General features: G+C 36.9%; 2 protein-coding genes and 1 pseudogene across 2 annotated transcripts in view; 2 read left to right on the top strand and 1 right to left on the bottom strand.

Moving 5' to 3' along the window:
* Positions 1–26,649: 26,649 nt before the first annotated feature.
* LOC100805424 (vacuolar cation/proton exchanger 3-like) lies at positions 26,650–60,453 on the top strand (annotated as a pseudogene).
* A 2,189-nt stretch (positions 60,454–62,642) lies between these two features.
* On the top strand, positions 62,643–64,689 carry LOC100805959 (3-oxo-Delta(4,5)-steroid 5-beta-reductase). Its single transcript, XM_041006490.1, has one exon. The coding sequence runs from the start codon at positions 63,051–63,053 to the stop codon at positions 64,083–64,085; it is 1,035 nt and encodes a 344-aa protein (XP_040862424.1). The 5' UTR covers positions 62,643–63,050; the 3' UTR covers positions 64,086–64,689.
* Positions 64,690–68,371: 3,682 nt separating this feature from the next.
* Positions 68,372–72,089, bottom strand: part of LOC106795072 (uncharacterized) — a 21,919-nt gene continuing 18,201 nt past the window's right edge. The window contains exon 2 of the mRNA XM_014763607.1: positions 68,372–68,834. Coding sequence (XP_014619093.1) covers positions 68,372–68,834 — 463 coding nt within the window. The remainder of the gene's footprint in view (positions 68,835–72,089) is intronic.

The following is a 72,089-nucleotide window of genomic DNA, read 5'->3' as shown; positions in this document are numbered from 1 at the left end:
GTATCTTGAATGATTATATATAAGTATTATTCAGTGTATATGCCTATATGTTCTTGGTAGAAGTAGGAATAGCGGGGGGCAAGATATGCGGGTTAGGCTAATTAAGGGAGAGAAATCCATAACTGGGAGGTTATGGGTTAATTCCTAATTAATTAGTTAAAAATCATCGTTTTGCGTGCGACTTAAAATTTAACGAAACCAACCTCTAAACCACGCTCGGGGTTTTATTCTGAGCGTTTTGATATATATATTGCTTGCTTTCGAAAACTGGCCCCGGCGGACGCAGAGAAACGCGAGAAACTGGAATCAGAGAAACGGCACGCAAACCGAGGCAGGATTTTAGCGTTTCAAAGGTCAGATTTTTCTCACTTTTGTGACTGAGTATGGGTCACAGTCAAAAAGAGAAAGTGGGCCCTTTTGCTCCAATCAAATAGGGACATGTGGCAGAGCTTGAATAAAATAATGGAAAAAGGGAAAACCCTTTTATTAAAACCAAAAAGCTTTTCTCTCTCCTCACTCAGCCAAAGCAGAAATTCAGAAGCCTTTTCTCTCTCTCTCTCTCTCTCTCACGCAGCCTTCTTCTTCTTTTCTCCCATCCACCATTGTTGCCCAACAAAGCTTCAACCTTTGGTGCTCATTTCTGCTCCAAATCGCGAAAGGAGAGCATTTTCGGAGTCGTGAAGTGCGTGGCTACGAGTGGGACTTCGAAAATTCAGGTTTGGGTGGACTTCTTTCCCTCTTGATTTTCGTGGGTATGGGGTTTTGGGAGATATGAGGGGTAGTTTTGTTAGTTTTCTGCTGTGTGATGATTATTTGTGAAGACATTTGTTGAAAGCTTGTCGAAATTGCCATGTTTGGGTGAGTTAGACATACCCATTCTGTTTTAGGGTTTTTGTGATGATGTTTGTGATGTTTATATGCTGAAATTGCTGATGGAAATCTGTTAGAGACGAAGGGTAGAACTAACCCAAGGTTAGAAAGTGAGAATGTGATGTTATGAGTGAAAAAAATAAAAAAGTGAGACTTTGAGAGTTGGAAGGCTAAGTCTGAATTCTGTGGTAAATGGAGGTTAGAGTGAGTTAATACTAGCTTGAAATGTCATTTAGAACATGTGAGAAAGGTTAGGCTGAGCTAGAGAGAAAAACAAATGACCAAAGTGAACAAAGAGCCATTGCTAGGGCAAATTTGGGTGTTGAAGAGTCAAATTTTGATTCGGTGAGATTTTAGGTGTAAATCCAGTTTGAACAAGTCTAAATGGATGTTATGGACTGGTGCGAGGTGAGAGTTTGCCTCAAATTTACCTCATTCTAAATTTCACTTTTCAAACCTAGAAAACCCATTGAATTGAGGGGTTTTGGACACCTAGATTCTGTGTTGCTGTGTTTTGAAGCTTGATTTTGGGTTAGACATGATTGATACATGAATTGGGACTTGTAGGAATTGATTTGGGTAAGATTGGATGAGGGGAAGTGTGGTTTTCGAAATATGCTCTTTGTGCAGATTTTGCTGTAAAATTGTGCAGCAGAATTCTGCACAAGTGCAGAAAAATCCATGTATTTGCTGGTTGTGGAAAGAGTAATGTAGAATGAGTTCTGGATGTTTGCTAGTAGATCCCAACGGTCAAAATGTAGGCTTATGCACTGTAGACTTCCAGTAAAATTTTGGAGTCGATCCAACGGTTAACGAATTGGATCGAAGGAATTGTTACTGGGGTCTTTGAGTGGGAAAAGCTGTGATTTTTGGTTGGTGTTTTGGCAGAGTTTTCTGCCTTTGCTCTGTTTTGCTTGGCTGTGATAGCTTGTGCTGTGTGAATGTTGTTTTGCTTGGATGTTGTGGAAGCTTGGGAGGATTGATGGGGACCCGGTGTTGAGAGAAACGAGGATATGGGCTACGTGGGAGTACGTGAGCTCAGTTGGAGGTGGGCAACAGGGGATGGTGGGTTTATGCGCGCATTGTGGATGTGGAAAAACTTGTTGTGCACCATCGCCCGACCGCCACCTAGTACCACATGTGATGGGTACCCCATAATCCTACAAGCTTGAGATGAGGAAGTGTTGAAGGGTGAAACTTCCTGCTTTTATTGTTGACCACAGAGTGGTACCTGGAGATATGTCGCGGGGGTCAGGAGACCTTGGGGACGTCAGGTGGGGTGCTATTGCCCAAAACCAAGCTTGACCAATCCCGACCCAACCCGGGCATAGTCGGTCAGTGAGAACCTGTGATGTACCTAAGCAGGCGAGCTCCTGGCAGTCAACAGATAAAAGGAAAACAAGACCACAAAGCAAGGAGGCTTGTGGTGGCTGGCCAGCTGTGAATTTTGTATAATATGTGGATTGTGGCCTCTGGTAATCGATTACTAAGGGTGGGTAATCGATTACAAGGCTTAAAATTGAAGACAGGAGGCTAAGATGGTCTCTGGTAATCGATTACCACGGGGTGTAATCGATTACCAGGCGTGAAAACGAGGTCAGGAAGCTAAGGAAGCCTCTGGTAATCGATTACCAAGGGGTGTAATCGATTACCAGGCTTAAAAAGGGATTTGGGAGATGATAGAAGCCTCTGGTAATCGATTACCAGCCTGTGTAATCGATTACACAGAGGAATGGGTCACTGGTAATCGATTACCAGGCATGTGTAATCGATTACACAGTGTATTATTGCATATTTCATGTCCTGAGGCTGTGTAATTCAAGTTTAGCCTCTGGTAATCGATTACCAAGGATGTGTAATCGATTACCAGAGATGGAAAGCCTTAAAATACCCATTTTTCTTGCATGTAATGGTTATGAGAAGCTTTGTGTTGCGGCATAGTTAGATTCTTGTGAAAGAGTCTACCCCTTTCTTTTCTTCCTTGTAGATCGTGATGGCGGCGCAGCTAATCCGTGATCGAGTAGAGATGGAGTGCCTAGAGGGAGCTTGGGAGACCCTCGAAGGTAACATGAGGTGCCGATTTCGGGGCACCATTCGATTCACGGCTACTTCTTTGGTGCATCCAGATGAACCTGCACGGACGCTTCAGCGCACGGTGGAGTGGACAACTCCTTGGATTAGCTTTGTGTATTTTTTAGGGTGGGTGTATCTAGGACTGACTGTTAGGTTTACTCTTTTGCTTTGTATGGGTAGACCTGATGTATAGGAATTTGATAATTGTATACATGTGGCTGAAGCCAACACTGTGGACACCTTTGCTCTGGATGACACTATATATTTTGTAAAAACTCCCATATTTTGGACAGCTTTAAATGATGAAAGCATTTATGATCAATCTTGTTATTTGAAAAGAAAGCATTAGCAACTTTATTTGTAAAAGAGTTTATCGATTGTATTTTATCCTTTTATTTTCACGTGACGACCTAAAGTAATGGCTGGTATATTCTTCCTTTTGAAACAGCGAAATAATTTAGAGAATTATGAGCGGTAAGAAAGAAATGACTCCGAATAGAGTTGTGAACTGGCCATTCAGGACTTTATAGTGAGGATTTTCCTTCTAAACCTAGTTATGGTCAAAAAGAGAAAGAAATGAAAAAGAAAAAGAAAAAAAAAATTTACCATGGTTTTTGTTATTTAAATTATTACTATTAAACCAGTCATTAATTTAGGGACGCCACAATTGGTGGTATCAGAGCAAAAGTTGGATTCTAGTGAACCTGTTATGGTCTTGCTGTGTGAATGCTGTGTATCTCTGAAACTTGGGAGTAGGTTTCGGGGAGTGACGTTAAGTCACACATTGTGTGTATTTCTGCTTTCTTGTCTTGAGCATGGATGTGTGACTGATTCACAGGATTGTTGTGTGTATAAGTATGTATAAAGAGAAGGATGTTGTTATAAATGTCATAGCCTGTGTGGTACACTCTCTCTTTAGGATTTCTTGGGTGCTAATAGTTTCCCTACAGGATAGGTATGGCAGGACGTGGTAGGGATCAGAACCGTGATGTCCTTGACCGCATCACCGCTGTGCTGGAAACTCTAGTGCAGGAACGTGATGTGGAGCCGGCGGAGTATCGGGGACTCATGGCTTTCCGTAAGAACCACCCGCCAAAGTTCAGTGGAGACTATGATCCGGAAGGTGCTAGGTTGTGGTTAGCTGAGACGGAGAAGATTTTCGAGGCGATGGGTTGCCTTGAGGAGCATAAGGTCCTTTATGCAACATTTATGCTCCAAGGGGAGGCCAAAATTGGTGGAAGTTCGTGAAGCCTTCATTTGTTGCACCTGGAGGCGTGATTCCTTGGAATGCCTTCAAGGACAAGTTCCTGGAGAATTACTTTCCACGAGATCTCAGGAAGCGGAAGGCGAGGGAATTTCTGGATTTGAAGCAAGGAAACATGTCTGTTGGGGAGTACACGGCTAAGTTTAATGAGCTTCTGCAGTATTGGCCTCAATACCAAGATGCTCGGAATGAGGAAGATTTATGTGCTCAGTTTGAGAATGGGCTTCGATTGGAGATCCAACAGGCGGTTAGTTATATGCAGATCACGGATTTTAATCAGTTGGTGACAAAGTGCAGGATTTTTGAAGATAAGATGAAGGAGAGGCAAGCTAGAGGCGTTGGAGGACCTCAGAGGAACCATCCTTTTAGAGGAAATGGTAACAAGAGGATGAAGCCGTATGCTAGCAACAAAGGGAAGCAACCTATGGCTGCCTCCAACATGAGCCAGTCAAGGGGGACTGGGGTACAATGCTTTCAGTGTGGAGGACCGCATCTTAAGAGGAATTGCCCACAGCTCCAGCAGACACAGGAGAACCGTTGTTATGTGTGTGGCAAGGTGGGCCATTATGCTCGAGAATGTAGGGTGACCGGGAGACCGACGGTAACTGCCAATTCCAACACCGTCAATCGTGGACCCACTAATTCCACAAGGAGCGGTAATGTTAGCAACAACAACATTAGTGGTGGAAGACCAAAAGTACCCTCTCGGGTATTTGCTATGAGTGGCTCAGAAGCGGCTGCCTCCGACGATTTGATACGGGGTAAGTGTTTGATTGCTGATAAACTACTAGATGTACTTTATGATTCAGGTGCCACACATTCTTTCATATCTCATGCATGTGTGGAGAGGTTGGGGTTATGTGCGACGGAGTTGCCATATGATATGGTGGTGTCTACTCCGACGAGCGAGCCTGTAACCACCTCTCGGGTGTGTTTGAAGTGTCCTATAATTGTTGAGGGTCGATCTTTTATGGCGGACTTGATTTGCCTACCTTTAGCTCATCTAGATGTGATCTTGGGGATGGATTGGTTATCTACTAACCATATTTTTCTAGACTGTAAGGAGAAGATGCTAGTGTTTGGTGGAGATGTAGTTCCACGTGAACCATTGAAAGAGGATGCGGCCAACGAAGAAACGGAAGATGTTCGAACTTACATGGTGTTGTTCTCTATGTATGTGGAAGAGGACGCTGAAGTTAGTTGTATACCGGTGGTGTCAGAATTTCCAGAAGTTTTTCCGGATGATATTTGTGAATTGCCACCTGAGAGAGAAGTGGAATTCATTATTGACTTGGTGCCTGGGGCGAATCCAGTGTCGATTGCGCCTTATAGAATGTCTCCGGTAGAACTAGCAGAGGTGAAGGCACAAGTGCAGGATCTTTTGAGCAAACAATTTGTTCGTCCAAGTGCATCACCGTGGGGAGCACCGGTCTTGTTGGTTAAAAAGAAGGATGGAAGTATGAGGATGTGTGTAGACTACCGGCAGTTAAACAAGGTCACTATCAAGAACAAATATCCGCTACCAAGGATAGATGATTTGATTGACCAATTGAGGGGAGCAACGGTATTTTCGAAGATAGATTTGCGATCGGGGTATCATCAAATCCGAGTTAAGAAGGAAGATATCCCAAAGACTGCGTTTCGGACTCGGTATGGGCACTACGAGTATTTAGTCATGCCATTTGGAGTGACTAATGCTCCGGCTATTTTCATGGACTATATGAACCGTATATTCCATGATTACTTGGACCAATTTGTGGTTGTGTTTATTGATGATATCCTAGTGTATTCAAGGAATAAGGAGGAGCATGAGAAGCACTTGAGGATTGTGTTGCATATCCTGAGGGATAGGAAGTTGTTCGCCAAATTGTCAAAATGTGACTTTTGGTTGGAGAAAGTGCAGTTCTTGGGGCACGTGATTTCTAAGGATGGGGTTGCGGTGGATCCAAACAAGGTGGAGTCGGTTATGGAGTGGCAACAACCGACAACTCCAACGGAGGTTCGAAGTTTCTTGGGGTTAGCTGGCTATTATAGAAAATTCATTGAAGGATTTTCTAAATTGGCATTGCCCCTAACTAAGTTGACTCGTAAGAATGAGAAGTTTGTCTGGAATGAGAAGTGTGATCAAAGTTTCCAAGAGTTGAAGAGGCGGTTGACGACAGCTCCAGTGTTAATTTTGCCCGACCCTAAGAGAACATTTGAAGTGTATTGCGATGCAAGCGGGCAAGGCTTGGGATGTGTGTTGATGCAAGAGGGAAGAGTAGTGGCTTATGCTTCGCGTCAATTACGTCCTCATGAAGTTAACTATCCGACTCATGACTTGGAACTAGCAGCGGTGGTCTTTGCCTTAAAGATTTGGAGGCATTATTTGTACGGTACTCGTTTTGAAGTTTTCAGTGATCACAAGAGTCTCAAATACTTGTTCGATCAGAAGGAACTCAATATGAGACAACGAAGATGGATGGAGTTCCTCAAGGATTATGATTTTGGACTTTCCTACCATCCAGGAAAGGCTAATGTAGTAGCCGATGCGCTAAGCCGGAAATCTTTACATGTTGCGACTATGATGAGTTTGGAGCAAAGATTGATAGAGGAGTTCCGAGATCTGAATCTAGCAATCGAGGTGCGACCCAAGAGCTTATTTGTGGGAACGTTGCAGATTACCAATGAATTTGTAGACCACATACGCGAGGCTCAAGGGGATGATCCGTTTTTGCAAGGCAAGGTGTTAGATGTAATGGGGGATAGGGGTGTGGAGTTTGAGAAGGATACAACCGGGTTAATTAGATTCAAGGGGAGGATATGTGTGCCATCTCTAGATGATTTGAAAGTTAAGATCTTGGAAGAAGCGCATAAAAGTCATCTTAGTTTCCATCCAGGAATGACTAAGATGTACCAAGATTTGAAGAGAAGTTTTTGGTGGCATGGCATGAAGAAAGATGTAGCTGAATATGTAGCAAGATGTTTGACATGTCAAAAGGCTAAGGCTGAGCACCAGCGACCATCAGGGGAATTGAAGCCATTGGAAATTCCGGAATGGAAATGGGAGAGCATATCTATGGATTTTGTATCTAGTTTACCCAAGACTAGTCGTGGACATGATGCTGTGTGGGTCATAGTAGATCGACTCACCAAATCTGCTCATTTTATTCCGGTGAATATGAAGTATAGAATGGAAAAGCTAGTGGAGTTATACATCAAGGAAGTAGTAAGGTTGCATGGAATTCCTTCTAGTATTGTATCTGACAGGGATCCGAGGTTCACTTCGCGATTTTGGACGAGTCTACATGAAGCCTTGGGGACAAAGCTGAAGCTTAGTTCAGCTTATCATCCTCAAACAGATGGTCAGACTGAACGAACCATTCAGACTCTAGAGGATCTACTTAGGGCGTGTATTATAGAGCAACAAGGTAGCTGGATGGATTGTTTGTCGTTGATTGAGTTTACTTACAACAATAGCTACCAAGCCAGTATTGGTATGGCTCCTTTTGAAGCTCTATATGGACGAAAGTGCAAAACTCCTATTTGTTGGCATGATGATGGAGAAGCAGTACTTCTTGGACCTGAAATGCTACAACAGATTAACGAACAAGTGAAGTTGATTCGAGAGAAGATAAAAGCATCTCAGGATAGGCAGAAGAGCTATTATGATAGAAGGAGGAAGCCACTAGATTTCCAGGAAGGGGAGCATGTGTTTTTGAAGGTTTCTCCCGTAACCGGGGTCGGAAGAGCTCTCAAGACTAGGAAGTTGACACCCAAGTATCTAGGTCCATATCAGATTTTGAAGAAGATTGGGCCTGTAGCTTATCATATCGCCTTACCTCCGAGTTTATCGAATTTGCACCCTGTGTTCCATGTCTCTCAACTGAGACGGTACAACCCGGATCCATCACATATTCTTGCAGTGGACGAGGTACAGGTGAAGGATAACCTCACCTATAAAGCACAACCTCAGAAGATCACTGACCGAAGAATGAAGTCGTTGAGAGGAAAGGAGATCGCGTTGGTGAAGGTGCAGTGGGGAACCGATGAGGGTGATTCTACATGGGAGTTGGAAGATAGGATGAGAGAATTGTACCCAAGTTTGTTCATAGAGTAGTAATTTCGGGGACGAAATTCCTAAAAGGGTGGGAGTATTGTAACATCCTGGAAATTTCTACCCGGAGTTTACGGAAACGATGTATCTTGAATGATTATATATAAGTATTATTCAGTGTATATGCCTATATGTTCTTGGTAGAAGTAGGAATAGCGGGGGGCAAGATATGCGGGTTAGGCTAATTAAGGGAGAGAAATCCATAACTGGGAGGTTATGGGTTAATTCCTAATTAATTAGTTAAAAATCATCGTTTTGCGTGCGACTTAAAATTTAACGAAACCAACCTCTAAACCACGCTCGGGGTTTTATTCTGAGCGTTTTGATATATATATTGCTTGCTTTCGAAAACTGGCCCCGGCGGACGCAGAGAAACGCGAGAAACTGGAATCAGAGAAACGGCACGCAAACCGAGGCAGGATTTTAGCGTTTCAAAGGTCAGATTTTTCTCACTTTTGTGACTGAGTATGGGTCACAGTCAAAAAGAGAAAGTGGGCCCTTTTGCTCCAATCAAATAGGGACATGTGGCAGAGCTTGAATAAAATAATGGAAAAAGGGAAAACCCTTTTATTAAAACCAAAAAGCTTTTCTCTCTCCTCACTCAGCCAAAGCAGAAATTCAGAAGCCTTTTCTCTCTCTCTCTCTCTCTCTCACGCAGCCTTCTTCTTCTTTTCTCCCATCCACCATTGTTGCCCAACAAAGCTTCAACCTTTGGTGCTCATTTCTGCTCCAAATCGCGAAAGGAGAGCATTTTCGGAGTCGTGAAGTGCGTGGCTACGAGTGGGACTTCGAAAATTCAGGTTTGGGTGGACTTCTTTCCCTCTTGATTTTCGTGGGTATGGGGTTTTGGGAGATATGAGGGGTAGTTTTGTTAGTTTTCTGCTGTGTGATGATTATTTGTGAAGACATTTGTTGAAAGCTTGTCGAAATTGCCATGTTTGGGTGAGTTAGACATACCCATTCTGTTTTAGGGTTTTTGTGATGATGTTTGTGATGTTTATATGCTGAAATTGCTGATGGAAATCTGTTAGAGACGAAGGGTAGAACTAACCCAAGGTTAGAAAGTGAGAATGTGATGTTATGAGTGGAAAAAAAAAAAAAAGTGAGACTTTGAGAGTTGGAAGGCTAAGTCTGAATTCTGTGGTAAATGGAGGTTAGAGTGAGTTAATACTAGCTTGAAATGTCATTTAGAACATGTGAGAAAGGTTAGGCTGAGCTAGAGAGAAAAACAAATGACCAAAGTGAACAAAGAGCCATTGCTAGGGCAAATTTGGGTGTTGAAGAGTCAAATTTTGATTCGGTGAGATTTTAGGTGTAAATCCAGTTTGAACAAGTCTAAATGGATGTTATGGACTGGTGTGAGGTGAGAGTTTGCCTCAAATTTACCTCATTCTAAATTTCACTTTTCAAACCTAGAAAACCCATTGAATTGAGGGGTTTTGGACACCTAGATTCTGTGTTGCTGTGTTTTGAAGCTTGATTTTGGGTTAGACATGATTGATACATGAATTGGGACTTGTAGGAATTGATTTGGGTAAGATTGGATGAGGGGAAGTGTGGTTTTCGAAATATGCTCTTTGTGCAGATTTTGCTGTAAAATTGTGCAGCAGAATTCTGCACAAGTGCAGAAAAATCCATGTATTTGCTGGTTGTGGAAAGAGTAATGTAGAATGAGTTCTGGATGTTTGCTAGTAGATCCCAACGGTCAAAATGTAGGCTTATGCACTGTAGACTTCCAGTAAAATTTTGGAGTCGATCCAACGGTTAACGAATTGGATCGAAGGAATTGTTACTGGGGTCTTTGAGTGGGAAAAGCTGTGATTTTTGGTTGGTGTTTTGGCAGAGTTTTCTGCCTTTGCTCTGTTTTGCTTGGCTGTGATAGCTTGTGCTGTGTGAATGTTGTTTTGCTTGGATGTTGTGGAAGCTTGGGAGGATTGATGGGGACCCGGTGTTGAGAGAAACGAGGATATGGGCTACGTGGGAGTACGTGAGCTCAGTTGGAGGTGGGCAACAGGGGATGGTGGGTTTATGCGCGCATTGTGGATGTGGAAAAACTTGTTGTGCACCATCGCCCGACCGCCACCTAGTACCACATGTGATGGGTACCCCATAATCCTACAAGCTTGAGATGAGGAAGTGTTGAAGGGTGAAACTTCCTGCTTTTATTGTTGACCACAGAGTGGTACCTGGAGATATGTCGCGGGGGTCAGGAGACCTTGGGGACGTCAGGTGGGGTGCTATTGCCCAAAACCAAGCTTGACCAATCCCGACCCAACCCGGGCATAGTCGGTCAGTGAGAACCTGTGATGTACCTAAGCAGGCGAGCTCCTGGCAGTCAACAGATAAAAGGAAAACAAGACCACAAAGCAAGGAGGCTTGTGGTGGCTGGCCAGCTGTGAATTTTGTATAATATGTGGATTGTGGCCTCTGGTAATCGATTACTAAGGGTGGGTAATCGATTACAAGGCTTAAAATTGAAGACAGGAGGCTAAGATGGTCTCTGGTAATCGATTACCACGGGGTGTAATCGATTACCAGGCGTGAAAACGAGGTCAGGAAGCTAAGGAAGCCTCTGGTAATCGATTACCAAGGGGTGTAATCGATTACCAGGCTTAAAAAGGGATTTGGGAGATGATAGAAGCCTCTGGTAATCGATTACCAGCCTGTGTAATCGATTACACAGAGGAATGGGTCACTGGTAATCGATTACCAGGCATGTGTAATCGATTACACAGTGTATTATTGCATATTTCATGTCCTGAGGCTGTGTAATTCAAGTTTAGCCTCTGGTAATCGATTACCAAGGATGTGTAATCGATTACCAGAGATGGAAAGCCTTAAAATACCCATTTTTTCTTGCATGTAATGGTTATGAGAAGCTTTGTGTTGCGGCATAGTTAGATTCTTGTGAAAGAGTCTACCCCTTTCTTTTCTTCCTTGTAGATCGTGATGGCGGCGCAGCTAATCCGTGATCGAGTAGAGATGGAGTGCCTAGAGGGAGCTTGGGAGACCCTCGAAGGTAACACGAGGTGCCGATTTCGGGGCACCATTCGATTCACGGCTACTTCTTTGGTGCATCCAGATGAACCTGCACGGACGCTTCAGCGCACGGTGGAGTGGACAGCTCCTTGGATTAGCTTTGTGTATTTTTGAGGGTGGGTGTATCTAGGACTGACTGTTAGGTTTACTCTTTTGCTTTGTATGGGTAGACCTGATGTATAGGAATTTGATAATTGTATACATGTGGCTGAAGCCAACACTGTGGACACCTTTGCTCTGGATGACACTATATATTTTGTAAAAACTCCCATATTTTGGACAGCTTTAAATGGTGAAAGCATTTATGATCAATCTTGTTATTTGAAAAGAAAGCATTAGCAACTTTATTTGTAAAAGAGTTTATCGACTGTATTTTATCCTTTTATTTTCATGTGACGACCTAAAGTAATGGCTGGTATATTCTTCCTTTTGAAACAGCGAAATAATTTAGAGAATTATGAGCGGTAAGAAAGAAATGACTCCAAATAGAGTTGTGAACTGGCCATTCAGGACTTTATAGTGAGGATTTTCCTTCTAAACCTAGTTATGGTCAAAAAGAGAAAGAAATGAAAAAGAAAAAGAAAAAAAAAATTTACCATGGTTTTTGTTATTTAAATTATTACTATTAAACCAGTCATTAATTTAGGGACGCCACAACTACAAGCCTTAAGTGAAAACCATGATATCACCATATCCTTAAGGAATTTTGGAGCTTTGGAATTGTTTTGGGAATAAGTGTGGGGGGTTTTTGTTTCATTGGACAACTTGTTTTGTTGGCTATGCTTGATGATGTATTTTGGGCCATACTTGATGTACATTGTATATTGGTTAAATGTTGGACATGCTGAATGAAATGTTGTTTCTCAAAGGCTATAGAGTAAAAAAAAAAAATATTCGAAAAAAGAAAAAGAAAAGCAATAAAGTTGAGTGAATAAGATCTTAAATGGCACAAGAATGATGAAACTCTTGGTTCTACTCTTCATGTTTAATTTTTATCTTTACTTCTTTTTATTTTCTTATTTTTTTTTCTTAATATGCACTTATTCCCCTTTGCTCCTCTATTCCTTTGGGATTTAGCCACTTATTCCATATTTCTCCATACCTTGTCCTTGGCCCCATTACAACCTTAAAAGACCTTTTGATCCTCATGTGCTTGTGTTTGTGGGTTGATTGTCAATTTTAGAATCTTGCCAAGTCTATATGGTGTTTGCTTTCATGGGTGCTTTGAGGGTAAATAGTAGCCTAGACACTTGAGAGATAGAGTGTATATCTTGTGAGGCTTTATCACTTTTCATTCTTGAGCTGATTAACTATTTTGCCATGATTGGGTTGCTTGGATGATTTTCATGAATGTCTTGACTTTTTGGATCTCCTTATGTTAGATGTTACCCATTCCTTTCATTCCTTGATGTTCATTGAGAAATATATGAATGTGTTTGTTTGTCTCTATTTGATATCCTTGGATTTTGTTCTTTGTTTCATTTTGCCCAGGAGTGCAAAAGGCTAAGTATGGGGGGTTTTGATGTGCCATCATTTTCTTCTATTTTCTAAACCCTTTTTGCACCATTTTAATTATTGATTGGTCTTAATTGTCAATTAATTAGGCAGTTTTATTATTTGGGCTCATTTAGCTAATTTGATGTTTTTAATCTAATTTCAGGAATTAATGAAACATTGGGCTTAATCCGGATTTTAGTTGTGGACTTGAAGAGGGCAAATAAAGCAGCGCTTACCTTAGTTAATTTCTAATTAGGAAATTTCGCAATTTTATTTTATGTTGTTCAGTGTTTATTTCGTTTTGGGCCAGAGTATTGTAATAGGGCCCAGTGACTTTGAGTGACTCTTTTTAAATAGCTGCCTTGGGATTCGTGCAAGGCATTCTGTTATGATATTTTCATTATTCAGAGCTTTGGTTTTAGGTTTTCACGTTTTTTTGTTCCCTTGTTACAATTTTCGTTCTTAATGCAAATTTCCGTTTTCTGCTTCTAATTACGAGTTCATTCGTGCTTCTTCTTCTACTTTCATTTATGTTTCTGTTCATTTACGTTTCTATTCATTTACGTTTCTGTTCATTTATGTTTCTGTTTCATGTTTCATTTGCGTTTTCTGTTTGAATCCATGGAAGGCTAGATTTTCTGGTGTTGTTTCCTTTTGAGGACGAAGCCCAACTCTCTTTGAGGTTTCGCTTGTAATGTGGGTTCCTGGCAGTTTTCCCTTCACCAGTTATCCCAATTTCGTGAATATTAATCAGTGCACACTTTGTGTTCGATTAATTGCCTCTAAGCCTAACTTGCATTCATGCTTAATGGACGAAGGGCTAACTGGTGTATGTGGTGCCTAATCACGTATTGAAAACCCTAAGTTGATTTTCGCTTAGTAAATTGAAATAGGGTTGGATTAAGTGGTTGACTGTTAGGGACGAATTCTCCATAACCCAGGATAAGAGAATGGCTTCTGAATCAGAGGAAACAACCCGTTTTTAATATTAGTAGTTTCGTATTCCAGTTTACTTGTTTTGCTCTTTAATTACCAAACAACCAAACCCCCCTCCCCCAATCGTTACTGTTACTGCAAGTATATTATGAACATTTGGTTTGTCACTGCTCGTTGGGAAACGACCTAGGATCACTTCCTAGTTACTGCATTTTCATGTTTATTTGATTCGGGTACGGCCTCGATCAAATGTGGCGCCGTTGCCGGGGAGCAGTGTCCAAAGGTTCATAATAGCTAGCTAGTGTTGTGTGTTTAATCCTTTCGTGTTTTATGTTTAAATTGTTAGTATTGTGTTAGTATGTGTGTTAGTGTTGTTTAGTGTCCTGGTATTTTGTTTAATGTGTGTTCTATTTCAGTTGTCAATCTTATTTACTTTCATTTTTACTGTTTTGAAGCCTAGACTTAGTTTAATTTTGTTCTAAACCATCAATTATCAATGTTTCTTTCAACAATGCCTTATTTATGAATTTAACCCTGTCTAATACTAGTTCCCTGAGTTCGATACTTGGATTCATCCATTTTAATTTTAAATACTTGACAATCCGGTACGCTTTCCGGCGAATCGGATTTCCCTTGAACATAATTGTATAAAGAAAAATTGGACCAAAAAAGTAACTGTAGGGGAAATCCAACAGTGACTCCACTCGTTTTCTCCCTAAGAGACGAACGTGCTTGCTTTTATGTTACTTAATTTTCTTTCGTTGTCTCGTCGTGAGGTAGGTTGTGACAGATGACAACTCCACTAGGTACCATTAGACAGTTAAGCTATTCGATCAGTGTGCAATTTTATTGTGACTTTTTCTTTATTTATATTCCCTTTTCCATTTTATCTTTTGTTTTGTTCATATTTGTGTATAACCTTTGCTATGTTATTGTCTTTTAGTGTATATCTGTCTATCTGTTACGTTTGTAGCTAGGAATGTTTTTTTGTGCCATTGAATCCTGTGGTAGACGACATGTGATGTACTTGTTGCATCTACCTAGGAGTTGTCTGTTTGCTTGGCAAGTAGGGTGGGGTAATTCTTAGATTGCTCTATGAACACATGGCACTTACACTTTTGCACACACGTTGAGATGTTAGGCCCTATACCTGGGTCTGTGTGAGCCATAGGGAGTGGAGGTTGATCTGTGGTCATGTTGGGTCTTCGACTCGCTTGATAACAGTGAAGCCTCATCTAGAGTTTTCCTCTCTTGATGATGCGTTGTCGCTGATAAACCCTATTGCCACAATGTAATATCTAATAGGATGATATCTCTAGAAGCCAATAAAGTTACGTGTAACATCCTGCGGGAGTTGTCACTAGAAGTGGACTTTTGGATCCTTTCCATTAGGTTCTTGATCGCATCATGCATCTCTTCTTGGCATCATAATGGACACATTCATTCCTGCATTTATCATTTATCATATTCATGCATTGCATTTGCATAAGTCATCGCATTATCATACATCTTCATTTAGCATGCTTTTGTTTTGCCGATTGCATAAATTCTATTTTCATTGTTCATATGTTATGTTCACTCATGCATGATCCTGATACATAGTTGCTCATGCCTTGCATTTTCCTCACAAGAAAAACAAAAACAAAAAAGAACAAAAACAAAGTTAGAATTTAGTGTGAAATTTACACCACATTCTTAGTTACATGTGTTGGGTACCATGATGATAGCTATAAATAGACCATGTTGGGATTATACACTATACACCTATTTCTCTTTAAAAATGATTGAAACATGGTACCCAATGCATTGTTAATAAGAGAGGGTGGTCTTTTTGGGTGTCTTGTGTCAGTTTGATAAACACGTTTGTCATGTATAGCATAACCATACCCTAATCATTCACAATATCTCCTCTATAATGTGGTGTTGAAGTATTGGCAATCAAAATTTCTATTCTTGGAAACATAGGGTCGAACCAAGCACATGCTTTTAAGAAAAGATTTTCATCAAGTGAAGGTCAAGTATGGAAGTAACCAGCTTGCAAAAGTTGGGGCAGAAGATGGATCAAGTTTACATAGCTCATTTGGCTACTGCCAACACATGATTGAGCTAAATGATTTACAAAATTAGGAACTATTGATGTCTGTGTTTTATTTCTAGATGCACTTTGACTCTGACAAGATGTAATGAACAATGTTGTTTTAATGAATATTTGAATTGATTCGACCCTATGTTCTATTGAATGTCCTATGTAAAATTTGCAATACTTCAACAATGTATCATTCACATACATCCATGCTTATTTTTCTTTTCACATTGGTTGCATTGCTCATTGCATTCTTTCCTTGAAATCAGAACTGTAATCATTGTAATCAAAAGGAAAGAACGCGTTTTACGGTGCCCTTACCGAACGTGTGCCAAAGCTAAAGTGATGAGTGAAATAGAGGAGCTACAAGAGTGGATGAAGGCCGACATGGAGGCCATGAAAGAGCAAATGATCACAATGATGGAAGCCATGATGAGTATGAGAAAATTGGTGGAGGCCAACATGGCTACAGTCGTTGTCACAAGTACTGCCACTGAGGTGGACCCGACTCACCCATCTGGCCTCAAGCAAGTAAATCGTCTAGCCTCGGATATGGTTGGTCAGGGAGGCGAAGCATTGGGAAGTGCGGGCGACCCCCATTTTGTGTAGGTTCAGAGCAAGCATTCCTTCCAACCATATGGCTTGCCTCCTAACTATACACCACCTAATGTTGCACACGCTCTCGAGGAGAATGTCAACAACTCCACTCCCATAACCATTGAGAGCCAACAACCCCGGTCTGGTCATGCACCAGTTCCTCAACCCATGGGGGAAACACATGAAATACCCCAGGACCACGCTCTGGCCGACTTAGAGCCTTACCTCAAATATGCCACTGAGGGGCAAGCATTTGGTGGCATACCCCTGCCAAACACCTTTGGGGACCCTCAGCATCGCCCGCAATCACAACTGTAACCCTTACATTTTGCAATGGGAAGACTGCCTCCTGCTATGGTGGAAAGGGAGAAATTTGATCATATAGAGGAAAGGTTGAGGGCTATTGAAGGAGGCGAAGATTATGTTTTTGCTGACATGGCAGAGTTGTGCCTAGTGCCCAATGTGGTCATTCCTTTGAAGTTCAAGGTGCCAGATTTCGATATGTATAAGGGGACTACTTGCCCCAAGAATCACCTGAGGATGTACTACAGGAAAATGGGGGCATACTCGAAAGATGAAAAATTGTTGATGTATTTCTTCCAAGAAACTCTTACTGGGGCAGCCATCACCTAGTATACTAATCTGGAACCTTCCCGGCTCCATTCTTGGAAGGACCTAATGGTTTCCTTCATTAGGCAGTATTAGTACAATTTTGATATGGCTCCGGATAGAATGCAGCTATAGAACATATGTAGGGGCAAGTTTGATATGGCTTCGGAGCATGAATCTTTCAAAGAATATGCCCAAAGGTAGAGGGATTTGGCAGCTCAAGTAGTGCCCCCATTGATGGAAAGGGAGATGATAACAATGATAGTGGACACGCTACTGGTGTTCTACTATGAGAAAATGGTGGGCTACATGCCTTCAAGCTTTGCAGATTTAGTGTTTGCTGGTGAGAGGATCAAAGTGGGTCTGAGAAGAGGCAAGTTTGATTATGCTGCTTTGATGAATAAGAAGCTTGGGGCAAACAGAGAGAATAAGAAGGAGGGAGAAACCCATGTTGTGGTTGTCGTCCCTACAGGGCAAAATTTCCCACTAGCTCAACAATATCAATACTCAGCCAATATCAGTCCTTCTCATTACCCACCACCCTACCAGCCAAGAACACCCAATCATACATAAGGGTCGCCCCTAAATCGGCCACAAAACCCGCCTGCTGCACATTCGAGGCCAAACACCACCCTTAATACAAACCAAAACACCAACCAGGGAAGGAATTTTCCGGAAAAAAAGCCTCTAGAATTCACCCCAATTTCGGTGTCGTATGCTAACTTACTCCCATATCTACTTAATAATGCAATGGTAGCCATAATCTCAACAAAGATTCCTCAACCTCCATTTTCTCGAGGATACAACTCGAATACAACATGTGCTTATCATGGAGGAGTTCCGGAGCATTCCATTAAGCATCGTATGACCCTGAAACATAAGGTGCAAAGTCTAATTGATGCAGGTTTGCTAAAATTCGAGGAGGACAATTGCTTGTGAATTTTGACGTTGTCAAGCGATACTATGCATGATACTTGGGGAAATTTGAAGGTTGTTGTTAGATGTCTCCAATGGTTCATTAGGATTTTCAAGTTTATGCCATTACTATAAACAACAGTCACAATGCTAATAATATGGATAAATTTGATGTCCTTGCCTCTCATTCTCTCATAATTACATCTTTGCGTATTTATTTAAACATCCACTAGAATGTGAATGTATGTCGTTGGCTTTGTTTGCTCAAGTGACCTGCACTCCCGAGTTGATCTCCAAGTCTGTTCAATCAGAAATTGCTCGTTCTACACGTTTGGTGGGGGTGCCGTAAACGACGAGTAAAGTAAAAAAATGATTGATTGATTGTGTTTCAAATCAAAAATAAGAAATACAGACATTCATATGACCTTATTTTATCGTTCTTAAAAGTTGTCTTTTGAGAGAAAAATGGGTTGTCAAGAACAAGAGTTATTTGACTTAATTTGTCAATTGAAAATCTTTTAAATATTTCTCATCCTTGAAAATTCATTTTCGAGAACCTGCACAGTTTCTTTCATTTTTCCTTGCTACAAGGTCATGAAAAGACATCAATAGATACCTCAGAGCTCTACACTGGGACAATGAGAGGCACCATGCATGAGCCTCAAGGGAACCTAGGGGCAGATCAAAAGTTCTCATCCGGTACGTTGAAAACCTGAAAGAGGAGTCTAGGCAAAATTAAGGTAATAAAAAATAAAAGGAAGAAAGAATAAGGAGCATGTTTATCATAGGTTTGGTCCCAAAATCCAAGCTATAAAAGTATCTAGTCAAGATTTGAAATGACACATGGTCGTGTTTCAACATCCCAAACACTAATTTATCCCTTGCTACCCCCTTCGAGCCAAAGCATATTTGTTTTCTAAAAACAACAAAAAAAACAACAAAAACAAAATAGAAACCCTGAGTAGGAACCACCGCTGAACCGGCGGGAAGAGCAATGCAAACAACACATGCATGAAGTTGGGCAACAATGAAAAAATAAATAAAATAAATTTCGCCAAAGGTGAGTGAAGAAAAAAAAGAGACAAAAGATCTCCAAATTTTACAAGAAAGGCACAAAAGTGCAATAAAGATTAATGAATAAGACAAAAGGAGTAGAGCCCAGCCCAAAAAAAAGGAGTATAAGCGAGACTCTCAAGGTTCTTACTCAATATAACCCTTAAACACTCTTTGAGCCTCTCTGATCCTTTCTTTCATAGCCCTCTTGCCCTTGACCACGTTACAAGCCCAATGAAGTCCATGTGGATCAAGGAATGACTAATTTTGCTTTTCAGTTTGGATTTTGGAATGGAACCCGCAGACGCTTGTGATTGTTGAAAAGAAGATATAGAAAAAAAATCCTCGAGGTTTTGAATTTGCACATTTGAGAAGAAAAACTCATTCAACCAGGAGCTTGTGGAAAATCCTCAAAGACAATTGTGACAGTAAGGTACATCTGATGTTAGTCACTCATGTAGACTCCTTACGGTTCCTTTTGAATCCAAAGGTGACCTTTGTTGTATAAAGTCTTTCAGGATCAGCCCATGTCATCAAGTTTCAGCAGGATCGATAGACCCTTGGCATCACTTTATGACCTTAAATCAGGAAAGTTTCACTTGGTCATATACCAAAGTGTAACAATCCATTTCCATCCTTCAATGGTGCATGTGATTGGTCCTAAAGCCATATATTTTCTTGCTGTGTAGAATAATCAAAGTTTTTAAACAAAAAAGAAAGGATGAATCCCAGAATCAATATTTCAGTTGATTGATTAAATGTCAAACGACTCCACTGTCGTCACCCAAAACTGTCAAGTGATTAAATCAAAACATACACTCTGAGGGAGATCCCAAAGAGATTTGCAAAAGATAGAATGAGGTTGCATGAGTTATCACGTCTTTTAGAAAGAGACAATCAATCTGTGTTTTTCACACAAAAACAAAAAAAAAATTAAGATCACCAAAAGAAGAAAGAATGTCGTGAACATTGCACAATTTTTCATTGCATTACATTGTTGCGTACAAAACCTGCAATTACTTCATTTTAGGGCGAAGTTTGCATGTTCATGCATTCCAAAACTCATGTTTCACATCAGGCTATGAGTCCATAGATTTCTCATTATATACCAATTTCCAAAATCCAATTGCATGACTCATTGGACTCAACGTCCTTTTCTTTATGTTTCAAAAGACTACAGTGTCTTTTGCTTTCACACTTTCCAAGACTATAATGTCTTTTGCTTTATGATTTCAAAGAATTCAATGTCTTCAGTCTTTTATGATTTCAAAGACTTCAATGTCTTCAGTCATTTACGCTTTCAAATACTATAATGTCTTCAGATACATTTCAAAGATTACAATGTCTTAAGTCATTTACGCTTTCAAAGACTACAATGTCTTCAGTCTTTTGCATTTTCAAAGACTGCAATGTCTTCAGTCATTTATGCTTTCAAACACTACAATGTCTTCAGTCATTTACGCTTTCAGACACAACAATGTCTTCAGTCATTTATGCTTTCAAAGACTACAATATCTTTTGTCATTTATGCTTTCAAAGACTACAATGTCTTCATTCATTTATGCTTTTAGAGACTACAATGTCTTTTTTCATTTACGCTTTCAATGTCTTTTATCATTTATGCTTTCAAAGACTACAATGTCTTTTGTCATTTTTGCTTTCAAAGACTACAATGTCTTTTGTCATTTTCTCTTTCAAAGACTACAATGTCTTTTGTCATTTTTTCTTTCAAAGATTACAATGTCTTTTTTTCATTTATGCTTTCAAAGACTACAATGTGTTCAGTCATTTACGTTTTCAAAGACTACAATGTTTTTTTTTTCATTTTCGCTTTCAAAGACTACAATGTCTTCAGTCATTTACGTTTCCAAATACTACAATGTCTTTTTTCATTTTCACTTTTAAAGACTACAATGTCTTCAGTCATTTATGCTTTCAAAGACTACAATGTCTTCAGTCATTTATGTTTTCAAAGACTACAATGTCTTCAGTCATTTATGCTTTCAAAGGCTACAATGTCTTCGGTCATTTACGCTTCGAGAGACTACAATGTCTTCCGTCATTTATGCTTTCAAAGACTTTAATGACTTTTGTCATTGTCACTTTCAAAGACTAGAATGTTTTTTGTCATTTATGCTTTCAAAGTCTACAATGTCTTTTGTCATTTACGCTTTCAAAGACTACAATGTCTTCAGTCATTTACGCTTTTAAAGACTACAATGTCTTCTGTTTTATGTTTCCAAGACTACAATGTCTCTTGCTCTATGATTTATAAGACTTCAATGTCTTTTGTTTTACTTTTTTTCAAAGACTTTGACGTCTTCTACTTTATCTTTCATAGGATTCAATGTCCTCGTCTTTTTTTCATAGGACTCAATGTCTTTGTCTTTGTGTTTCTTAGGACTCAAGTCCTCTTTTTTTATGCTGTGAAAAAAAAAAACTTCAAGTGTCTCCCGCTTTTATGCTCTACAAGACTTCAATGTCCTCCATTTTACGTTTTATAAGACTTCAAGGTCCTCTCATTGGGGTTATAGGACTTCAATGTCCTTTTGTTTTTCAGTTTCACTTCTCTTGTTTTCTCTGGCGTCCGGTTTTTGAATAGCAAGACCACTCATATAAAATTAGGGTCCTTATCTTTACCTACCTTTTATTTTCAATAAAAGATAAGTAAAGAGGGGCAACTGTCAGGCCCTAATTTTATCCGAGGACTATCATTCACTGATGTTTTGATTCTCGATAGCCGAATTGCGGTGTTCGACACCAATTACCACACAAAGCAAAGGATCACTCAGTGTTTTGATCAAGAATACAAAAGGATACCAAGGAAGGGGGAAAAGGGGTCTTCTTCTTGATTTTTCTAGACCCCAGCTCGCCCATGCTAGCATCTGGCTCGCCTGGGCCATGGAATTACCTCTTGGCTAAGCAACCAACTCGCCTGGGCGAGCTCATTACTTCAGGGCTAAGCTCCAGCTCGCCTGGGCGAGCTTAAACCGTCCCAAGGTGAATATTTTCCTATAAATAGGTATCCTAGGGTGGTCTTTAAGGGGTTGGAAGGTTCGTAACTTGAGAAAATTGAGAGAGAAGAAGAAGAAGAAAGAAGAGGAAACAAAGCTGAGGCACTACCAAATCGCGATCGTGATCATTCCCTATGTTGTTTCTTGTTTGGTGTTCTTCGTTCGACAGTCGGTTAGTTTTGTTTTTAAGGATTAAATGTGATTTATGTACCCTTAGGGGTCCCCCTTATTATTATGTGCACATTCATCTCCTCCATCTATCATAGATAATCTCATTTTCTTTTGTAAAGTTTAATCTCAACCGATCACTAGTATCGTAAAGTTATCTTAAAAGAGATTGAAAGTTAATAGACAAAAAACCAAAATAAAACCAACTCATAACTAAACTTCATTTCACCAAATATCACTTGAGATCGTTTCAAGGTCCAACGCCTTAACGATTCTCTCTGCTTTTCAAAATTTAAAACATCGTTTCAAGGTCCAACGCCTTAAACGACTCTTTGTTTGCAATTAAAATAAATCTTTCAAAAAACATAAAATCAATTTAACACACAAACATCCAAACTTAAAGAACTACGTAGGTTTGAATTCTTCATCGCACCTGGGGATATGTAGGAGAAGGGCAGCCCCCTTGTCGACCCCAAAAACAATAAAAAAATATAAAAAATGAAAAATAAATAATTTTGAAGTCACATTGTGCACACTCAATTAAAGGTTGTCGTCCTTGTGACAGGCGCATGGGTGTTAATACATTCTCTATGCGTAAACAACTCCCGAACCCTTATTTTCAAGATTCGCAGACCTCTTTTTGGTTTTTCTAACGTTTTCCTCGAATAAACGTTGATTGCGACTTTACTCGTTTTCTCCCTAGGAGACGAATGTGCTTGCTTTTATGTTATTTATTTTTCTTTCACCGTCCTGTCGTGAGGTAGGTTGTGACACATGTCTCACTTTATCTTCATCTCTCTTTTTAATCTTCTTTTTCTCTTATTCCTCATCATGCCACCATGGTGGGATTTTAGCTTGCATTTTTATTTTTGGATAAAGGTATATATGGTGACTTGTAGCTGGAATGTGTGAACATGATGCTTAATTTTGCTTTATTGGATTTTAGGATTTAAAATTGCTACAAAACATAATTTAAAACATTATTTGTTAATCTAAATTTTTTGAGCTTGAAACCATCATTAACATATTTTTAAAATTGCCTTAAATACACATTGTTAGTAATGTCAACAATTTTTTTTCAACAATGTCAATTGTGAGGACTAGAGTAAGCTATTTCCAAATCGAGGGGACTAAATAATTACTTTTAAATTTTGATGACTAAAATTCACTTTTTAATATAGGGAAAAAAAACTTGACTGAAATTTGCAAGACAAAAAGTTGTTGGCATTGTCTTCGTTAGCCACGCTAATCGTTTCACTAATGTCGTTGATGGTTAGGGACTAAAAAGTTTTTTAAAAACAATTAAGAGATAAGGAAACATATTTACCAAAAATTTCAAGGACTAAAAATATAATTAAACTAAAAATGTTTTAAAAGAATAAATATATTTAATATTTCAAAAATATTATTGATTTGAGTCTGACTCAATAAAAAATTAACTCATATGATAAAGGTTGCTTCCTAGTTCTCACTTGTATATCCCATTTTGATCATATTAGTTTATATAGAATTCTGACACATTTGTCATGCTAAGATTGACTATCTTGAGTATAAACTTTGCAAAACTAGCATTCCCAAGTGATTCAATAATGAGTTGTTTGATGATATCGAATTATAATTTAAATTTAGGCATAGTTCAATTCTCAAAAGTTATATATATATATATATATATATATATATATATATATATATATATATATATATATATATATATATATAAAGAACACACAATTGCTCTAAGAACACTATCTTATGTGAGAATATGTGAGAACAACTAATAACAATCATTAAATCAAAATTATAAAAAAATGAGAATAAAATATTTAAAATTTAATATATCATCAAATATTTAAAAGATTAACCAGACAACAAATAAATCTATAAAGATCTCAATTTTCACTCCTTAAAATATCTCATTTAACCCATCACCATCATGATTGTCATTGCCATCTACCACCACCATGACCACCGCTGCATCCACTACCATAGTCACCACTACTATCACCACCATAATTAACTGTCACCACCACCGTCGTCAATCATCACCACTTTTGTCACTGTGACCTTATTTGTTGTTCTCTCTCTCTCTCTCTCTCTCTCTCTCTCTCTCTCTCTCTCTATATATATATATATATATATATATATATATATATATATGGCCAAATGATCTATTTGGTCCCTTATCTTATTTTTTGGTTCATTTTGATCATTTATCTTTTTAAAATGGTCTTTTTATGAGTTTGAAGTTAACGTCGTTAATGATATTAGCATACTAGTGGCTAAAAATCACCACAAAATGAAAAAAAAAACCCTAATCCCTAAATTGTTTTACTCCTTCCCTCTTTCCTTAGAACCGTTAATCTTCCCTCAAAGGCCAAAACATCTCGCATCTAATCCCATCTCATTAACTTCCTCTCCTTCCAAATCGAAACTCTCCAACCTTTCCCAATCGAAACTCTTCTACACTGCAAATCTCAAAAAGCAATGAGAGAGTAACAAATTTTATTCATTACAGACTTGAGCGGATGTGATTACCCCTCCACTCTTATCTTCACCACGTGTAGTTCCCTCTACATCATGCACGACAACAAGATTACCTCTTTCGATGTGATTCCCTCCCCTCTCTCTCTCTTGTTGACACTTGCCTATGCTCGCTGTCACCATTGCCAACAACTTCTCAGCCTCTAGATCCTTAACCTCGAAAAAGGGACGTATAACAGAAACCTTAGATTGAGAAAACACCACCAAATCCACTGATCCATGACATTGTTCACTCAAATTCGATTATGATTTATGATAAGCATGTGCAATTGTGGGCTTTTCAATCCAAAAAAAGATAAGGGTTTTGAATGATGAACTTAATTAATCAGGAGTGTGTTCTGCATAAGGATTGAAAAGCATACATACCCTAAATGAGTTCAAAACGATTTCCATATAAGAAAAGCATAGTTTCCGCATGAAATTCATTGCGATCAAAATTTTAATCATATGATTTACTATGTTAAAATAAGTTTAAAAAACCTAGCAGCTGGAAAATGTGCCACTTAACTACATTTAATTATTACATGTGCTGACTTTATGGTAAAGAATTGTTTCAACAAGCTCGGTTGGATCTCTCTTAGATGCATAGTGCATTATATATAGTACTCTGGTAGGAAACTTCGTCCCCTTATTGAGTATCTTCAAGAAGCAGCAAACTATTAATGTTGTGCCGACACTAGTGCCTTTCTCTACGTAAAACCTCCCAAGAGTTTACTTGTTATGTATGCTCTGCAATTAATATCAGCCAATGCCATATGGATTTTGATGCTTAATTTACGTCATTCGAGAAATATTGTAGGTTAACAATGAAGTTGAAGTCCCTTTTTTTTATAATACTATTATTTAAATTTAGTCAATATGAAGTTATCAGATTATTAGTTTAAGAATTTTTATATCTACAAATTAAAAAATTATAAATTTTAATTTTCTATACATTATCTATTAATTAGTATTAAATAGGTTATTGAGAGAATGCTTTACTATTACCATTCAAACTTTTTATACATCACGCCACATTAATAATAATAGAAAAAAATACTTATTGTTGTTAATTTGTCTTGTACGAAATCTAAATTCAATTGATCGTTGATTTCCGTCAAATTTCTTGATTTTAAATTTTACATTTAGTATTTGTCCAATTAACGGTACGTGTAAAGACATGAATTCGTACGACATTCGTAGTAATGGGTTTGTATTATGAAGCAATTCTTATAATCATATCACAGTGTTTTATCAATATATTGACCTAAATGTTACTACATCATGTCTCTTAATTAACGTCTTAAATTCAAGTTTTATAAATAAAAACAAATAATTAGAAAGAGAAATTTCACTAAATAATACATGGCTACATACTGTTTCTGACTACATGGTATAATCTAACACTAGAGACGTACCCAATTACAAAATTCTTATAAAATTAGGGATTCGAGTACATTTTTTTTATTAATTTAGAGACTTTTTAATTAAAAATTCCAAATACTTCACGTACCTAATGATTAATTTAACCCTATTTAAACAGCAAAAATTAGACACCCCCTATTTCACTTCACTACTAACATCCAATAACAAAACCCCCATCGGCAGTGTAAAATATTTATTCTAATAAAGCTAGCAAGAGCTGTGAAAATTCCTCGAAACTTCAAAGATTCAATTCTTCAAAAAAAAACTACATGGTACATGGTTACATACTGCTTCTCACTAATCTCGTCCAACAAATGAATATTGGGAATAAGCTATCGTTGTACGTATAATAGAGAGTATACCATAAAAATTCCTCACTATAACCAAACCAAATAATCCAAATATATATACTCAACCCCAATAGGCTTATAGTCCTTATAGACACTATACATAATTTTACCTCATTCAAATCTTCACTAATCACAGCCCCGAGTGATATGAAGAACTAAGTCTTAATTAATTGGTTGCTTTCAAATGGCACACCACACCATGGAGGAGGACTTGAACATCTTGGAGGTGAATTACAACACGCTGAGCATGGCAACAACAATGTTATTACAAGTGCAAAGACTGCACCACCATAGGCAAAGAACCTTAGTTCAATTGTAACAAAGAAGTGTCTATTTCTGGACACCAAAGTTCGATTCCAAATGCTTGGGAATTTCACAACCAATTTGCGAGAGGTCATTTTTGGGACTAAGCTTGCACTGCTTTTTCCTGCTGTCCCTTTAGCTGTTGTTGCAGATTTTTATAGCTTTGGAAGGGTAAGTAAGAAACAAAGTCCATTATTTTCAAGTTAATTCCTTCTTACATATATATACAATGTCAATGTACTAATTAGCTTACATAGATATGATGATAATGCCCGAATCGGTATCAGGATTGTTTATTAACATGAGAATGTCATAAATTCACTACAATGGGCCTAGTGATAAGAGGCTAATCGGGTAATTTACACTAGGTTTGTTGAACTTTCTTATCGGTATTGTACACACAAAAAAATGAAAATGTTATGACATGAGATAATTAGAACTAATAATAGGAGTATAGGACCTATTATAATCGTTCTCTGAGTCAAAAAGTATTTCAGATAATAATCCTTTTGCTTCAAATAATATTTTAAAATATTATTTGAACATGCTTTATCTAAGAAAAATAATTTTTTTAAAAAAACTTATTATATGATTTGAGATCATATATTTTAATGATTTTGATATATGTCTTGAATAATCATGTTTTTTAATTCATAAAAAATAATTAATAAAACTCAGTTATATGTCATATGATGATGTCACATCAAAGAATAATCTTTTAAAGTTTCAGTCTTCCCAACAGTGGTCAGACAAGCTAAAGTAGATAGTGCTTGCTCAAGTAAGTGTTGTAATTAACTACATTTATATTTAACTAGTCGGTAACCCGTGCGCATGCATGGGTCTTTTGTCTAAATGATTTTCGATGGAAGAAAAATAAAAAAGACATTATAAAAAGATAAAAGAAGCAACATTCATATTAAATTGTTGTAATCTCAAATTGTTTGAAGATAAATATAAAGACGTCTGAAATAAACATAAACAAACATTGTTTTGCAAAATGACACCATAGATTTTCCTAATCTATATCACTATCATCCCAATCAATTGCACGCCTGATGATAACTGATGAAATCCTCCCTAGGAAGGGACCAGTCACTAGAACCATGAGCAAGAGTCTCCAAGAAGATTGGGCTAGAGCTGCTGAAGAAGGCCCTAGGATTCTCAAGAACCTCAGGGTAGATTTCTGAGCCCATGGGCCAAAGTTGGGTCCAATTATCTTTGTACATATTAGACTAGGATTTGGTCCTTGTATTTAGGGTTCCATATTGTAGGTAGGGTACCCTAGAAATATAGGATTTTTTCAGCCCTTGTATTTTAGGGCACCTAGACTAGTTTTTGTATTATGAGTAGTTTTGTAATTTCACATGCACTAAGTGGATATTTGATGTGTGTGGTTGGAAATAAATTTAATTGAATTGGTAGAAGCCCAATCCAATTAAATTTTAGAGGGGGAGGTGAGCATTTGCTTACTACACCCCATTGCCACATCATATAGTCACACTTTGTGCATGTCCTTCATGCTTTTCATGCCTCATGACACCTAAGCACACTTAGTGGAGAATCTTGGAATTGATCTTGGATTAGTGGGCTGAACCATAACTAAAATTCACTAATCATAACTAGTGAAATTTTGGCTCCAAAGTTTGGCTCCACAAATTCAATTTCAAATTCAAGTGAAATTTGAATTTCCCTCCAATTTTGTGTGACACTTAGGCTATAAATAGAGGTCATGTGTGTGCATTTTTTTTGGAAAACTTAGATGATTTGAAAATTAAACTTCAGATTTCAAAGCTCTTTTAGAGCACAAAATTCCGTGCTCTTCTCTCCCTCTCCCTTCATTCATCGCCTTCTTCCTCCAAGCCATTATCCATGGCCTTCCATGGTGGTGAGCATCTTCTAGACTCATCTTCTCCTTGAAGTGGCGTCTCCTCTCTCTCTTCCTTCTCCATTCCGCTGCCATTCATCTTCCAAGAAGCAAAGGAATCCATTGATGAAGAAGATCCTAGGCCTACAAGCTCCAATGGAGCTTACATCATGTGGTATCAAGAGCATCTTCATCTAGGTGATGTTCTTTTGCTTCCTCTATCATTTTGTTCGGTGAATTCTCTTTAATTCCTTGTTCTTCATCTTATTCTACATGTATATCCTGCATTGTCTTGTGGTTTGGTGCTGTTTAGAGTAGATTCAAAAAAAGTAAACCGATTAAATCTTAGATCTACACTTGTTCTTGCATTTCTATGGTTCAAATTTTGTAGATCTACTCTTGAATCTTGTTTTTGTGTTGATTTTAGGTTCTATCATTTTTCATTCATAATATTCTTGTGCAGAACCTTAGATCTAAATGTTCTTCCAAAATATTGATTAAAAAAACACAAAAATCTAAGTGTAAATCACTTAATCCATGTTGTCTTAGAGTCATGTTTAGTCATAGTAATTATCACATTATGTTCTAAGTTTGTGTTGAATTTTATTTTGTTGATTGAATTCTAGATACATTTGTTCATGTATTCTTGTCATTCTTAGCCTATCTTTTGAATTTTGAGTCTAATTCATGCATGTTATTTAGTTCATAGCATGTTCTAAATCAATTCCTAGAAGTAGTCTTGTTCTTGAACTTTTTTTTTGTTTTCTAAGTTTTCTACATGATGCCTATGATGAAGTTGAGTTGTGGTGCTGCGTTGTGGCTGGATTTGTGAATCAAAATAAGTTTTAAGCTCTCTTGAATTGTGTTATTCAAGATAATTGAGCATAAGCAAACACAAATTGTAACTATCCAAGCCTTAAGCAACATAAACACTACTCTTGATTTCTAGGTTGAAATCGTTGGTGCTGGCATCTTGAACATATGAACTTGTATAAATTACTGGGAATTGTTCACTATGTTGTTTGAGCTGAAAGTTTTACTGAATTTTCTAGACATCTGGACCAAAATTATAAAAAAAGAACCAAGCTATTTGGATTAAAGGAAAAAATAAGAAAAATCGCACAAGTTGGCAGAAAAAATCAGTGTCCAGGAAAAAAAAAGTGAAAGGAAAGTGTGCTTGTTGTTTTGGCTCAAAATTTGTTCTATAATTGGTGCCTATTTTATACCAATCCTAGTTCTGAAATTTCAATTGAAAATTATTGTAAAAACAAGTGCTAAAACTAGAGGTTTCTTGAGTCTTTTTTTTAGAGTTTTTCTACTCTACTCTAGAGCCATTCTAGGTTTCTCTGAGTCCTAGCTTGCTTTTTTGTGCTTTTCATTGCTTTAATTGTTGAATAATCCTTGGAAATTTGTCTTGTTAAAACTCTATTGGTTTAGCTTTCATTTAATTTTTTTGTCTTTGGTTATTGCTTGTCTCTTTGTTTCCTTGCTTGTGAGTTGCCATATAGGAAATTGGAAAGGAGGATTGGTGCCATATCTTGAAGAATTTGAGTCAATAAGCAAGGGGCCAACCACCTTAAGAGCTATTGGACTAAGAAGCACTCCAAATTGAGTGAAATACTAAAGAGAGAATAGCCACCACAATTGAGGACTTTTTTTTTTTTTGTAATTTTGTAATTGGCAATTTGTTTTGCTTTCAAATTTTGTAACAAAAAGGCCTTTCATTGGAAGTAAGTTGGGAGCCTCCAATAGGTCACCCTACTTCCATTTGTGTGTAATAATTTTAGGCAATTTTTCCTTAGGATAGTGAGTGTTTTGTTGGGAACCTTAAATGAGGTCATCCAAACACTCTTAGGATCCACCTAGTTTGCATTTCTTGCACTTTAATTTCATGCTTACTTTCATAGCTTATTTCCTTTACCCTCCATTGTCAAACCGCCTAGATAGCTTGCCTTTTACCAATTAGTTTTTACCTTATCTTTCACACCTCTTTTAGTGTTTATTTTGGCTAGTTTCAACCATAGTTTCTTTTACCTTTCTTTCAAACCCCCAACAAGAAAGAACCATAACTTAGGAACCAACATGAGTCTTCATTCTTTATCTAGTGTTAATGGTGAGGGTTCTACTCCTAAGGACCCCTTGTATAAGATATTAGATGAGTTGAGATCCCTTAAGTTGTGGGAAAAAAACAAGACAGAAAAGAAAAAGGTAAAAAAGAGTGGAAGAAATAAGTCAAGATGAAAGAGAGAAAATAAGAGAGGAAGAGAGAAGAAAAATAATGAAAGAAATGAAAAGAGAAAAACATGCCTCCTATAGTAGTCATGACTCTTGCAAGAGTTTAAGTGAAGAACTTAGCGACTATTATATAGGGCGTCATAGTTCACATACTAAACATCACTCCCAAAGAAGAGAAAAGGATAGAAGGCCTCAAGAGGTTAACATTAGCCTCCCATATTTCCATGGAAAAGATAATGTTGAGGCTTACTTAGATTGGGAAATGAAGGTTGAACAACTCTTTTCTTGCCATCATATTAGCGAAGAGAGAAAAGTTCCATTGGCTACCCTTAGCTTTCAAGGGTATGCCCTCTATTGGTGGACTTCCCTTGTTAGGGAATGAAGGATTCATGGGGATCCTCCAGTAGAGTATTGGAATGATCTTAAGAGTGCCCTTAGGAAGAGGCACATTCCCTCCTACTATGAAAAGGAGCTTATGGACAAGCTCCAAAGGCTTAGACAAGGGAGTATGAGTGTTGAAGAATATAGACAACAAATGGAACTACTCCTTTTAAGATCTAGACTTAGGGAAGAGGAAAGAACAAGCATAGTTAGGTTTCTTAGTGAACTTAATATGGAAGTGAGGGATAAGGTTGAACTCCTTCCATATAGGGACCTAGATGAGCTAGTCCAACTTTGTATAAGAGTGGAGCAACAACTTAAAAGAAAGCCTTCTTCAAAATCTTATGGCTCTCACTCTTATCCAAGGAAGGACCAAGCCCATGGAATTTTGGGGGCTGCACCTTCAAAACCTAAGGAAGATAAGGGTAAGACCATAGAGAAATACACCCCTAAGACTAGTTCCCAAGAAAGGACTAGCAATATTAAATGCTTCAAATGTCTTGGGAGAGGTCACATTGCCTCTCAATGCCCCACAAAGAAAATCGAGGGGTCAAGACATTTATAGTAGTCAAGAGGAGACCACTTCTTGCCCTTCCTCTAGTGGAAGTGAAGATGAAGTAAGGGGTGAAGAGTCTAGTGAAGAAGTCTACCCCCATGAAGAAGGTGACCTCTTAATGGTTAGAAGGCTCCTTGGAGGTCAATCTTGTGATCTATCTCAATCCCAAAGAGAGAACATCTTTCATACAAGATGCAAAATTTTAGATAAAACTTGTTCTCTCATTGTGGATAGTGGATCTTGTTGCAATTGTTGTAGCACAAGATTAGTTTCCAAGTAGAACCTCACTATCATTCCCCACCCAAAACCTTATAAACTTCAATGGCTCAATGAGCAAGGGGAAATGATAGTTAACCAACAAGTGAAGGTACCTTTTGTGTAGATAATATAGTTTTCTTAGGTTTTGTAGTTGGTAGAAATGGGGTCCAAGTGGACCCTGAGAAAATCAAGGCCATCCAAGAATGGCTCACCCCAAAAAGTGTGGGAGATATTAGGAGCTTCCATGGGTTAGCAAGCTTCTATAGAAGGTTCGTTCCTAATTTCTCTACAATTGCATCACCTCTCAATGAGCTGGTGAAGAAGAATGTGGCATTTACCTGGGGTGAAAAACAAGAGCAAGCCTTTGCTTTGCTCAAAGAAAAGCTTACTAAGGCACCTGTTCTAGCTCTTCCTGACTTTTCTAAAACTTTTGAGCTAGAATGTGATGCCTCTGGAGTGGGAGTTGGAGCTTTATTGTTACAAGGTGGGCACCCTATTGCTTATTTTAGTGAAAAACTTCATAGTGCCACCCTCAACTACCCCACCTATGATAAAGAGATTTATGCCTTAATAAGAGCCCTCCAAACTTGGGAACATTACCTTGTTTCCAAGGAATTTGTCATTCATAGTGATCATCAATCACTTAAGTACATTAGAGGGCAAAGCAAGTTAAACAAGAGGCATGCAAAATGGGTAGAGTACCTAGAGCAATTTCCATATGTTATCAAATACAAAAAGGGAAAAACAAATGTGGTAGCTGATGCCCTCTCTAGGAGACATACATTGTTTTGCTCCCTAGGAGCTCAAATTTTAGGATTTGATAATATTAGGGACTTGTATGCATTAGATGAACATTTCTCTCCCATTTACGAGAGTTGTGGGAAAAAGGCCCAAGATGGATTCTATTTGGCTGAGGGATATTTGTTCAAAGAGGGAAAGCTTTGCATACCCCAAGGATCCATTAGGAAATTACTTGTGAAAGAGAGCCATGAGGGTGGGCTCATGGGCCACTTTGGGATAGACAAGACCCTTTTCATACTCAAAGAAAAGTTTTATTGGCCCCATATGAAGAAAGATGTCCATAAGCATTACACTAGGTGTGTGGCTTGTTTACAAGCCAAGTCTAGGGAGATGTCTCATGGGCTATACACACCCTTACCCATCCCATCTGCACCTTGGGTAGACATTAGTATGGACTTTGTCCTTGGGCTTCCTAGAACCCAAAGAGGTGTGGACTCTATCTTTGTGGTGGTGGATAGGTTTAGCAAGATGGCACACTTTATACCATGCCACAAGGTGGATGATGCTTCCCACATCTCAAAACTCTTTTTCAAGGAAGTTGTGAGACTCCATGGTTTGCCTAGGACCATTGTGTCTGATAGAGATGCTAAGTTCCTTAGCCACTTCTGGAAAACCTTATGGGCTAAGCTAGGAACTAAACTTCTTTTCTCTACCACTTGTCATCCACAAACTGATGGGCAAACAGAGGTAGTGAATAGGTCTTTATCCACCCTTTTAAGGGCTCTTCTGAAAGGCAACCACAAGTCTTGGGATGAGTATCTTCCTCATGTAGAATTTGCCTACAACAGGGGGGTTCATAGAACCACCAAGCAGTCGCCTTTTGAGGTTGTCTATGGGTTCAATCCCCTAACACCGTTAGACCTCATTCCCCTCCCACTGGACACTTCTTTTATACATAAAGAAGGGGAATCTAGGTCAGAATTTGTAAAGAAGTTGCATGAGAGGGTTAAGAACCAAATAGAGAATCAAACAAAGGTGTATTCAACTAAAGGCAATAGAGGAAGAAAAGAGCTAGTTCTTAATGAGGGTGACTGGGTTTGGCTCCATCTTAGGAAGGATAGATTCCCTACTAAAAGGAAACCCAAGCTTAGCCCTAGAGGGGATGGACCTTTTCAGCTTTTGGAGAGGATCAATAACAATGCCTATAGGTTGGACCTCCCAGAAGAGTATGGAGTCAGCACCACTTTTAACATTTCTGATTTAATTCCTTTTGCAGGTGGAGCTGATATTGAGGAGGAGGAACTAACAGATTTGAGGTCAAATCCTCTTCAAGGGGAAGGGGATGATGAAATCCTCCCTAGGAAGGAACCTGTCACTAGAACCATGAGCAAGAGGCACCAAGAAGATAGGGCTAGAGCTGCTGAAGAAGGCCCTAGGGTTCTCATGAACCTCAGGGTAGATTTCTGTGCCCATGGGCCAAGGTTGAATCCAATTATCTTTGTACATATTAGACTAGGATTTGGTCCTTATATTTAGGGCTCCATATTATAGGTAGGGTACCCTAGAAATATATGAGTTTTTCATCCCTTGTATTTTAGGGCACCTAGACTAGTTTTTGTATTAGGGATAGTTTTGTAATTTCACATGCACTAAGTGAATATTTGATGTGTGTGGTTGGAAATAAATTTAATTGAATTGGTAGAAGCCCAATCCAATTAAATTTTAGAGGGGGAGGTGAGCATTTGCTTACTACACCCCATTGCCACATCATATAGTCACACTTTGTGCATGTCCTTCACGCTTTTCGTGCCTCATGACACCTAAGCACACTTAGTGGAGAATCTTGGAATTGATCTTGGATTAGTGGGCTGAACCATAACTAAAATTCACTAAACATAATTAGTGAAATTTTGGCTCCAAAGTTTGGCTCCACAAATTCAATTTCAAATTCAAGTGAAATTTGAATTTCCCTCCAATTTTGTGTGACACTTAGGCTATAAATAGAGGTCATGTGTGTGCATTTTTTTTGGAAAACTTTGATGATTTGAAAATTAAACTTCAGATTTCAAAGCTCTTTTAGAGCACAAAATTTCGTGCTCTTCTCTCCCTCTCCCTTCATTCATCTTCTTCTTCCTCCAAGCTCTTATCCATGGCCTTCCATGGTGGTGAGCTTCTTCTAGACTCATCTTTTCCTTGAAGTGGCGTCTCCTCTCTCTCTTCCTTCTCCATTCCGTTGCCATTCATCTTCCAAGAAGCAAAGGAATCCATTGATGAAGAAGATCCTAGGCCTACAAGCTCCAATGGAGCTTACATCAACAACCTCCCAAATCTTCTCAGCACGCCTATAATTGAATGAGAGCTTGTCTCCATGGCTAAAATCACCTTCTTGAATGAATTTGTACCAAGGGAGAGTGACATACTTGTCACCGATGCCTTTGTCGAGCACAACTACATTCCATGGCAGTGGAGGTCCGAATCTTCTGAGAATTGTCATATGATCACCACAGTGGATTAGGCATTGTGTGACAGAGGTTGGAAGTTGCTGCAGGGGAAAAAAAAGGAGTTAGGCATTGAAATTTATATTTGTATGGAAGATATATATGGATGTGAATATTTTACCAGTGGATATGGTGCGCCTAGCATTGATTGGTTGATTTCATATGTCTAGATGTGTTTTCTTGTTGCACGGCGCCTTTTGCATTTCTGCTGGTCTAATGGTGGAGTGAAGTGGAGGTCAAATTTTGCAGGGTGGTCGCAGGTCAGGAAATTTATCATGACAGATTCATAAATCTGCAGTTCTGTCCTGAATCTTGTTAGGCCATCAGCAAAGTAAAGTTTGTCTTTCTGTTGTCTGACTTGAATTTTGTAGGTTTCCCCATCATACTTAAATTCAACAATTTTAGGATAATTTGGTAGCCATTGGCGCTGATAGAAACCTGGTATTTCTATGGCGTCCTGCAATGGGGAAAAAGCGTTTAAAAAAGGAAAACAATATCAGAAGCACAAAGGATAAAATATGGAAACGAAGGCTTTGATTTAACCTTGTCACAATGGAGGGCAGCTTTAAATTGCAATATCAATGGTTGTCTGATAGCAGGCAATCTCAACTGTAGTGCAATGAGGAAAAAAATGGGCTTAGCATTTAAAAAACATGCATATTGACTAATTCAATTGTCTGCAGGTCTAAATTGTTGTGTTGCTGCAATGTGGTAGTAATTGGATTTAACAGTTCTAATTTAGGATAATTAAAATAAGATAAGAGAAGATGCATATAATATAAGATGTAGGAAATTAGATGCAAAGCATGAAAATAAGGAATACAGAACATTGCAGAGATCAGAAAATGCAGCAAAAGCAAATACAGATATCATATGATTGAACAGATAAGAAAATGCATTTCATGATTCGAATTAAAGGCCTAAAGCAAGAAACTTTGAAAGAGCAGAATCAGGATTATAAAGAGAATATAATAGATGATGTATATCAGAGATGATATGATCGAACAAATAAGAAAATACACTTCATAATGGTAATGAAGGACCAAAAGCAAGAAAGTTTGAAAGGGCAGAGTCAGCATCATAAAAACAATGTAATAGATGGTGCAGATAACTGAACTACTTAGAATCTTAATACAATAGTTTGAAATAATGGTAATAGAATGCTACGAAATTTAATAGACATTTAAAAAGATTTAACTTAATATTGTATCTGTTTTGTTTTGGATAAGGTATAATCACACAGGATATGCATAGGCTGTTTTTTCCTATATGCATGAATTAAATGTTATTCTAGATGACATGCTACCTAGGGTTCATTGACAGTGACAATATAGTAGCATCATTCAAAATTATTGAATAATTTTTTGGATTCGTTACCAATGAACAAAAGTAAATTAATATATAAATTTCTGACTATGTATTTAATAATAGAACATCAGAATGAGTGGAACAGGTTTTTGAATTAGTATCAACAAAATGTCCAATTTCAACATGGATTGCGATAAAAGCACAACATGAATGCAAAAAGTGTGAGGGACAAAAATAACATTTAAACGTTACTAATATCTAAAGGGCAAGATAGATGATAACGTAGTATGCAAGAAACCTAACACAATGGGCACAAATAAATGAAGCAGAAGCAGGGAAATAAATTGGATTTACCTTCTAATATTAGTAAAGACCTCTTTGAAAACCACATTCGTGGTTGAAGTCATTTTTTTTTGTCCTGATGATGTATTAAAATTCGAAGTCCTTTCTTTGACTTGACTCTTGATAATGCAACATATAGTTGGCCATGTGAAAAAACTGGTTTTGGCAAGTAAAGTCCAACTGAAGATAGTGATTGTCCTTGGGATTTATTAATTGTCATAGCATAAGAAAGCATTATCGGAAATTGTCTCCTCAATAGCTTAAAAGGCCATGGTGACTGTGAAGGCAACATAGACATTCATGGGATATAAACATGAACTCCGATATTTGTCCCAGAAATTATGTCAGCTGCAATAACATGCTTTGCTAATCTTGTGATAATTAACCTAGTACCGTTACACAACCCTTGAGTTTGGTCTAAGTTCCTTAATAAAATTATTGGTGTTCCAATCTTGAGTTTGAGACAGTGATTGGGTAAGCCAGATGTTGTCAATGAATTCAAAAATTCAGTTGTCAGTGAGCCGGAATGACAACTTTCAATGGTTTTGGATTTGTCAACTGAATCAGAACTTAGATATTCCATTTGTTCACCTATCAATATTTTAGACATAAAAAAGAAAATTCATCAACCAAAAATGTTAAATCCAGGAAAGTTGATTAAAAGATGAAAAACAGAATAAGATAGTTTACTATATGATTACCCGGTATCATTGTAAGCATATAATCATTAACTTGTTGCACTGTTTCATTTGTGGAAGCTAATATTGCTCTGGTTTGGAAGTATTCAGGATCATTGTGATGATGAGATAGATATGGAAATGTAGAGCTAATTATACTATGAATAGGATCATTATATTCTGTGATTAATAGTTCCTGTGGAATTTCAATAGTAACATAGCCATCATTTTCATCTCCAATAATACCATCACCAATATCTATAATCCATTATGCAAAAGCTGCAGTTTCTTCTTGATCTGTTGCTTGCATGTTGTTTTGTAAACGCATGTTTTTTGTTAGTCTCAAGATCTGACAGTGATCCCATAGATAAGAGGAATTAATTGTGGCGTTAACAATATCAGAGCGGCTGCCTCTTGGAATGACTGGCAGGATCTGCCGGAAATCTCCACCAAAGACCATGACTTTACCTCCAAAGATTGTATTGTCCTTTGAGTTGTGTTTGATGATATCTCTAAGACTGTGATCAAGTGCCTCAAAACAGAATTTGTGAGCCATGGGTGCTTCATCCCAAATGATTAGACTTGTCTAATTTAATAGCTTAGCTAATTGAGTTCGTTGATGGATATTGCAAGTTGAGTCTTCAAAAACTGGAACTTGAATTTTAAATTTTGAATGTGCAGTTCTACCTCCAGGCAATAGCTGAGAAGCTATGCCGCTAGAGGCCACCATTATTACAATTTTATTGTCCGCTCTCAATGAACTTGCAAGTGCTTTCCAAATGTATGTTTTTCCTGTACCTCCATATCCACAGAGAAAAAACATACCACCTTCATCTTTATTAACAGCTTCAACAATCTGGTTGTAAATTGAAGCTTGTTCATCTGAAATCATCCATATGTGGTGTTAGATTTAAAGATAAATGAATGAAGTTAAAATACTAATTTATAGATGAGAAAAGCTAAGAAGGAAATGCACATAATAATTTTCAGAGGGGTAAATTGCTCTATACTTAATGTACCTGTCATGTGAGAAAATAGATGTTCAAACTCTGATCTAAGTTCTTCATTGTTGTAGTTCAGTTCAGCTAATATAAGGCTATTGTCTAGATAAGTTGGACAATTCGCATCCTCTAGATATGGCATTGAAGGATAGTCTCTTAGCGATCTTTGATTTGCTTGCAGCAATTGTTGAATTTCAAGCAAGACCAAATTTTGAAGAGTTCTATCATCAAGCTGCAATGCTAATACACAAAAGAGAAAAAAGTCAAATTATGTGTCGTATCAATATTGATTTGTCTGATGGGAAATTAGCATAAACCTGGACTTGTTGATGATTTTTTATAATTATAGACAATGTCATCAGCCATCCAATGCCAAGTTTGGTCCCAAACTTGTTCAGGTTTGCTCATTGTTGCAGTTAAAAGTAACAACACAAATAGCTTTCTTATATAATGTGCTGAACCCCAATCTTTTGCTTCTTTGATTGCCTCAATAAATTCTTTATCATCTTGTAAAAATCCCACAACAAAACATGCTTCTTTATATGTAGAATACTGAACATTATCAACTGTTCTTAAATCCTCAAATGAGGTAGGTCCTTTACAAATGGTAAGCATCATTCTCAAATAAAATAATTCCCCTGTAATTGGTGGAACCCATAGTAATCTGCCAATGGTATAGCCTTTCTTCCTAAGGTGCCAACATCTTTTCTTCTGATTGTATACAAACTTTGAAACAAATTCTGCATAAGTAAGATTTCTCCCTTCAACAGAATTTTGGTTGGTGTTCATCCATGAAATAAACTTTGAATCAGAGATACTTGGCTTAGACAATACATCATCAATATCATCATGGTCTTCATAGAGAACACTATGTTGGCCTAGAAGATGGAAGTGTAATCTTTCAACAACAGGTTTTTTGCCATGTATTGGAAATCCAAAGATTCTCCAAGTAGATTCACAAGGACATATGTATCTGTTAGGAAGATAGAATTAGTTGTTATAACAATGATGATCAGATAAATTAGAGATCAAGTTTTAACAATACATGCAATCTATATATTCTTTGATCTCATCATTATGGGTGCCACCATTCTCAGTTTGATCGTTATCTTCATCAATCAAAACAGCAGTCACCCTATCATATCCCTTGTTGATGTACTTAAATAAATATTTGATAGAAGTGCTTTGGTTACACCATTCAATATTGATATACGCTTGGTATTTTCTGAGCAATCTTGGATTGTAAGGTACAATATACCTGTTATCAACTATAACACCATTTTTCTCAATTGCATTACCATTGTTTCTTCTACGATAGACTGGAAAACCATCAGCATCTAAAACAGTATGCGGCTGGAACATTTTAGGATAGAAACGACTACACTTGCCTTTTTTCATGCATGGAGATCCATGATTCAGACATCCACATGGACCATGAACCATATGGTTTTTTACTAATGAATACAGTTATGGATCATCTTGCTGTGAAGGTATCTCTGCTGATATAATTTGATCAATTTCATCTGAGGATGGGTATTTGTTATCAGGATGTAAAAATAGCAACAAATGGACATGAGGTAGGCCTCATTTTTGAAATTCTATTGTATACATATCTGCAATTCATTAGTAAGTCTGTTAATAGAAAATAATTAAAGTTATTAGATATGATTGTGTGATTAATATTGGTAGTGTAAAATAACAATGTCACACATAATATAAATTCAACAAACTTAGAATCAACTTACATGCAATAACTTTGCCTTGCATGTGATTCTTTGTCAGGTCCATAAGCATTTGTTCATACTTTAGTTTGAAGACTCTGGAGATTTTGTTTGGCCTATCTGCTGCTTTCAGATTCAATGGATTCAACAATCTATGGATTTCAGGCCAATTTGGATTGCAGGTTAAAGTAATAAAAAGATTTGGGAAGCCCACATGGCTACATATGGCCATACCATCAAAATAAAGTTGATCCATATAGCGCGGACTGCCAACAAAAGTTGAAGGCAAAATGACTCTTTTACCTTTATTTAGGCCTCTCCTACTTCCATCATCCAATGACTGTTGTAAGCTACAAAACTTGTCAACTCGAAGTTTTTTTTAGTTGTTTCTGATGTAAGAAAGCCTTTCTAACTCAACCATAGTATAGCCATCAACAACAAATTGTTGGAATAGTCTCCTAGAATTCAACAAAGTCATAGATTCATTTGATCTGCATTGTAGCCTATAAGAAAACCACTCCCTCATTGTAAGACGATTTCTTTTCCTTTTCTTACCATCTGATCGACTGCTATGTAGAATATCAGGTCTATATCCATCTTCCCCATAAGGAAATAAGAGAGGGTATTGTAGAGCTAGATAGCTAGAATGTAATTCATGGATCCTTTGTAGTTGTCCATGCTGAGTTTCAATAATAATATCTCTTTTTGAATTTGCATCAAAATCGCCTACTATTAGTGCTACAACTTCAGGAACAGTAGGTACATTATATGTACGACCATCTTTCTCACGATTAGCAATCAATTTCAACTTGATATTATTCACTTGAACATCTTGTAATCTATCTCTGGCCATCCTGAAAGTTTTTGCATGCACGTTGTATTCATCTAGCATCTCACTAAGTTGTGAAACAATGTGTTCTTGAATTTGATTATGTGGACTGTTGACTAAAATAAACAATTATATATATGATGATTGGAAGATTAGTAATGCGGAATAAACAATTGAATCCTATTTAAATGTAAGATTGTTGATCAATGTTGTGCATTTATAATAATAATAATGAAAGACTAACTACCTTATTGCATTAATCCTATTCTGCACTTCATTTTCTGTGTCAAAGATATACAATTGTGCAAATTTTGGTTCTTTCCCAGGAATCGGTAACATACTACCTATTCTATGACATGGTTGACCTTGAATTCTTATTGTAGGAGGTCCTCTTGAATGATTAATTGATTTGTCAAACTTAATACCAGCAAAAGTAAAGGCAAACATCATGTTATATGTCCTTATGTTCTGTTGGTAATTTTTACTATCAGATGTATCATGATCTTACAAAAGTTGGTAGAGATATTTAGGTGGATTCTGTAACAATGGAAGTTCAACCTTGCCATTTCCACAACATAAACTGAATCTTGGATTTGTAGTTCTTTTATCTTTTGAGACTCTTTCATCATACCACATATTTGCATTACAGTGACTACACTGCATGAGTTGATCACCAAGATCAAAATATCCTGAAATAATTTAATGATATATGGCAAAGTGAAGTTGGTCATTGAAAATGTTTTAGGAAAACATGTAAATTGAAACACGATAAACAAAAGCAGTTTTGTAGAGTGAAAGATATTCGACAGTGAGCTAATAACATAGTGTTTATCAATATTAATCGTTACCTTCTCTATTAATTGCGGGCTCATTAGCTGAGGACATATAATTTTGGTTCTCAGGTGAAGAAACTGAAACACAACCCATGAAAATTGCATTTAGATTAGATTATAGCATTATAATGTTGAAAATTAATTTGATAAAGTCTATTTTAATTGGTACCTTGTGTTGATTTAGAACTGTCATCCTCTGATGAATCACGAATATTGACTAAAAAAGTGAATTGAATCTAAGTTTAGTGGAATTTATTTAATGTGGAATGGATTCACATAATATTGAATGTACCTTACAGTTTGCTTGTCCTTGTGTGAAAAAAATTATGGATATTGTATTACTAAATCAACAAACTAATTAAAATTATTAACTGTAATTTGGAACATAATATTTTGAATTGCTTACAATCAATATTCTGAGCCTGATCATTAACTTTGTGCTGCCTAATACCTTTATTTTTTATCCTAGCTTGTGTCGTATCACGATGATTTGCATACTCATGGTTATCCATGTTCTTGATGGTTGTTGTTAATCTTGACTGAGTTATAAAATTTTCACTGACTTCTTGTTTTAATATATTACAATACATGCAAAATTAAAATTGCAAAAGTCCATGGACATGCAGAAAAGGAATGTTATTCCACTTGAACCAAGACATAACTTAACTTGTTGACTAAAATTATCAATGTTGACACCTGGTTAAATGGATCATACTTTGATAAAAATGATTAGACATGCATGTATAGCCATGATTATAGTCATGGTTTTGACGACCACATTAAAACTTGAAAAGTAAGTAATCAAAAGTAAGCATAAGGAAAAACACTAAAATTATGAATGCTGACAGCTAATTAAATGCACTAAATTGATTAGACTTGCATTTATAACCATTATTATACCTATGCTTTGGCGCCATCGATAAGAAATATGATATCGAAAATGTTATGCATGGCAGAATTAGGATGTCAAGCTAAACAAAAATTGTTTTTTTACTTGTTTTATTAATTGTACATCATATTGAGACATCTGATGAAAGATGGAGTAAATTTATCAAATATCCGATTCTACATTTGCGAAAGCCAAATCAAGCAAAAAATGTTATCTAAATTAACAAATCATGCTAAACGATGATTGATAATAAAGAAACACTTAACTACATATCATTGATGATCCAAGATCATGTTTCTCAAGACTCCAAAGCTGATACTTTTGTCTTGGTGTGTATATTCTGCTGTTAGAAAATTAATCAGATATGAATGTTGATTTAGTTGTGCTAGTGATCAATATTTCCTAATCATCATTTCTAACATTTTAATTTGTTTCCCGTGAATACTTTGTGCTCAGACAATTAAGGATGCACAACATAAAATCAGATGAATTAATCAGATATTAATGGTGATTTAGTTGTGCTACTGATCAATATTTCGTGGTCATTATTTCTAATATTTTAATTTGTTTCCCATGAATACTTTCTGCTCAGACAATTAAAGATGCACACCTTAAAATCAGATGGTTTAATGGCCGGTTAAAACTTTAATTGAATTTTAACTTATCATCATTGTGAAGAACATGTTTTTTGAACTTTCTGTCTGGCAATCTCTAATTTTTATTTTCAAATCTTACTTGTTCTATCTCTCATGATATATTTCAATTCATAACATTTGCATAGCTCGATTTCTTTAAAGATGGCTTTATAACCATTAATATAAGCATGGTCTGTCGATAGTTATTTTAACAATTGAACAAATAAGGATTTTGAAATATAGTGCAATAGTTAAGGTGACATCGGATAAGCCATATAACTAAAATGCCAGGATACTCGCATACAAAATAAGATTAAAATTTAAACAAAAGTTCTGATCAGAGTTCAAAAGCAACACCACCACAACAGAAATAAGGTAGAAGCCAATGTACAATATACAAATACCAAGGGGGGAAAAATTGTTCAACACAACTTGGAAACAACCAAATGCACTAAATTCAGGCATGTTTTTTTAATTTGTTGGATGAAAGTTGTGCAGGTGAAATTTGAGAGATCCCTGGTTCATCATCACAATCCTGAAATGCCTGCCGCTTTGTAGGCGTCAAGGGGAGTCCAAGCAGGGGATCATGATCTGCTGTCACAGAGAGGGATTTCTAGATAAAACAAATGGCAATCAATAAGTTGAATGCTAAGTTGAAAGTCATGAAGTGTCAAAATGCAAGAATTGCAAGAAATATCATATTTAAAAATGAGAGCAGTCATCAAAACTCACAGATTCATGTTGAGCAGAATGATTCGAATCAGAAACCGGGATATCCATTTTTGAAGATGTCTGAATAAGACATACATTGAAGATAACACAACCCATGGAAAACAGATAAATATGAATAGAATACATACTTTTCACAATAGTTAATGTCAAATAACTTGCATTGAACATTACCTCAGCATCAGCTAGCATATCCATCACAGCATTTATCAAGCTCGAGTCAGCTGAACACTTCAAAACAGCAAAATTCCTGAACTTGGGTTGCACCTTTATCTTGAAAGCAAGTTCATGACCCAGCAGCTTATCAAGTGCTTGGGGTGAAGCATTCAAATCAACATCACCATCCTTGTTCAAAGAGAATAATTGTATTACACAAACAAAAAATAACATATCAAACATAAACAATTACGGTTGAATCCAAAAACACACTTCAATTTTAAGCTTATTAACTGCATCAGTTGATTGGCCAATTAATTCACTGCATTCACGGTCCCAAAGCAGGAATTTTGTGCTTTCATTTCCCTGGTTGATCATCACCTCAAGCCTATACCTGCCACCATATGCACCAATAGTCAAAAAATGATGAAGGCATAAAAAATACACAACATTTTAAAAGATCACAATCACCTAAGCACAACTTCCTTATTGTATTTGCCGCATGCACATGTAAAGGGCGCCATCTCTGCATCACTTTTTTTATGGCACTGAATGCAAGCTGTATAACACCATGAATGATTGTCCAGAACAATCCTAGTAATTGTGCCAACAGTGACACAAACAATTTCCTGCATGAAACAGCATAGACATCAAATAAAAAACTTCAGATAATGCATGACAAAGAAGTAAAATCTATATAAGATCATTACTTCAGAGATGGTGTTAATCTCAACAATAGTCTTTGCCTCAGTCTTGCCAAAGAATGATTCTTTTGATGATAATTGGATAGAACCTGAAAGCTGTGTACTCCCTTCACCATGGGATTTAAAACCTGACCGGGCCTCAATGCCCAACTCTGCAAGCCTACAAATATACAATGAACAACAAAAATAAGACAAAAAATAATCAATATATATTACATAACACATACAAAAAATATTGTTCATTGAATTCTTGAATCTCCATCACGGGCTGGTTAATAATTAACTTTGAAGCCTTGAAGGAATTGTTGATCGATGCAAGATAAGATCCTGAATCATTTAAAAAAACAAAACCATAACATGCAATAGCATAAACAGAGAAATCAATAAATTCAAGATGAGGATATACCCTGCGCTTCCTTGATCCTACAATGGCTTAATAGAACTGTAATTGCACCATCACCTTCATAATCATCTAAGAACTTCACAAACTGCAAGCAATAATCATCCCGCAAAGTGCAAGATAGCAATTGCTGGCTATCAAAAACAAATAGTTATGAAACAATCAGTTATTAATAATAATATAATCATAGCCACAACTTGACAAAGCATATCACATAAATTGTCACCAAGAATCGAACTTCACCTCAAGTCCTTTAATTTGAAAACTACCCTTCTACCTTTTCCTGAAACTTGCCGAAAGACAACCTCCTCCACAAGACCAATAACATCTATAAAGCAAGTAGGAAAATCGGGGAATGTTATTTAATTCCAAAAACAACAGAACTTTCAAAATAAACTCAATTGCAAAAATATAACTTAACATACCAACCAATAGTCCATGTTCAAACTGGCCAACCACAACATCTGCAAATCCAACAAATCTGTATTTTCTAAAAGGGATGTCCCCTAGAACACACTCCCTCACAACAGTAACCCTAATAAACACCAATTTAAATTGATGATCACACACTCTGTACTGACCATTGTTTTTTAGCACTTTAAAATTGTGCATGACGTAAGTACAATTTTCTTCCAAGTCCATTTTTATTTTACTTCAATTGGTCTTGTTTACAAACAGCGTGGATCTCATCACCCTGGATTGCATTAAGGTTACAACACAATGAAATGAACAATGAGTAATAAGTAATAAAGCTACAAAAAAAACACAGAATTGAAGCATACATCGGAGTCCACAAACACCATTCCAGCTTGCTCAGATTTGTTAGGCGTGCCAATAAACCATAGATCATTGATCCTCACACTGAATTTAAGAGTTTCTTTTGAGCCATCGATGCTCTTTATCTTGTCTGGAGAACGTGCCATAACACTGAAAAAAATACAACAAAGCCACCATCAAAACAGAAACATGATAAGCTAAGCAAAAATCCAAAACCTCGTTCAACACACAAAAATGAGAAGCTAAATGCATGTAAGAAAACACACATGAAAACAGCACCAGAACAGAACAGCAGAAGTACCACCAACCCTAAACCAAACATGCAAACCAAACATCGCCCAACACAAAAAAATTAAAAAATAACATGCATGCAACAAAACAAACATAAAAACACCACAGAAACAAAAGCCAAAAACCCGAAAGGTAATATGCATGTAAGAAAAGAAAAGCCAGAAAACCATAAGCTAACATCGAATGTAACAAAACATACATCAAAACAGCATCAATCAGAACCCAAATTAAACTGCTCTGTATCTGCGAAAATGAAAACCAAAAACGCGCAAACTGAAGAATGAAGATTGAAATGCAAGAAACCACGTAAAGAAGCAAAGGCCAGCACATGCACAACATGCAAAATAAAACACGTGTAAATGCCACAATCAACAAAATTAAACACCTGTAAGCATCAGAAGAGTGGTAAATTAAGGGCTAAAAGACAAAAAAACCAACAAAATGGACATCTGTCACAATCTTAAGCAGGGGTATTTCAGTAATTTCCATAGGTTCTCTTTTATAGATTGTATATAGATAACTTTTCTGCCATATGTAGCCTTGGATTTTTGCTTGGAGCCTACTTGGACTCACCCCTCTAGCTGAACGTGTCAGCTTCTTTACTGAGTAAGTTTGCATGTCACTTCCTATGCAGGCTTTTTACACAAATGAGTTAATTTTTTTTAAAAAATAATAAAAATATTATAGGTATGAGTAAATTATGTTTTAAGAAAATCAGATTTTCTTAAAAAATACTGAAATCGCTATAAATAATAAAGTCATAATTACACTCATGACTTTAATTCTTTTTATAAAAGAAAATAATACTTGAAGTTCAATATTTTTTTAAAAAAAATCAACTTTTTAAAATTATATTTTAAAACACAATTTATCCATACTCATAATATTTTCCAAATTTATTTATTACTGAATGTTTTTTAAAAATTAATTGTTTGTGTAAAAAAGCCTTATATATATCAACATCATACAGTCACTACAAATATATTGAAGTCCATATTTCTAATACTTTTAATCTGTTTGATTTTTCTCTCAAAATTCAAGGCAAATTGAGTATTACACTGGCCGCACAAGTAAAAATTAAATCATAAATATTAATCTCACATGATTTGCATACAATAAGAAGCTAATACAAAGAATGCAACACTAAGCTTTTCTTAATAATATTGTGTGACAATGGAAAGTGTGAATATTTTTCAGTTGGAGGGCTTCTGAATGCAACCTGTGGAAATGCAACCCAGATGATCATATCTCTGTTAGCACTTCACCAAAACAAAGTAAATGTTGTGAAGTTCTCTCTGCTGGGATCCATTCTCTCAAACCTTCTATTAGTGCTTAGAAGTTCACTCATCTGTGGTGGTAGCCAATCTTAGGAAGGAGCAACGATATGACAAAGTATATTGTTGAAGATTAATATAGAAAAATGTAGATGTATAATTGGTGGTCCATTATCTAGAGAGTTCTACACCTATGGAGATGTTGTAGTGTGTAGAAACTTCTTGATGGATGTAGAAAAATATCTTATTATCTAAAGTCATAGAAGCACCTAGAACATTATAGAGATGGATGATAGATGATAGATGAGTCTAGAAGACTCTAGCTAGGACTAAGTAGTATAGAAGTGTGTAGAAATCATGTATGTAACCTATATAAAGGCATAAGTTGTAGCAAGCCATGGAATGTAAGAAAAGAAGCTAATAAACACAATTCAAGTTAAGGTGTCAATTTTCTGAAATATCATCCTCTTCCTACTCCCATCATTTATATCATACATTTCTACCATATCCTTCCATAGAAAAAAGGCATAACCACGTCCCATATCCTAACAATGGCATCAGAGCAGTGTTGATCCTATGGCCTTTGCTACATCACCTAGCCCACCAACCTTCAACTATAACCAAACCTTAGTTCCCATTATTGGAGCATCCAAATGCAAACTCTATTCATCTCACAAGACTTGTGGGATGTTATAGAGAATGGCTATCCAGTCCCAGAAAGCCAAAAAGAATTTGCTATGTGGACAGCAGCAAAGCAAAAGGAGTACAAGCAATAGCAACATGATGCTAAGGCTCTACAATTCATCCGACAAGGAGTTAGTAGAGAGATCTTTCCAAGAATCATGCAAGCAAAAAATGCAAAGGAGGCATGGGAGACTCTAAAAAATGAATTTAAAGGCACAGACAAGATAATTTCTATTAAACTTCAATCTTTGTGGAAGGATTTTGATACATTAATAATGCGGGAAGATAAATCTATAGAATCTTTCTTCTCTCGTGTCTCTAATATCTTCAATCAAAATAGAAGTTACGGGGACACGATTGAAGACAAGAAAATAATACTAAAAATATTAAGAAGTCTTCCCGTAAAATATGATCATATTGTGGCTGCCATAGAAGAATCAAAAGATTTATCTAAACTCACTCTAGTAGAATTAATGGGCTCTTTAGAAGCTCATGAAGCTAGAATGAAAAGATTTGAGCAGCCACTAGAGCAAGCATTCCAATCTAAAATTAATATCTCTAAAAATGATGGAGAAAAGAAAAATAACCACGGTAAATTTCCTCAAAAAAGAGGAGGAGCATTTACTAATCGTGGTAAAAGAAGTGGAAAGCAATGGAGCAATAATGCTTCAAGCTCCTATTGCAAATTATGCAAGAAAAATAATCATGATACAAATGATTGTCGGTACAAATGCAAAAAGTGCAAAAGGCAACTACACTACGAAAAAGATTATTTTTACGAAAAAAAGAAGAAGCAAATTTTCTATAAAATAAAGAATCCCTTGATCATACTTTGTACTCCGCTTTATCTTCTCAAGAATCAAGGGATGTATGGTATGCTGATAGTGGTTGTTCAAACCACATGACAAAAAACAAAAAGTTGCTTTGTGCAATTAGATGAGACAATAAAATTCAAAGTTACACTTGGTGATGGAAATGTTCAAAAAGTTGAAGGAAAAGGCACCATTGCTGTTAAAACTCAAAATGGTAGCAAAAAATATATCCATGATGTTTTTTATGTGCCAGGTCTTACTCAAAATCTTCTAAGTGTTGGTCAACTTATTCATAAAAATTATAAAGTCATCTTTGATGATGATAAATGTAATATCATTCATAAAAGAAAGGGCCAAATTATTTCTATCAAAATGGCTCCTAATAAAGTATTTCCTCTATTTATGCCATTTGGGCAAAACAATGCATTGAAATGTGAGAATATGGATGAGTCCATACTGTAGCACTTGAGGTATGGTCATCTAAACTTTAATGACCTCAAATTATTAAAACAAAAAAAAAATGGTGCTTGGGCTTCCTTTTATTTCATCTAACCTTAAAGCTTGTGAAGGCTGCATTTATGGCAAGATGCACAAGTTACCATTTCCAAAAACATCTTGGAGAGCTAAAGCTTCACTTCAATTGGTGCATGCTGATATCTAGGGACCATCAAGTACCCCCAGCTTTGGTGGAAGAAGATATTTTCTCCTCTTCGTTGATGACTACACTCGAATGACGTGGGTGTACTTCATCCAACAAAAATTCAATGCATTATCTTGCTTCAAGGAGTTCAAGACCCTAGTGGAAAAGCAAAGTGGGCATTCCCTCAAAATCTTGAGAATAGATCGCGGGGGAGAATTCAATGGGCACATATTCATCAATTTTTGCAATGATCATGGCATCAAGAAGGAGTTGATTGTTTGTCACACTCCACAACAGAATGGTGTCGCTAAAAGAAAAATAGAACCATTGTGGAAATGGCTCGATCGATGCTACAACACAAGAACCTGCCAAAGAATCTATAGGCGGAAGCTGTTAGCACAGCAGTATACATCCTCAACCGTTCTCCAACTAAAGCAGTCTTAAATATGACACCATATGAAGCATGGTTCAATAGAAAACCAACAGTTGATCATTTTAAAGTTTTTGGATGTGTTGCTTATTCGCACATTCCAAAGGAGAACCGACAAAAGCTTGATGAAAAAGGAGAAAAGTGCATCTTTGTCGGCTATAGTGACCAATCTAAAGGTTACCGATTATTCAAACCAGATTCAAAGCAGCTAGCTGATCATTTCAAGAGATGTCATCTTTGACGAAGGAGCAAGCTAGCAATGGAGTACTGAAGTCAATGAGACGCAAGAAGTAACTAATCCAAGCCCGTGTGTAACGACTCGCCTCGTCGCTACGGTATCCACACTCTAATATTCGATAATTTCAATTTTTATAAAAAGAACTCCCTTAATTTTTGCTTATGAAAATAGAAGTGATTTTGTCACAACATAAATTCATCCAACAACACGCCATTACTTAAGTGAATATGCATAATTACATAGAAACAATAATTTGGTACATGTCATACACATAACGAAAATTAAATCTGCTCATATATACAATTAAAATCACAGTTTTACATCTTTAACTCAACAAAATAAAACTTAAAAACCAACTACGGAGGAGTTGATTACAAAACACAACTCTCTCCCAAAATAACGCCAACGTCATCACGTCGGCTCGGCGGCTCCTCACTAGAATCTTACTCCCTGCACCCTACCACTGTCATTTTGCTCCCACGAACAAGGTTCGTGATCATCACAGGTACCAACCACATGATACAAAATTGCAAGGGTGAGTTCATTATAAAAAAAACCAATACCAATTCCAAATAACCACAGTTAGCAAGGAACATGGGCAAACATGATGAGCATACACAACAATCATTATTCAACACTCATATCCAACAAATATTCATCATCCACATCCAACAATTACTCATCATCCATTCATGGACCCAATCAAGACTGCACAGAATGATGCATGCACCTAACTCAACACTTAGATGCAATGTGGTACATACCAACAACAACCAAACCTCAGGAAATAGCCTAAGCGTGTCCACACGACACTCTCACTTAGGGAACTGTGTTGAGTTTATCGAGACCACCCGGTTGTGCACGTAACAGCCCCCCTCCCATAGGTGATCAGCCTGGGAGCCCAAAGGTGTTCCCTACCAGGTGGCAGCCCCCTAGTACAAAGTACACTTGGCCACAGTTACTCTATTTCATGTGTCATATGAGCTATGATCACGGCCAAAAGCAAGTGCCAAAGACCATGGACCAATTAAAGCGCCTAAGCATCCCCTCAGAAATGCTTAGATTCTCTAACCACGCTAGTTACCCACATCTGGGCCATCCGACAAGGTCAGTGCACTCTACCCCCCATGACATACACTCCATACGACGTATGATCGTGGCCAAAAGCTAGTGCCAAAGACCCTGGAAGGTCAGTGCACAGTGCCCCCCATAAACATACACAACATCCAACGTATGAACGTGACCAAAAGCTAGTGCCAAAGACCCTGGAAGGTCAGTGCACAGTGCCCCCCACAAACATACACAACATCCAACATATGAACATGGCCAAAATCTAGTGCCAAAGACCCTGAAAGGTCAATGCACAGTGCCCCCCACGAACATACACAACATGCACATGCCAATGCATTTCCAACATCAATCAACATTCCATTTCCATGTCATTCACAACATAAATATCATCTCATCTCAATGACGTTATCAACAACAACAACAACCTCATTTTATATTCACATATTCACCAATAATAACAATTCATGTTGACATGGTCATTATTAACAACGTCATCTCAAATCAATATCATCATAATTATCATTATCATCACATATCAATTAAAATCCTTAATAGCGACATCAACAACAAATCGCATTTCGCACACACACACACACACACACACACATACACACACACACACCCACACACACACACACACACACACACACACACACACACACACACACACACACACACACACACACACACACACACATATATATATATATATATATATATATATATATATATATATATATATATATATATATATATATATATTTCTTTCATGTCTGAGATTCACACTCACAGATCTTCAAACAACCACAACAATATCATTCATCACAATACATACATACATATATATATATATATATATATATATATATATCGCATCCCATTAGTTAAAACATAATTTTCTTTGAAGAAAAATCAGCATGCAACAGGGATAGGCAGATATCCTCATAGCTAGGTTCCCTGACCCTAGCTATGGTGTTAAAACGGTAAATTTTATAATAAACTCCCCTCACCTATCGTGAGCTACGCCGTGGATTCCTCGTCGCGTCACTTGAATATTCCTTTTCATCCTTGCTCGTCGATTCCATGCAAGCCTCTACCATGCCAAAACGAAGGAGACTTAATATGGATTTCAGAAAACAAAGCTAATAACAGTGCTCTGGGTCAAACACCCACATCACTACATGAAAGAGCTGAGAGCATTTCGGGTTTTACAAAGGAACATCATTTGGAAATTCCGACCACACCAATGTGACCGGGGTTCAGTGTAGGTTACGAAAATAACATGCATTTCATGAAAGGATAATGTTTACAAAGTCTCTTTCTCTAAGGTTTTTCAAAGGAAGCATAAGACATGCAATGGCGGTTCCAAAGTCAAAAAAGATGCAAAGACAAGATGAAACTAACAAGAAACAAGCGTAGAACCGTGGTTACCTCAAAATAAAACGAAAGGTTAGACTAGGGTTTCGTTCTCTACCGATACCGCGAGCCAAGTTGGAAGATTCCGCTTCGGTTGAAGAGTTCCTCTCGGTGTGGGTCTCAACGGAGAACAATGGCGGTTTGTGGTGGCTAATGGTGGCTGTGGGTGATAGAGAAAGTGCTTGGGACGTTAGAAATGACTTTGGAATAAAGAAAGGAGAAGAAATGGCGTTTTTCCTAAGCTACACGAAAGCAAAGGCTGAAATGCTTAAATAAGAAATGCACTCGAGAACGGAAGCTTCGAGCATACTCCAGACATCTTCTCAAAGATCCCAACGGTCAGATCGTGGACAAGTGTCTTGTGAAGCTAAAGACCAAATTTCGAGAAGATCCAACGGTTAACAAAGGCTGGACAGTGTTTTTACCGAGACAGCTTCATGTAGCTTCCTCAATAAGCTTCCCCGTGGCTTCTTTGAGAAGCTTTCTCAAGAGGCTTCTTTGAGAAGCTAGATCCTTATCTACTCACACCCTTCTATTAACTAAATTAACCTCCTTGAAAATAATTACGGATAAAAATAATACAACAAATAATCAAACATCAAGCATAATTACTAATAATATATATATATATCAGGGTGTTACACTGTGCACACTGCCACCATCACCAACACAACATGACCAACAGCACCAGCAAGAAGAAGTAGAAGAAGTCCCACAACAACAACTTCAAAGATCAGGAAGGCCACACAAATCGAATCCAAAGTATGCAAAAGTTGGATTTTTTGCCTGTGAACCTCCAAATTTTGAGGAAGCATCGAAAGAAGAAGTTTGGAGAAAAGTCATGGACGAGGAAATCAAAATGATAGAGAAAAATCATACATGGGAGCTCATGCAAAAACTAGAAGACAAGGAGATCGTTGGCCTGAAATGGGTTTACAAGATTAAATAATGAGGATGGAACAATCCAGAAAAACAAAGCACGACTTGTCGCTAAAGGCTATTCACAACTGCAAGAGTTGATTTCAATGAGACATTTGCTCCTATTGTGCGCATGGAAACAATCAGAACTGTACTAGCCTTAGCTGCACAGTTGAAGCTACAAGTCTACCAGCTAGATGTAAAATCAGCTTTCTTGAATGGAGAGATTGAAGAAGAAGTCTATGTTGAGCAACCACAAGGATACAAAGTTCAAGGAGAAGAAGACAAAGTATATCGCTTGAAAAAGGCGCATTATGGCCTCAAACAAGAAATCAAGTAATAACAATTGAATATTAAAAAAATCTAATATACACCAAGAAAATATCATATCAATATATACTAACAGGATAATAGAATTTCATAACAATAGATATTACACTCAATTTAGCGTAAGAATTATTCAATTTGAAAGAATCATGAATTAACATTTTATAAAAACAACCCAAAATACCCCAAAATTGATCCTCTAGAGATCTCTATACATGTTCCTTCTAATCCCCAAGCGTGAGTAACTCATCCCTTACCTCGATGTAGTCGCTCAAACGTTCTCCATTAGCAATTGTGGTGTCTCTGGTGCTCTCTAGAGCTCCTCCTCTGGTTGCTCTGATAGGGTTCTTGTGCGTCAGAAAAAGAAGAAAGGAACAGAAGTGTTTTGTAAAAGCTGTTCTAGGTAAACATTTGGTTTATATAGTGGAAATTTATGACCTAATTACTTTTACTTATTTATTTATTAATTTATTAATTTTATTTTATAGGAAAACTTAAAAAAACACGGCTGCAAGATTGCAAACCACTTGCCACACCTATGGCGATGAACGATAAGCTTTCAAAAGATAATGGGCAAAACAAAGCTGATGCAACAATTTATAGAAGCCTAGTCGGTTCGCTAATCTACTTAACCAACTCAAGGCCAGACATTGTACATGCAGTTAGCATCGTGTCTAGATTCATGAGTAACCTAAGCAAAGCACACTTTGCAACAGCCAAGAGAATCCTAAGATATGTCAAAGGCACAAAGGATTTTGGCATTTTGTATGAGGCAGATAGAGACTTTAACTTGACAGGTTATACAGATAGCGACTGGGCTGGAAGCACAGATGATAAAAAAAGCACAAGTGGATATGTGTTTCTTCTAGGCAACAAAGAAATATCATGGGCATCAAAGAAGCAAACGACAGTTGCTCTATCATCAGCAGAAGCAAAATACATGGCTGCAACAAGCGCTGCGTGTGAAGCGACATGGCTCAGAAAAAATCTACAAGACGTACAACAAGACTCCAACAGTTATTCATTGTGATAATATGTCAGCTATTGCAATGACTAAGAATCCAGTATTCCACAGTCGTACAAAGCACATTGAGATTAGATACCACTTCATCAGAGAGCTTGTGGAACATGGAGAAATCAAAATGGAGTTCTGCAAGACTGAAGAACAATTAGCAGACATCTTCACCAAGCCAATTGCAACAGAGAAGTTCATCAAATTCAGAGACATGCTTGGAGTTCAAGACTTTTCTAGATTAAGGGGGAGTGTTGAAGATTAATCTAGAAAAGTGTAAATGTATAATTGGTGGTCCATTATCTAGAGAGTTCTACACCTATGGAGATGTTGTAGTGTGTAGAAACTTCTTGATGGGTGTAGAAGAATATCTTATTATCTAAAGTCATAGAAGCACCTAGAACATTATAGAGATGGATGATAGATGATAGATGAGTCTAGAAGACTCTAGGACTAAGTAGTATAGAAGTGTGTAGAAATCATCTATTTAACCTATATAAAGGCATAAGTTGTAGCAAGTCATGGAATGTAAGAAAAGAAGCTAATAAGCACAATTCAAGTTAAGGTGTCAATTTTCTGAAAACTCATTCTCTTCCTACTCCCATCATTTCTATCATACATTTCTACCATATCCTTTCATAGAAAAAAGGTATAACCACGTCCCATATCCTAACATATATAAGCCTTCTTACCTTTTGGTTTCTTAGTTTGAAAATTGGTTATGTTAATGAGTAGCTCCCTTAGACTATATGGGAATTTTTAATTGTCTTAAACTAAAAAGAAATTGTAATTGGGTTTTTGATCTTGTAATTTCTTTTATGAGAAGCGTTATACTCTTTAATACACTTTTATAGACGCACTCTTTTCTATTGGTTAAATTCATTAAATAGGATGCAGGATCCATAAATTTGTGTGATTTGCTATAGATTTCAACCAATAAAAAGGACTGTGTTACTAACATTTTTTTTATTATTAAGTTTCTGAAATTAGTTTATAATAGCATGAAATTGTCAGAAAATGATAATTTGTGGTGGCTTTAAAAATCTTAAGAGCTCAATTACAAATATTTTACAAGATCAAGGACACAATTACTATTTTTTTAGTTTAGGGACCTAAATAAAAACTCCTAAATAGTTGAGGGAATTAAATTAACCTTGAATGAAGAGAAAGAGGCAGATGTAAACTCACTGCTTTTGTTGCTGGGGTTGCTATGCCATTTGCTGCCATTACTACTCAGATATGCCTTAGCAGGGGAATATCTTTCTATAGCCACTAGTAATCTACAATTGTCAAGAGCAAGCAGTATTTTTATGCTTCTAGCATATACTGGATACATCTTCTTTCAATTAAAAGCACATCGACAATTTTTTGATGCACAAGAGGTGATTGATATTTAAGCTTTAACTTTTTTTATGGAATTGAATACAAGCTTTAATTGAGTACGTTTGATTAGCTTCATCATTTCTACTAATTACAATGCGTAGAAAAATAAAATGCTACCCAATATATGACAATAATTATGACTTGTTAACTGTTAAGACTGCAGAGCAAGCACATAGAAAAAAAAATCATTTTTTATAAAATAACTTGGCCTAATATATTTTTTTTTCATTTCTCTTCATCACATGATATCAACTATCTTATCCCACGCTTCTTTATTTCTCTTCATCCTACTTTTTAGTTTTTTTGTAATGCAATATATCTTTATTATTATTTCAATTTCTAATAAAAATGACATGTGAGAAAAGCATAATTATGCCAAATGGTACATAGTTTAATATTGCACATGCTTATCATGTGTTTTTTTTAATTAATAAATGAAAGAATAGGAGAGAAAAAGTAAACAGGCGCATATTAGGTGGTAGTAAAATAAATTTCAGAATAGCAGAGAGACAATTTAAATGTTGTGAACACATTGACCTTTAGGCAAATAACAGGCTGACATATTGAATATAGGATTGTCTAATATAGTGATATACAAGTGTTTAAATAAAAATTAGGAAAACTGAAAGCAATCGTTGGAGTCTCCACATAACAACTTTAATTGTTGACTTTATTTCGTTATGTCTTTCTTAGAATTAGTAAGTTCCACTCTTATGCTAGCTATAACTTCTGGCCTAATAATAAATACTTCACATGACAAGTGGAATTAATAACTATGCAAGGATTCTTAGCAACTATCTGATAAAAGTAATTTTTTAAACTAATTAGGAACTTGATTTTTCTTAAAAGACTTAAACTAGATGGGATCCAAAATGGGTTATAGATACCAATAGTCAAAGACAATAACAGTCTGTTTGGATGGAGAAATTTAATAGGATAATTCATTTTTTAAAGGATTTTAATTACTTTTCAGTGAAATAAGATGTTTGTATAAAAAATTTGACAAGAAATTAAAATTTCAATATTTTGTTCAGGTATTTTAATTAACTTAAATATTAGGATTTCAAATTCTTTCATTTTGAAAGAATTTGAAATTCTTTTGTGAACTTAGGATATGAACACATTATATTCTTATCGCACCTTCATCATTTCCAACAGTTTCTCCCTCCTCTCTCTCTTGCAAACCTTAGGATACAATGCCTTGGCGAGCTCCACCAACACCGTCTTGGGCTTCCCGACGCGCACGACGAGATTGGAGTCGCACGCCTGGAGGCTACGGTGGAGGTCGGAGATGGAGTCAATGAGGAAGGCGGTGCGGTAGGGGTCGGTCTTGTCGAAGCCAGATGTCGACTTGCCGTAGTCGAAGGGGTCAAAGCAGTAGACGGGGAGGACAGAGAGGGAGTCGTTGTTGGCGGCGGTGAGGCACTCATTGTCGAGGAGGCGGAGGTCGTTGCAGAACCAGACGAGGGCGGCACGGTGGAGGGCGGCGGCATTGAAAGGGTCACGGGGGCGGTGGGGAACGAGGGAGAGAGGGGCGTGGAGGGGATTGGCGGGGATGGTGAATTTGAAGGAGGTTTTGGAAGGAAGAGGAAGAGAAGTGGTGGTGGAGAGAGAAAGGTGTGTGAGGGATGAGGCTTGGGTTGGAAATTTGAGCTTGCTTGGTTGAAGGGTGGTTGATGGGATGTTCTTGTGTTGGATGAAGGGGAAAATAGTAGAGAGAGAGAGAGAGAGAGAGTGGCTGCTGCATGCTCTTTCTCTGTTTCGTAAATTGTTTCAATCCTGTTTTTATAACTAATTTTGCTTCTTTTTTTTATTACAGGCTCAATCCTGTTTTTACTATAAAATTGTTTTATTCAAATATAAAATTTTAAAAAAGAATGTATTTGATTATTTTATCAAAATAAGAAATTTTGAAAATGAAGACATTTAATTTCTTTATCCAAACACAAAAATTTGAAAATGAAAAAATTTAATTTTTTTATCAAAACACAGAATTTTAAAAATGAAAGAATTTAAATTAAAGCATTTGAAATTCTTTTTTAAATTCCTCCATTCAAACACACTCTAAAAGAAATTATTCATCTCTATTTTGTGATTTGTAGTCATTGCATCACACCTTAACTTCTGAGTTTTGACTTAATAGTAAGTTTTCGACACAATGATAATTATGCATAGGACTTTATCACAGGGAGATGAAAATGAAGATGAAGAGAAGGCTGTGATAGGATTTAGGAGTGCATTTTCTTGGTTGGTCGAAATGACACTTATCATATCTCTGCTTTCTGAATATGTTGTTGCAACCATTGAGGTACACTTTTTTAACTACATTTTTCTTGAAGTGCATAAATTCAGAATTTTCAATTGGCTTGAAGTTAATGAGTTGTCTATCCTTTCATGCTTAACTAGGCTGCTTCAGATTCTTGGGGCATTTCTGTTAGCTTCATTAGCATAATTTTGTTACCAATTGTGGGGAACGCTGCAGAACATGTTGGCTCAATCATATTTGCTTTTAAGAACAAGTTGGTACGATTTATCTATCAATTATTTTGTTAAGCTTAAGTTTCAATTTGTATATAAGATTAAGTTTTTCAAGTGTCTTTAATTTAAAACTATGCATGAATGTGATTGAAATTATCATACAGGACATATCTTTGGGTGTTGCTATGGGATCTGCAACTCAAATTTCTATGTTTGTGGTAAGGCTAAACCATTATTGTCTATTATTATAAGGCCTAAATTAAGCGTGGACAATAATGTTATGACAACAAATTTTGATTATCTAATTATCAATGCCAGGTTCCATTTAGTGTGGTTATTGCATGGATAATGGGGATAGAAATGGACTTGGATTTCAATCTTCTTGAAACTGGGTGTCTTGCTTTTACAATTATTGTTACAGCATTCACTTTGCAGGTAAACTAAGCATATAACACCATCTGCATATACATTTGATCACTTTATCGTTTCATTTTTTTCCCCTTAATTATTTTCGCTAATTAAACGATTTTATTGTATGTCATGTAGGATGGAACTTCACACTACCTGAAAGGAGTGGTTCTTTTTCTGTGCTACATCATCATTGCTGCATGCTTTTTTGTTCACAAAACTAGTACTCCACTAATCAGTAAGTATATATATCTTGCTACTCAAAGTCAAGAAGTTCATATTATAAAAATAACATTTTACATTGCCGAATTTACATCTATTGTTAAACAAACGATGTAGAGAAAAATGTGACATATTACTTTGTTCATCTTTGTTAAGGATAAATGTACAAACAATGAAGTAATTAATGACTTTATTTCATGAGAAAAATTATTATACACCAATAGTTAAATTTTTTTATACAGTCTTCTAATCATAATCTATCATGTATAAATTTGTTGACTTTTAAAATAATTATTTTAAAGCAATTTAAATTATTTATAATTGAATGATAATGTAAAATTATTTTACAGTCTCAGTACATAGACATTAAAATCTTATTTCATTTGTCCCATTCACCGATGAATTATCCAAAAAACATAACTAATTAGCAGTTTGAACTAGTTTCAAATCAAATGATGGTGGATTTGACCTTATTAATTATCTGTGTTACAGATCAAGCATAGAGTAGGGTCAATTTCGGAGCTAGAACATAAATTGGGATGGAGAGGTGCATCCCCTTTAGGTGGAAGCCCTGTCTTTGAAAGTAATTAAGGCTTGGAGGTCCACAAAGAAAGTCAGCAAACCATAGAAGATAGATTTGAATGTTTCCATATCAATGATATAATAAGGCATATCCAGACTATAGTGTGGCATTTGGGGTTATTTGAAATCCCTTTTCCTTTCCTTTAAATTACCTTTTCCCTGTTTCCCGCTCACTCCATAATGATACCATTTTTCACTCAATGTAGAAAATGAACAGCAAATAAAGAATGTTCTTGCCTTATTTCTAGACTTTATTATGAAGAAACATCCTTGAAGTTTTCTCTTCACGATTTAATTCTGTTTACTAATCGGCATCATGATGATTAACTTAATTTATAAAAGGAGTACATATACATTAATATTATAAGGATTTTTTACTCCATCGTTCAATTATCACGTCTTGTAATATATAATAAGTTTATTAAAAGTCATAATTTCTATTGATAGATAATGTAACTTTTATATTAATAGTACAAGAAATTAAACTCATTTATAAAACATTATGTGTGGAAATATTTTTCTTTTAATAAGTGGAGGCCTCTTCAAAGAGACATGTGCCACTGCCGTCCTAGTTGCAAATAAAAAGTTCTCACAAAATCGCAAGGTGCAACAAAAAAAAATGTTCAAGGAAAATTCATGTTGAAAATCATGACAGATATTAGAGAATTGCAAACACGAGTTTAATTTAATAAAAGAATTAAAAGTGTTTAATTGACAGTTTAAACTAATCACTTACTAATCACATGTACGTCTAACTATATTCACTAACTATTTAAAGTAATCATTAACTAACTCAACTATATTGCAGTAGAGGCTGAAATCTAAATTTAATAGAATGAATAAAAGCATATTACAAGTCTAAAACGCGGCTTATTAATTACATGTGCATCTAACTACTAAAGTGATCACATGTGCATCTAACTATAATCGCTAATTTAAACTAATCATCAACTAACTCAACTATTTTATAATAGTTCCACTATTTTTTTGGTGAAATATATAATAGTTCCACTATAATATTATGCCCAATACTTTTTTCGTTGCTACAAAAAAAAATATTTTTAACTCAAACAATTTATAAAGTAATAATTTACTCTTTCGTCTTACTTTTTAATTGCCTGAAAAATTGGGTTGGGTGCTTCCATTGTATATAAGAATTTTATTAGCTTAATGCTTTTCTACTATTCCCACAAAATGAGGGCACAGGGTTTCCTCCAAATTAATCAAAAGGAATAATTATTCTACTATTGGAATCATAAACCCTATGTATTCACACTGTTTTTTTAATCTTTTAAGACATTAAGGTGCTCCACATAGTGTAGGACTACGACAAACCTCAGAAATAAATTTTTTATATGTATTTATAGAAAATAAAACAAAATGAACTAAAAAAATAAATCAAACTTTTTTAAATATCTCAACTTTTTGAAAACTCTTGCGTCTAATTTTTTTCTTCATACTAATTAACTAATTTATAAAAGCTTAAAAAGTTTCTTAATAGGATTTTACTATTAAAAAATTCTCATAAATTTGAAACTAATTTAAATTGATTATTGTTCACCTTTCTCCCCTTTGCTCATATCATAAGCCTCAAAACTTCGCTTGCAACTACATTTTTTTTAAATAATTTCTAGACTATAAAGAAGAGGAAGACCTACCTTCATGTATGGTGTGACCATATATATTTATTAATGAAGTTCCTTGGGGTATTAGGTAGTAAAGTTAGTTATATGTTATTGACATAACACGTTAATATATGTTATTTTAACTTGCTTGTAACCACAACGCCGGCATTGCAACGGCCATCGGCACAACCTGCCGGTTGAGTTTGGAACTCAACAAGCCTCCACCTATTTCCAATAGCACATTATGTGGGTTTAGTCAAAATTTATTCGATCATAAAGTATTTTTTTTCCGTCTAGGATATCTTCTGTCAAGAACAAAGACTAATATCTTCAAATACATGTTTTTGGCCGAAAGTAAAGACTAATATATTGAAATATAAATATCTATTTAAAAAATTGACTTTTTTTAATATATATTTTTCTATACGTATGAACATGAGAATTCATCTGACTATATATTTAAGGAACATAATTATCTTGTCAATCATAATATGGTCGTTGGAAATAAAGTACATATCTATAGTCATCTATGAAGAACTCTATAAAATAACACCCTCATGTCTCTTATCTTGGCAACAACCAGCATCTATCTTACTTGGAATTTTAAACTCAAACTGCTACCTTACAAGTTACAACTATGACAGCCCAGAAACACTCCTCAAAAGAAGAGCAATATAAACAAGTTGATCGGTGTTAGGACAGTTAGAAAGTCCACATTATTGCTACCCCCAAGTTCCAAATATACACAATGAGGCATTATATTTTTTTTATCCCTAAGAATCGAAAATAGTGTAAGAGATTTTACAATAACTCACGCCTTATTAACTCATACACCTTATTTAATTAATTGAGCAAAACCCCTTGACGTGAGGCACTGCATTCATTAGTATAAAATGGTTTCAATTTGGGAGGGAGGGTCAGCATCATCTAGAGCCCCTCATATGGCAATGGCAACAACAACCATAGAGGAGACAAAAAATGTTGCTATCATCTTTGGGGTCACTGGACTTGTTGGGAGAGAGTTGGCTAGGAGGCTTCTTCTTTTAGAACCTTCTTGGAAGAAGGTTTATGGCATAGCTAGAAACCCCGAAACACTACCAACCCTTATTATAAGCCCTTGTTACCATTTCATCTCTTGCAATATGCTGAACCCTTTGGAGACTCAGAAGAAGCTGTCTTGCTTGCAAGATGTGACTCATATGTTTTGGGTCACATGGGCCAGCCAGTTCCCATCAGAGACACAAGAAAGTTGTGAGCAGAACAAGGCCATGATGTGCAATGCTTTGAATACTATGCTCTCAGTAGCTAAGAATCTGAAGCATGTTTCCCTTCAGACAGGAACCAAGCACTATATATCACTGCATCCCCCCTTTGATGAAGAGAAGCTCCAATTTTACTACTACCATGAAGAGTTTCCCAGAATGAGCAAATCCCTTAATTTCTACTATGCCTTAGAAGATTTGCTCATGGAGAAACTGAGTGGTAAGGTGTCTTGGTCTGTGCATAGGCCTGGTTTATTGTTTGGTAGTTCTGTTAGGTCATTTTATAACTTCATGGGGAGCTTGTGTGTTTATGGTGCTATTTGTAAACATTTGAGGCTCCCTTTTGTGTTTGGAGGGACAAGGAAGTGTTGGGAGGAGTCATATATTGATGGATCAGATGCAAGACTTGTAGCTGATCAACATATTTGGGCAGCAAAAAACAGTGACATGATTTCCACCAATGGCCAAGCCTTCAACTCAATCAATGGCCCAAGTTTCACTTGGAAGGAGATTTGGCCTATTATTGGGAAGAAATTGGAAGTGCAAGTTCCTCAAGAAATGCTTGTGGAGAGCTTTTGGTTTTCAAAAGCCATGGCTGGGAAGGAGGATGTTTGGGAAGAGATTGTGGAATCTGATGCAATCCTACCCCGCAAGGGCATTGGATAGAAAACTGCAAGTAGATTGGGCCAGATCGTTTCCCTTTGAAACTCTTGGGGAGCAGAGATAAAGTTGATGGACTTGGTTTTGGTGCAAGGTACAAGACATTGAATTCAATATTGTATTGGATTGATTGCATGAGAGATGAGAAGCTAATTCCCTAGAGGCTTCTTAATTCTTATTGCTAGCTTTGACTTCAACTTTGAAGATGTGTTTGGTACCAGAAATTTATGGAGCACCAGAAGATGGGGTTTTTCCTTAAGAAAATTAGTGGCAGGGTGGTTTACATGTGCTGGTTGACTAGCCCTTTATTGCTGCATAGTTTACTAGTTTATATACAGATGGAATCATCCAATTTAATAATATATATAACTTATTTTCTACATTACTGTCCCCTGGTGTCACTTATGTGTGGCTACAGGTGGAGGGGTTGCTTTGTCCACTTTCCACGTTTTCTTTTTCTTCTGTTTTTGCAGTAACCATATAGTAATTAAAAGAAAAATTCTCTAAGATAACATGGTGTATCAAACGTTCAGGTTGCTCTCTTTTAAGTCCTTTCTTCTGGTCATATTTGAGACCATGTAAATTTGAGTAATGCTGTATCAAATGTTCAACACGGTATATTACTTTTTCATTTCAATAATTACAAATTAAAAAGGTAATATCTTCAATATCACAAATATAAACAGTATTCAATATTTTTTACATTTGGTGACTAGGAAGATTTATAAGAAGATTTTGGAATTATTCTAATTAAATGAAAGAACTTCTAAGGTAGAGACCAATAACCATTAGCACCATCCGCAGATAGACATACAAAATTCAACCGAGACAAACTAATGCTCCAATGGTGTAACTCAATAGGCCAGGAGTCGAGGATATTAAAGAATTGTTTGATTCTTCTAATGTAGAAATGCAATTTTAATTTTTGAAGAAAAGTGTAAAGCTATAATTTAATTTTCATTCTTTTGTCCCTTTTTATCTCCCCGGCCTTTCCCTTCTAACTGCAACCAGGAGCTCTATTAACAGTCCCTTGATAGGGTCCCATAGAGTATTTTTTTATGAAACTCTATTCTTAACTCTTGGATAATTCAATTAAACCTTTCACGTATTCTGACCGTATACTGTGAATATGAATATTTATATTATTTAGCTGAACATAATTATTATATCTTATCATTCTATTTCTATATGTAATATGTAGCATACTGTACCTGTACAGAGATAGATATTTAATTCCTCTTCTCGTGTCTTTTTTCTTTGGGGTTTTCTTTCTGTGTTCTATTATTCAACAATTCTAAGGGTGAGGTGTAACATTCCGATAAATTATACCGGAAAGAGAGAGATCTAGAAACTATGTAGGTATGAGATTACATAGTTGAAGATGACTTAAATGAATTAATTGATACAACGTATACCAACAAGATGTATCTACTTTTCAGTAGCCTATCACTTAAGAATTTTATGGTTAAAGGTACTTGACTTGAAGCAATTATGGGATGGGTGATCATCCGGAAAGTTTCCTAGAAAGCGTGTGAGTAAGGCTAAAACATGTTGAAAAGTCTTGTATTGATCTGTGGAGACAGTCATTGATCTTGAAAGCAGTCAAGGATGATTGTCGAGGTCTCGGAAACGGTTATCTACAAAGGGTTCTGACCAACAAGTATGTTGAGTGAAGTGCCACCATGTGAAGGATCACCTTGATATTATCATAACTATTTATACATACTTTAGTGAGCCTTGAATCCATGAGCCCCCGTATATTGTTTCCTCATTAGGTAATGTGCCTCTAATCATCACTAGGGAGTTTAAAGCTTTAATGGTTGTCATTTAGGATATTCTTGATACTTTGTTAAGTGAGTAATGAGAACTACTCGGGTATTCGACTAGGCCAAATACCAAAGTATTTAGGAGGGTCACCTTTGTGACAAGGTGATGAGAGTACTCGGATATTCAGCTAGGCCGAATACTTGAGTACTTAGAAGGGTCACCTTTGTGACAAGGTGATGAGTACTTGGGTAGCCGAATACCTTAGTACTTAGAAGGGTCATCTTTGTGACAAGGTGATGAAAGTACTCAAGTATTCAACTAGGTTGAATGCCTGAATACTTAGAGTAGTCACCTTTAATGACGTGGTGATGAGAATACTCGGGTGTTTGGTTTGGCTGAATGCTTGAGTACTTAGAAAGGTCACCTTTGATGACAAGTGATGGCAATACTTAGGTAGGCCAAATACTTGAGTACTTTAGAAGAATCCCTTTTGATGATGAGGTGATGAGAGTACTTGGGTATTCGATTAGGCCAAATACCTGAGTACTAAGAAGGGTCACCTTTGATGACAAGGTGATGAGAGTTCTCGGGTATTCGTCCTATACTTCTTAAAAAGGTCAAGCTTCAATATTTTAAAGGTGTTGTGAGGGGTATTGTCTTGTATTTGGTCTAGCCGGAATTAACAAGTTAACATTATGAAAGAGTAAATGAAACTCATCTAAATATGAACTTAATTTATTTATAACTATTTACCTACATACATATGTATGAAATTCACACATAATCATTTTTTTCTTTTACAAAAAGGTTCCACATTCTTAAGTGTTGATATCTCTTCCTAGTTCCTAGCTTGCAAGGATGAAAAATAAGTAGAATAACAACAAAAATTGGAGCTTCTACAGTAGTTGATTTTGAAAGAAATCAAGCTCAAAGAAGAAAAAGGAAAATGGCATGATTGGGTAAACATGTCAACACACTGATTTTACCACCATAACATGCACTACATGTAATGCTCCCTTTAGTCCATAAGTTTTATGTATTTCACAGCTCAAGATGACTCTATTGAAGATTTTCCAATAATGTAAAAGTCACAAATCATTGTGCTTAGTAATGTATTTGAAAGGCTTTAAATCGGGATTCCAACTTCGAGAATGGAATCAGGTCTCCTCCAAAGAAGAAAAACTAATATAAAAGGATAAAGTTGATGAAAATATCCTCAACCTCCATTCAATATCAACAAAAGGTTAAATACAAGGGCATTCTAACCTAATCTGAGGGGTCACCAACAACGGGCAAAAACCTTAGGAAGCTTTTAGGAATTAACAAAAGGACATTAATAGCCTTGTTACAACGGTAAAGAGGAAAAATGATAGACTATTACAAGTCTCTTAAGTTCAAGGGCTTGCAGGTCTGCACAAATGAGTTTGGGGAATTACTTTGTGCAGCCAACACTAATAATTTTTTTTAAAAATATTTTACAAATTAATTTAAAATTAATGGTCCATGAATGATTTGAACCTGTGACTTTCACATTATTAATGTCACACTCTAACTCACTGGATTAATAGGCCAATTATGTTATAAAATAATTAATGTCGTTATATATAACACTAAAATTTCTAATGTATATTTAACACACATATAAGTTTACATAATAAATTTGTAACAATTAATTTTGATCTAATAATGTATTTTAAACATATATAAATTGTAAATAAAAATCATAGGTTTAATAAATAGTTATATATGTAAAAAAATACATTATTAACATAAATCTACTAATGTATTTTTTGGCCTTATTACAATTAATTTTGATCTAATAATGTATTTTTTTACATATATAAATTTTAGATAAAAATCATAGATTTCATAAAAATTTATATATGCAAACAAATTAATTATTAGATCAAAATTAATTATCACAAAATTTATTCTGTAAATTTACATGTGCATTAAATATACATTAGAAATTTTAGTGTTATATATAAGAACATTAATTATTTTATAACATAATTGACCTATTAACTCAGTTGATTAGAGACGAAAGTGACATATTCAAATGTCACATGAACCATTAATTTTAAATTAATTCACAATTACCATTAGGAATTCGCAATCCATATAAAACTCTATGGATGAACAAAGTTGAAATTGTCCATCTTGCATGCACCAGAAAAGTGATAGGTGCACACAGCAAGTGCCATGAGTTTGTCCTCAAAGTAGGCACTTTCTCGGGGGAAGAAAAGATGCTCGTGCCTAATTGGTCCATGGGGGCGTCAACCTTACCTTGACAAGAGTAGTTGGAATTTCAATGCCTTTTGTCAAAATTGCTTCTGAGTCCAAAGCGTCTCCCTTAGGGGGAATGAGCGGCTGAGGGATGGAGATTGGCGTTGTTGGAGGTTCTCCGACCAAGAGACACAACAACGACATGTGAAATACGGGGTACATTCAAGCATTGGGTGGTAGGCGACGATACCTATACACCGGAGCACCTTGAAGGGGACAAAGTAGTGCCGATTGAACTTTTAGGAGCCCCGTCTAGCCATGGAGTGATGCTGGTATGGACAAAGTTTCAAGAGCTCCCAATCACCCTCTTGAAACAAGATATCACGCCAATGATTGTTGGATTGGGCAACCATCCGTTTCCTTGTGCTGCGAAGTGTCTCTCGGTGTTGTTTGCCAACAATTTGTCGATCTTGCAGGGTTTCATCCACATTTGGCAGAGACACCGAGCCTGGTAGGTAATCAGTCAGACCCGACGGTGAGCGGCCATACAAAGCTAGGGAGGGCATCATGCCGATGGCACTATGCTTGGTGGAGTTATACCAATACTTTGCCAAGTGTAGGATGTTGTACCATCGTTTCGGAAAATCCCCAGTGAAGCACCGGAGGTAGGCTTCGAGAAAGAGATTGAGGGATTCTGATTGGCCATGGTCATCAGTCTCCAGGGGGTAGGCTCCCTTGCGGCTTGAAGAGCTCGTGCCAGAACTGGCTCAGAAAAACCTTGTCACGATTGGAAACAATGGAATAGGGTATCCCATGGAGGCGACACACTTCCATCCAAAATCTGGCGGCCAAGCTTGCAGTTGTGAACTTGCTTAGTAGCACAATAAAATGTGCGTACTTAGCGAGCCTATCAATAACTACCCAAATAACGGTGTGGCCGTGTGAGTTGGGAAATGGGTAGATTGGTAACAAAGTCCATGCAGATGTCGTGTGAAACCTTCTTCGGTGATGGTAAAGGCTGTAACAACCCGGGCTTCTTAGCAGGTAGGTATTTGTTTTGTTGGCATATCAAACAAGAACTGACAATATTTTTTACATTGTTGCTCATCCCAGGCCAATAAAAAGAGGTGGGCAACCTCGCTAGGATGGATTTGTTGTCAGAATGCCCTGAATAGTTGATTTTATGCTTTTGAACGGTCCATGTTAACCGATAAAAGCAAAGAGGACCGTTTAAGGCGTTGGACCTTAAAACGGTTTTTAGTGATTTTCGGACAAAACTTGATTTGTGAGTCTATTTTAGTCTTAGTTTCACTTTGGTTATTAATCAATTCATTCAAGGAAACTTCCAAAGAAAAACGTCCGATTGATTTTTTTAATTTATTTTATTCAAAGATATTTTGATTATTTTATTATTATTTTTCAAGATATTTTGATTATTTTATTATTATTTTACTTTTTTTGGTTTAACCGAGGTTATAGCGTGAACGATCGGTTAGATTTCATTTTAAAAGTGATTAAATGAGATTACAACACAAATGATCGGTTGAAATTCATTTTATCATTTATTAGATGAGAAAACGGCTTAAATAAACGGTAAAAGCGCGTTAAAGACGGAAGAAAAGAAATCAAAAATAAAGATGAAAGCTTAAAAAAAACAAGAAATGAATTGAAAGTCTCGGATTCGAAAACTTACCCGTTGAAGAATGAAGAACGGATGAAGAACGATGAAGAACGGACGAAAACCTTCACGGATTTGCTTACGGAAACATCTCGGAAGCGTTACGGAAGCACCTCAGCTTGGATTTTCTTCACGGAAACAATTTTTTTCACCCAAAACAGCTGAAATACATAGCCAGGGGGCTGAGGGATCCTTAGAACAGCCCCCTTCAGCCTTTTTATAGGAAAAAGGGGGAGGAGGTTGCCGCCCAGCTCGCCCAGGCGACCTTAGCTCGCCCAGCTCCTCCAGAAGCAACCCAGCTTCAAAAAACGTTCTGGAAGGCCCAATTCAAAAATTCGAAATTGCTATTTGCACCCCCCCAATTTTGATAAGTTCACCCCCCTTCTTTCATAATTTACGGAAAAGTTACGGAAGCCTTACGGAAGCATATAGGACTTGATTTTCTTCTTTTTTTCTCTTCCGTCTCACCCGTATTAAGTTAATTATGCTTATTTAGAGTTATAGGAATTTTACGGAAGCATTACGGGTGTCCCGGAAGCCTTGGAATCCCATTTTTCAACAAAACGGGGGGTGTGGTGGCCATCTAGCTCGCCCAGGCGAGCTCAGCTCGCCCAGGCGAGCTAGGTTACTTCAACCTTAAGCAAGAAATTGCCCAGAAACCTCTAGAAGGGCCCAGATTCGAAAATTATTGTTTGCACCCCCCATTTTCCTAAGTACACCCCCTCTGCTTTTTTTTGGTGATTCTTTTTTCGTAAAGTTACGGAAACTTACGAATTTCGTAACGATACTTGTTTTCTTTCCGTAATGTTACAGAACCTTGCAGATTACATAATCATCCCCTTTTTGACTTACGGAATGTTACGGAACCTCACTTAATTATGCAACGATGCTTCCATTTGATTTTCGGTGTGTCACAGAAACTTACGGATTGTGCATCAATATTTTTTTGGTTTTCCGGCATGTCCTGGAATTTCACAAATTGCCTAATGATGGGTACCAAGCACCTCACAAGGACCAAAGAAAGGTCGCATGTCATCAAGCAAAGGTCCCCGGACGAAATTAGGGTATGACAGTTGCCCCTCTTTACTTGTCTTTTATTGGAGATAAAAGGAAAGTAAAGATAAGACACTAATTTCGTTCCTCTCGATTTGACGAGAGTCGCGGGTGACCATAAAATCTCCACATGCAAATGACTTGTTGTTCTCGGATTTTCACAAATTGCCTAATGATGGGTGCCAAGCACCTCACAAGGACCAAAGAAAGGTCGCATGTCATCAAGCAAAGGTCCCTGGACGAAAATTAGTGTATGACACTAATTTCGCTCCTCTCGGTTGACGAGAGTCGCGGGTGACCATGACTTGTCGTTCCCGGATTTTCACAAATTGCCTAATGATGGGTGCCAAGCACCTCACAAGGACCAAAGAAAGGTCGCATGTCATCAAGCAAAGGTCCCCGGACGAAAATTAGTGTATGACACTAATTTCGCTCCTCTCGGTTGACGAGAGTCGCGGGCGACCATGAAATTTCCGCATGTTAATGACTTGTTGTTCCCGGAGGAACAAAAGGTGCAGAAGACTATGTCAGTCTCTGCATGCTATCAAGCGTTCTGTCTTACAGATAGCAAAAGAAAGTTTATACGGATAACCACTCGGGTATTTCCGCGTATCATCGGGCCCGCCGCCTCTGGATGACACAAGGGTGCGGATAACCGTAAGGTATCTCCACGTGTCATCGGGCCTGCCGCCTCTGGATGACACAAGGGTGCAGATAACCGTAAGGTATCTCCGCGTGTCATCGGGCCCGCCGCCTCTGGATGACACAAGGGTGCAGAATGACCAAATTTTGTCTCCGCTTGTCATCGGGCCCGCCACCTCTGGATGACAAAAGGGTGCGGATAACCGTAAGGTATCTCCGCGTATCATCGGGCCCGCCGCCTCTGGATGATACAAGGGTGCAGAATGACCAAATTTTGTCTCTGCTTGTCATCGGGCCCGCCGCCTCTGGATGACAAAAGGGTGCGGATAACCGTAAGGTATCTCCGCGTATCATCGGGCCCGCCGCCTCTGGATGATACAAGGGTGCAGAATGACCAAATTTTGTCTCTGCTTGTCATCGGGCCCGCCGCCTCTGGATGACAAAAGGGTGCGGATAACCGTAAGGTATCTTCGCGTATCATCGGGCCCGCCGCCTCTGGATGATACAAGGGTGCAGAATGACCAAATTTTGTCTCTGCTTGTCATCGGGCCCGCCGCCTCTGGATGACAAAAGGGTGCGGATAACCGTAAGGTATCTTCGCGTATCATCGGGCCCGCCGCCTCTGGATGATACAAGGGTGCAGA

Source organism: Glycine max, chromosome 11 (assembly GCF_000004515.6).
Source record: "Glycine max cultivar Williams 82 chromosome 11, Glycine_max_v4.0, whole genome shotgun sequence".
Classification (NCBI taxonomy): domain Eukaryota; kingdom Viridiplantae; phylum Streptophyta; class Magnoliopsida; order Fabales; family Fabaceae; genus Glycine; species Glycine max.
The sequence above is the reverse complement of the archived record's forward strand: the minus strand, read 5'-3'. Positions and strand labels throughout refer to the sequence as shown.

What these genes read in the sequence shown, in the direction of transcription:
- LOC100805959 (XM_041006490.1), top strand. Translation starts at nt 63,051, where the DNA reads ATGGTTTCAATTTGGGAGGGAGGGTCAGCATCATCTAGAGCCCCTCAT.